The following is a 65,597-nucleotide window of genomic DNA, read 5'->3' on the forward strand; positions in this document are numbered from 1 at the left end:
TATTAAGTTTGCTTTTGAGAAATCTAATATGAATGGAAAGATTTTATGTCCATATCAAAAATGTGTAAACGGTTCTACTCTTGATCCAAAAATTGTTGAAGAATATTTGGGGTGGAATGGTTTTCTAAAGCGTTATACTAAATGGGTACTTCATGGAGAGTACATATTGCCATCTCCTTGTAGCATGATGTCAATATAAGCAATGTCCATGTCAATATCTCTGGGTTGGTTATTTTGAATGTCATGGTCCTCATGATTATGGCACCTATTGTTTCAATATATGTGCAAGAGCACCTAGGTATAAAGGTCACATATCGACAAGCTTCAGTTAGCAGGTCATCTTTGACATATATTGGCTGAAGCATTGTTTCTTTTATTCAGACTAGGAAGGTATAATCTCCACCTATTTTTTACTCATTCAAGGAACGACCCCAACCAGAATCAAACCTCCCATCTCCTTGCCCAACTAACAAGAGGTGATACCATCCAAGCTATTGCTCGCTGATAACTGTTTTGCTACTCCGAAAATGGTGTAAGAACTGATATGCCACTAGTTTTGAAAGATATGCAAGCCTCAAAATCTGTACAATATTTGATAAACTCAGGCTATGAAGTACTCTTTGGAAGTCCAGATCGTGTCGATAGATGAATTCAGGTGATGTTGCATTCATCGATCTGCATAGAGAGGACTGCTCAAGCGCAGGTGAATGGGAAGTGGAAAGGACAGGCATAGAAATATAACTGTCATTCAGTAGGTGGATGGAGTCTAGGACAAGAACCGCAGTGGCAGAAGCTAATTTCCATGAAACTTTCAAATACTTTGTCTAAATTAATGTCCAGTGACAATTATGGTTCAATTGACTGTCAATATAGGGAATGTGTAAACAATTACCACTACAGTGAATAATTGGATGGAAGCTAAGGCTAGAGGAGAGCCATTTAAATCCCTAACTGACGCTAGTTACATAATTGATAGCTTTTAAGAATGATTCCTGTGCAAGGGCATGGATATTAGCTGTTATGTGAAGAGTATGAGTTAATGACATCATTGAGCTGCACAACTAGATTTGAACAATGGAGTATCTCCTCTACTAGTGGCAGAAAAACTGCTCTCAGCAACTAGCTCCAAAGATTACATCCCAATGATCCATACTAAACCTGGTCTATTGATTGATAAATGCCATCGATATTGACAAATAAAAACTTGGCAACCTCTGTAGTATATCTAGCTTGTTGTAAAGAGAAGATATCATAAATATATATTTCCCATTTGTTCTCTGTATTCCATCTACATTGAAATGGAAGAAATAAGCAACATCTGTATTATATCTAGTTTGCCCAAAAGAAAACATTCCACTATTATTGATTCTCTATTTTTCTCTGTACTCCGATGACAAAAGACAATACAACAATGATTTCAGTATAAAAATAATCTTAATCTAAGTTTCATGAATCTTTTTGCATAGCTGATCAATTTACATACTAATTTACATAGTTGCAGGAGGCTAGGATTGAGAACAATGCAATTCTACAGCATCCAAATGTTTCAGACTGCTTAGGATGAATGATCGAATGACCTGCCACTATTACCTTGGTGATGACAACATGGAAGCCCATTATGGCATAAAGCCATAAAGAATGCAATCATCACTATAACCAATGCCGGAACAAAGGCAAGAATGGAAAAAATCTTTAGGAAAAGAAAGGAAATAATAAACATTGCAAGGGTTAGAAACACCAATGCTGCAACCTTGAGGCCTCTGAAGATTGCAATAGAGATGCAGTTGCTAAGATTGAGGTGTGCCAGAAGAAACATGCCGGCTCCACAACCGAAGGTGGCCAGCATGAAGAAGGTGCACAACTTGAGATGGATTTTATGGGCATGTCCTGTTTGATCTCCGAGGTATCCAGAGTAAATGCCTACTATTCCTGCACCAGCAATGCCAGTTGAAAAATAAGAAAATTTTAAGGCACGCTTCATCTCTTCTGCTTCTGTCTCTCTATGCCTCTCTTCGTTACTCACTCCTTGTTCATCCTAGCATTTAGATAAAGTGGCTCCAGTTTCAGATCATCACAAAAAGTAACAATGAACATTCAAGTAACAAAAGATAACAGAGAAAGCATCAAAAACAGGACACAAGCTAGCAGAAATGGTGATGTATATTGCATCCAAATGTAATTTTAAAAAAATAATGCTGGATTTGACTGCTTATAAGCCAAGATAGAACTATGACTATATCTGATTTTAGACAGAGAAATAAATCCATTTCTCTAAAAAGGAAAAACCACCACTCATGTGAATGCTAGCCATGAACAAGGCACATATTTGACTGCCAATCTTCTGTAGATACATGCACTTAAAAAAAAAAAAAAAAAAACGAAAAAAACGAGAAGATATAAAAGCCTCTGAAAATTTATGTGATCACTTTTCAGACAGATTCTCATCAGCTTGCTTTAGCATGTCAACAAAATATCGTTATTAGCAAACCTCCAAAACCAGGAGGTATCATTATTCTAATGAGATTACCATGTAAGAATGCACTGCATGCATCCAGGTGGCTTAGATTACAATTGTTAAATGCTGCAACTAAAACATCTAGAAGCTTCTTTTATCTTTTTTCTTTTGACCGGTACATTGGTTTCTCTGGCATGGTTGTAGGTCAGAAAATTTGGCTAGGTCAAAAGAGGCACAGGTGGTTTATTTATCACCAAATAGAGATGAATATTATATGGTAGCGGCGGAAAATTCTTTGTCCCTGAATCGGGGTATTCAGGAAGAAAGATAAAAAAAATAAAAAGGTACATTCAGATAATCTGATAGCCATGTACATTTGTCTATATTTAGAAGAGTGTTACACGTGAAAAAATAAAAAATAAAAAAAATGAGAGACAATAAATGACATAATCAATTATTCACATTTTAATTAAATATTTTTGAGCACATGAAAGCATGAATACTTCATGAATAGTTATGACATGCATCTGTACAATTTCTAAGTCTTTTCGCTGAGATGAGACCCTCAACAACCATATATGTGATGCGAAAAATTCTCTATAATGGAACTGAAAAAGGAAAGAGATTGTAAATTAAGGTTATATGATTTTCTCTCTTTTACAAGGAAAAAAGAAGTCTAACTTAATGTTCCCAATATATACTATTGGAGCATTGGTAGAGTACACAGCCCAATGATGATCCTTACCTACAAAGCTTCATTCATCTCAAAGTTCTCTTGAATGATGTGCCTCGAAATTAACAGAGAAGAGAGTGGAAAAAAATTATATAATTTCCAAGGGATGCATCGAAGAAGCCTTCATATGTATGTATATATGGAATAGGAAAAAAACTACCAACGAGGTATGCATCTTTAAAGGAAGTCGGAGGATCACAACAAGCCATAGGATGGATGCCTTCATACAAGCCCCCCAACAAAACCATGAGAGAGAGAGAGAGATACCTCGGAACTGGACTTGGCCTCGACTCAGTCAAGTCGGCTGAGTCAACCTGCCAAGCTCTCTAGCTGGAGCTCCACTGCCTAGCTGAGCGAGATCATCGTTCGGCCAAGCTAGGGAGGACAAAGTGGTAGAACAGTATGCTACCCAAAGTAGATCAACCGCGCTAACCTAGGATCCATAATAAACACTTAAAAAAAGGTAACAGAGAAGAGATGTTGGAATAAAAAATTTAGGAGCGAAGAGAAAAAAAAATTATTAAAAAAAATTGTAAGCCGAGATTTAAACTGAGCTCCATCAACAAACTCTCTATCCATCTCACGTGTCACAAGAGATGCCTCACGCTATCTCTCCCTTTCTTTCTCATGCCACACCCTCAAAAGAGACGCCAAAGGTCTCTTTAAAAAGAAACAACATGTGGGGAGATTCCCACCAAACTTGGAAAACCACCCGAAGACCAAAACCCACTAAAAGACAAAATTTGCATGTTGAGCCTAAGGTTCAATTTAACTTAATGTGGATTGGCATATAAAAACAAAAAAAAATATAATCATGAAAATTTGTAACGACTTGAACACTCCCTCTCATTACAAGCTCCATGCTAACAATACCGAAGTTGGTGCACAAATCTTTAAACTGCTCGACCACCAATCCTTTGGTAAAGATATCCACCAGCTGATCCTTTATAGAAGCCAGAAGTCGATTTATAGAAACCAAAGGCAAATCGACTTCTTCATTTGCTATTTTCTCTCTAATGAAGTGATGATGAACTTCGATGTGTTTTGTCCTTGCATGAAACACCAGATTTCTTGCTAATCGAATGACACTCTCATTATCACAATAAAGAGGAACAATATAGTCAATATCCTGATCTAAATCACCAAGCAACCTCGTGAGCCAAGTCGACTCCTAAACTGCCATCATGGCTGCATGATTCTTTCCTCTGTACAAGACAAGGCAACAATAGGCCATCTTTTATTGCACCAAGAAACAATACCAGATCCTAAACTGAAGGAATAACCAATAGTAAATCTACATATGTCTACATCACCAACATAATCTGCACCTATAAAGCATGCTAACTTGATAGAAAAATTATTAGTATATAAAATGCCATAATAAGCAGTCTTAGCAATATACCTCAAGATCTGTAAAACTGCATCAAGATGTGACTGCCGAGGACGCTGCATAAATTGGTAGATAATGCCAATTGTATAAGAAATATCTAGCTTCGGGATAGTCAAATAGATCAAACTGCCCACAACCTATCTATACATGGTAGGATTATCAAGAACTTTGCCTTGCTCTTTGCTCAACTTTAAATTTGATTTAATTGGTATCCGCATATGCTTGCAATTAGCCAATCTATATTTATGCAATAAATCAAGAGCATATTTTCTCTAACTAATAAAATAGCCATCTTAGTTACTTTAACGCCAAGAAAATATCTCAACTCGCCAAGTTTTTTCATTTCAAACCATATGGATAGCTATCCACGAACACAACAGACCTCATCAACATCATCACCGTAATAATCAAATTATCATTATGAAGGCAAACAAACACTATACCTTTACTAATGTGCTTCACAAATAAACTAGAATCTGCAGAAGATAGAGAATAGCCACAAAATAATAAAAGCTCTGCTATTTTCATACCATGCTCTGGGCACCTGCTTGAGACCATAGAAAGCATTCTTAAGTATGCAAAGAAGGTCAAGATGACTCCAGGAGGTTAAATATCCTTGTCAAAATCACCATATAAGAAGACATTCTTTACATCCGTCTACTATAAAGACCAACCTTTGCTAGATGATAAGGAAATAAGCACTTTGATTGTGGTTAATTTGCAACTAAGCTGTACGTCTCATCAAAATAAACTCCATAGTTTTGTGAGACCTTTCTTTCTATAAGCCTAGCTTTATAGCATTCAATAGAGCCATCACTCTTCCTTTTCATTATATAACCTACTTACAAGAAATAAGAGAAACACCACTAGGCAAAGAAACCAAATCCCATGTCTCACTCTTCTTAAGAGATGAAATGTCTTCTTTTATGGTATCCTCCCAAACACCAATGCCCTTGGTATCATCACATGAAGTAGATTCTAGCATATCAGCAACAGTAGAAGCATAACCAAGGATGGCCGAACTAGACTGACAGCCCAGTTTGGCCCGAACCAAGACGACCTAGTGAGAAACCGGTCAGTTCGGCCATTGGAGTCGGTTCCAGCCCCAAACCGGCCGGAACTATTTTCGAACCAACTAAAACTGGCCAGAAAAGGTCCGAACCAGCTAGAACCATTTAGAACCGGCCAATTCTATTCGAACGCAGTGCAAACCGTCCAGTTCGCACAGAGTTAACCTAGTTCTGAACCAGGTCTTCTCCCCTCTTCTTTGTACTGCTGATAAAATGATGTTGGGACATCATTTCTAAGCGGCAGAGAGCTTTCCGCCTTTGCCCCATCCCCTCATGGCAAAAATCACATCGATTCAGCACTTCAGAAAGAAGATCCGAGCCTAAATAAAGTGTGTTTCCTCTTCCTTATCTTATTTTCTCTTTTTTTTAGGGGGCCTTGAAAAAATAGCTCAAAATTACAAAATAAGAAGAGATTATGTCAAAATTTTCGATTTTGGCTTCACTATATATTGTAGATCTATAGATGATCTACACGACGACATAAAAATTTTTAATTTTTGGATTATATATAATTTTAAAAAATTAAAAATATATTTTTGGATTAAAAAATAAAAATAAACATTAAAAAAACTGTAAAATCAGAAGCGTACTGAGAGGCATGTAAGCTACTCTCTACCAAAATTTGGTGTTCATTTATTTTAAATTTTGATGCGATTATGCGCACAGTGACTTAGGCCTAAATTTGAAAAAAATTAAGACATTAGTAGCCATTGATGCATATTCACAGGCCTAAAAAAATATATGTACCATCCATTATTTGGTTTTACATTGATCTGAGTTAAAATTATTTTTTTAAAATATTAATATTTAAAAATTATTTTTAAAGTTGAAAAATAATAAATAATATATAAATAATATCAAAAATTAAAAAAAATCAGTAGTACGTATTTGATAATTTAGATGAAATTTTTGAAGTAGAAAATATAGTTTTCTAAATTTATGATATTTAAACATATTTTTAAATTTAAAAATTATTAAAAATAAATAAATATAAAAAACTAGTATTATGTATTAGATAAATCAGATGTATTTTTTGATGTAAAAAAATATCATCTTCATTATAACAAAATTTTGCTATTTTTAAATAATTGATAAATTAACATAGTTGATAAATCTGCAGGATTTGGGCTGGTGATGATTTGGGCTGTCTCCACTATCTGCTGTTGCATCACAAAATACATCTAATTTATTTAATATATAATCCTAATTTTTGTTATTTATTTATTTATTTATATATTTTTAATAATTTCTATTTTAAAAAATATTTATATATCATAAATTCAAAAAACATATGATTTTTACCTCAAATTACTTCCAAATTATTTAATACATACTATTAATTTTTCATAATTTTTGGTATTAATTATATATTTTAAATTATTTTTTATATTGAAAATTAATTTTTTAAATAAAAAATTAATTTTACCTCAGATCTATGTAGAATCCAATAATGGATGCTACATATATTTTTTTAGATTCTCGGACATGCATAAAAGACTACTTATTTCTATTTTTTTTAAAATTTAGGCCTAGGCTACTGTGTGCATGATCGCATTAAAACTTGAATGAATGGATACCAAATTTTTATATAGAGTAACTTGCATGCAGCTAAATGCGTTTTCTTATTTTACATTTTTTAATTTTTATTTTTAAAAAAATATCCTTTTTTAATCCAAAAATATATTTTGAATTTTTAAAAACTACATGAAATCTGAAAAATAAAACTTTTTATGTCAAGCCCAAATTTAAAAATTTGGCATGAACTCCTCTTATTTGGAAATATTTGACCTATTTTTTTAAGCTCCCCCGAAAAAAAAGGACATAGGAAAGAGGAAGCACACCTTATTTAGCCTTGGCTCTTCCTTCTGATAGCCTGAATCGGTATTGTTTGTGGATTTTTTGGACAGAAAAAGCTCTGGCACTATGGCAACTCACCGTTGGAAAGGCCTCCTTCTCGGATCTCTTCCCAACGCCACTGAAGGGGCTTTTAAAGCCCCCAACAGGCCACTATAGCATTATTACCACAGCAGCCACACTATGGCAATAATGCTATAGTGCACCTTGACTTGGGGCGTACCGACCGGTTCGCACCCAGTCGGCATCGAACCGGACGGAACCATCCAGCAAATTCCGGCTGGTTCTAGCCCAAAAAGGACTAGTTCTGGCCAGTCAAATTGAGGTTCCGGCCCATAGGGGGCCATAACCATTTTTATAGTGCAAACCCACCCGGTTTCGCACTGGGTCGGTTCGATACTGCCTGAATCGGGCAATATGGCCCGGTTTGGCAGCATTCATCCTGGACCGCCACCTCTCCCCCCTTCTTTCATTCCTTTAGATTCTTTGTACAAGTAGGGGCTAGCCAATCAAATACACTGATGTTCCAAGGGGAACCAAGCTAGATGTACCCATTGGTTCCAAAAGAAGCTGATTCAATATGCTTAATGAGATCGCATGAGTAGGTTGTGATTAGGATTCTGACTTAAGGGCTAATAAGTACCAAACTGACTGCTAACCAGATGGGCTTGACAAATCAAATATGACTCTTGCACCGAAGTTATAACTGAACCAAGAAAACAATATTACAATGATCTAACTATTCAACCCATATGCTCGCAAGGTTATCTGATAGGATAAGATTGGGACTTCACTTTAAGAGCTACGTACATGATTAACTGCTGACTAATAAAAACTTGACATATCATAGATGATCATTCCACCGAAGTTACAATTGATCCACAAAATGCTATTGTGATGAACTCAACAGAAATTAGAATATCATAAGATCAGTCCATCCATGTGATAATGCAACAATTTTCGAATTTTCAATTAGTTCCTTCAATATAACTGCAATACATACACACACACACACATACAATAATACATATCAAAAAGAAATACCAAAGTCATTTGATAAACCACTAAACCTGGATATAATTATTAGATCCATCTTATTAACCAAGCTAGATATTCTTCCTAACCAAGTAGTGGATTTTTTTGTTAAGCATCTTATACATCATCATACACCATAGAATGTTCATCTGTGAGTTGGTCTGCACAATGATCGTAAAGTTTCAGTGAATAATACTAGCGCAGATGGATCCCTCGGGTCAAAGACATTGAAAGAACATCATTCAACCAGATCATATTGTCTCTTAATAGTGCTGTATCGACAAAACATTCTTAAGGCAGCCTATGAACCTTTATAGACATTCCCAAGTGTTTGTCCAAAGTCAACCCTTCTAGCAAGTGAGAAAAGTTTCTAACTTGCTACCATCTGATCATCACTATACTCTGTAAGCAGCCATATGAATGAGTAATTCAACCTCATCTCTATTAGCAACTAGTTTAAGGAGCAATGAATTAGGCCCCCAACTCTTATTAGCTGTTGAAAGCAATAAATTGAGTTTTCTATATTTTGGTTATCTAACACCATGTTAGGCATCCTATTGCAACATAAATCACATGCAACATGCATGAAAATTTTCATCTCGCTAATGCTTAAAGTTTTGTCTTGTGCATCCAAAGTTCGTTAAAAGTTTGTTAAGGTACCTTTTTTAACAGCATGAGTGCGCCTCCAAGAACAAAAATATTTGAGCTTAAAAAGGAAGGGTTTTTTCTGAGATTAGGAGGGGCTAATCCCCACCTACGTTAGTCATCTCACCCCTCAGGGGTAGACTCCAACTGGAATCGAATGCACTCCCCCATGCGCAAGTGGTAAAGGGTGAAATCATCCAAGCAAGTGCCTGGTGGTGGCTTAAAAGAGAGAGAAAAGTGTAACATCTACACACTTTTTTAGCTATGATTTGAGAAGAAACTTGAAACTTGTTCAAAAGACAGAAATGGCTGAACATAAAATAGGTGTTTGTTGGACGCCATAAAGATTTCAAACATATTAAATGATTGGTGAAATGCACAAGAAATGACAATTATCCAAATACTTGTTCAACTATAAGCTAGTGCCACTAGAAACAGCTGCATATGATTGAATATTACCTACCCAACCCAAGAAGGCAACCACAACTGACAAATCTAGCCTATAGATAAAAGATCACCCAGGAAAAGACTTGGAAGTGATCGTATCATCCTTGGATCCATTTATTTTATATCTATCATTAATAAACTAAGAATTTAACATGCTTTAATTCATATGAAGTACAAATAGTATAAAAAATCATCAATAGAACAATTTTCAAGATAAATTCTAATTCATAAAATCAGCATCTACAAGAGAAGATAATGTAAGTACTAACATATATCACTGTTGTCTCAACTAACATTGCAAAAGATTGCAAAGTTTCCTTGGTCATACTGCTAATTAGATGATAGAACTTGCACCTAGGTTTTGAATAAAGGAGTTTTTGGCATGCTACGTATGTACTTATATACGAATGTACACATTTACAAACATATACATACACATAATGTGCATGTACGCATGTCAGTGAGCAGGTGCACAAACACACACTCTAGGTAAAAAGTGTTCCTTGGATGGTTTGAGTGGAATCCAAGTTTTTACACCAAATCCAAATAATGGATCGATAATCCATGATGAAGGGAGTTTTCCAATTTATTTATATACTTATTTTTATTTTATATTGCACAGTTATTCATATTAAGAAAATTCATTATTTTAGTTCACTGTCTTTATCATATTGGAAGGGTTATAAATTTTCAACCAGCTTAATAAAGTAGTTTATGAGCTCATAGGTGTAATTAAATGTTATTAACCAAATGTCAAACAAGAATCCTAAGAAACAATTTTCTCACATTTAACCAAGAACCTCTAATATGAGCTCATGTTTCTCATGAATCGAGTGAAGGCCACCCACAAGGGTGGATTCACCATTTATTGTGGTCCACAATATTTCACTTCATTTTCATCTTGTTACTTTTCTTTTTTCTTTTTCTTCTGGGAGGGTAGGGGGATCTCACATAGGTACTTTTTGCTAAAAATCAGAAAAAAAATAAATCATATATTACCTTTGAATAACATCAGTTCTTCTGGTAATATGGATATTGCTAGCAAAAGTGCAAGAGGACTACAAAATGGAGTGTTTTTTTTTCAGTACATATTAGCCACTAGTGGGATGAGAGGAATAACTGACTGAAAACCTCCATTTGGAGCTAGCTATCAAATAACATGACAAATTCACTAGTAAGAACAGCGGTGTGCAAAATTAGAATGTTAAAAGCTAACTTATACACCACAGGATATTAGTATAATCATGTTGCCAAGTTTATCATAAAAGAGAACATGCAGAGGTTATATATTTCAGAATTCATCATACCAACTCTGGATTCATATCAATTGCTCTACCATCTCCAGCTGGTTCAGGCACAACTCTAACAGTGGGTGCTCCAGGAAAATCTGGCTGCTGTCATTAATAACTTTGAGTCTTCATATTACTCTTCAGAACAGACTGCTTTAAACAAAAAAAAGAAGTGGGTAACATATAATTTAGCTGGAGTACTTGATCTAATGGATTGTTGACAGTGCGATTGTAATACCCATGAAAAAAAAAAAAAAGAAGAAAGAGAGACGGGCCAGCCCGAAAAGACCGGGCCCATCCCTCTTTTTACGATCGTGCCCTAGGCACGATCGTGGATGAAAGGAGGGTGCAAAGGGGGGCGGCGACGGCGCTCGGGTGATCGTCGGAGGGGACCAAACATCGGAGTCGAGACGGAGCGCCGAGATCCGGCCGGCCGTGGGGGAAAACTCTAAAGCCTTTCCTTCGGAGAAGACCTTCCATAGATCGGTGATTTGTTCACAGATTCTTCCATCCATCTCTCGCCAGAAAGCTCGCCGGAGCATCCCGCCGGACCGAGGTAAGCGTGACTCCTCTTGTGCTGCCTTTGCTAGGGTTTGGGCCGTGTTGAGTTGGTTTTGGCCGACGAGACCGTCGGAGAAGGATCCGAAATAGGGTACCCCTGTTTCGGCTTTTCTCCTTCGGATTTCGTCGCCGCCGGCCGTCGGTTGGCCGGGATTCATGGCAGATGGGGTGGATTGGGTTTGTGTGGAGATTTGTGAGGGATTTTAGAGCTCTGTTGGAGGTGGGGGATGGCGGATACGAGGCCTTCTTCCTCGTGATCCCACCCCTTCCTCCTCTTCCTCGCGTCGGTTGACCACCGCCGGCGGCGACGGTGGTCGGAGGGGGCTGCTTGGGTTGCCGTCGGGTGGGGGGGGGGGGGGGGGGGGGGGAGGCCGAGCCACCATGAGGAAGGCCTTCGGCTGACGATGGGAGAAGAAAAGGGTGGATCTTCGGTTGGAAAGAAGAAGAAGAGGGGGGCTCTTTCGGGTGTTGGGAAGGAAAAAAAAAATGAAGAAGAGGGACCTCCTCTTCTCTCTTTCTTTTGGCCGACTACCATCGCCGGCGACTGCAGCAGAGGCGGCCGGCGATGGTTCAGCCAGTGGTGGCCGAGGGTCGGGAGGGTGGTGGCCGAGGATTGGGCAGGTGGCGGCTGCTGCCCTTGGGCCAAGAAATGGGAAAGGGGAGATGTATTCCCAACCATGAAGAGAGAGGAATCATCCATTCTTTTGGTCTCCTCCACGGGACCGATCATCGTCGCGGTGTGGCTGAGGCCACGGTTGGCGACAACATAGGCTGGTGGTACGGAGTGGGAGTCGGGCCACCCCGACTGCCCTAGATCTGGAGGGATTGAGATGTTTGGAGACCTGGTGATGGACCTCATAGTAGATGTGAATTATGGTTTAGAATATTTAAATATTAAATAATTTAGTTGTGATTTATAATTGATGTTGTAGAGGAAGAGTCGGCGGTGCCAGGAGATTTTGATCAGGAGACTCAGCACCCCAGCGCGTAGGTTGTGATTCGGACCGTGTTTGAGTCAGTCTACAATTTCTGTAAGAATCCCTACATCTGAGCACTTTTATTTATGCATATATTGGATTTATCGTTGGATATATTTTATCAGTATGTTGCTATTTGTTTTTGAGCTTGTATGACACTATGAGGTGTGCATTTTGTTTATTATGAAAGTATTAAAATAATTAAATTGGGAAGGAATAACATATTTTTGAGAAATTATGAAAATATGTGACGTGATTGAAATGTGATTAAACATGTAAAACTAGACATGTAAAATGGGTTGGACTAACCTTGTCATGAGATAGCCTCTACGAGCTTATGCGTAGGATAGCTGCCACGAGCTTATGCGTGGGATAGCCTCTACGAGCTTATGCGTAGGATAGCCTCCACGGGCTTACGCGTGGGATAGCCTCTACGAGCTTATGCGTAGGATAGCCTCCACGGGCTTACGCGTGGGATAGCTGCCACGAGCTTATGCGTGGGATTTGTGCAGTCTTGGACTGGGTCATGAACTTGGTTAGTCCAAAGCCAGAAGTGAAAAGTCTGAAAACCTGAAAATCAGAGTAATACGGGAATAGATCACATAATGTGAAAAAAGATTTGTGTATATGTACTGATTATATACACTTGTTGTTTGTTGAGCTTTTGAAAAGATGAAATGGCATTTATTTGATATTTTGATTATTTTATTATTATTACTGTGTGTGGCTGTTGGGATTCTTACTGGGCTGGAAAAGCTCATACCCCTTCTTCTTTCTTTTTTTCCAGAGTTGCAGGATGCATAGACATGAATGGGATGAGCGCAGAGTGCGAGTATGAGAGTCATTAGTTGCTTAGTCTATCTTGATATCAATGAATATTGAAAGCTTTTGTAAATGAACCAATTTGATTATCTGGTCATGTTGGATTTATATATTTGATTTAAGTGATTAACTGTGGAATTATCGAATTGTTGTTTATCTTAGGCCTTGCATGATCTTTAGGGCACTGCTCTAGGGCTCATGCGGCCGTGTCGCGTGGCCGGACCCGGGTGCTGGGTTCGGGGCGTGACAAAGTGGTATCAGAGCTTAAGGTTAAGGTATCCTAGGGTTTATGTTCAGGGGAGTATCAGTGGAGAATTATGATAGAAAAACTATCAGAGATTTGGTTTATAATCACTTGAGATTGTAACAAGAATGATATTATAATCTAAGGTTTAAGACCACTAGGGACTGTGGCCTTAGTGGCATTAAAGTTTGAGGTTTAAGATTATTGGAAAATGTGACCAGTTGGAATCGAAGCATATGTTTAAGATCACTAGGGATCGTGACGAAAATATATCATAGCTTAAGGTTATGATCACTTTGGACATGACAATTAAATTCAGTGCTTAAGCTGTAAGATCACTGGGCATTGTGATAAAATGTATGCATTGGTTTGATTTTCGATGCATACGGAAGGAAAGTATAAATTGTCTTTGATCATGATAAGAGAGGTTTGACCTAAGATAAGTGTAGGTCAACAATGGCATATCGAGTATACCATGTTCAGATATTATTTAAATGATTTGAAAGTTCAAATTTGATGTGGGTTTTGATGTGATCATACTTTTGGTTTTGCTGCTAATTATTAGAGTGGGATTTGTACGTTGATTTAGTATTGGAGTAAGCTAAGGAGATTTCATAATATTGAAAAGAACGTTCTTCGAAGTTGAAAATGTATGTGGATTATATCTGGTGTTGGCATGTTGGATATTGCAAATAGGTCTATTTCCTATGGATGTATTTGATTATTTTGAGGCCATAGAGTATGCATATTGATGGGAGAATTCTAATTATTTGAATTCTCATGTTTGGATTGGGCTACTGGATTTTACTTATAATTGTAGAAGACTATTTGATGTGCTAATTTAAAACTCAAGCCTAGGTTTAAGATTTGAGCAGGGATCTTTTGTCATTGTTGATGAAGCCACTAATAAATGTCATATTGAGTAAAGACTTCGGTCATGAGATGCTTACATGAATTATCATATATAGCATTGTTGATGGATGTTAAGAATCTTGGTGAAGGAAGATCTGGAGATCGATCGAGTTAAATTCTAGTGTATTGGCTCAATGACTTCTAAATCATTGAATTTGAAGTAAATTTTTTGGAAAGAAGATCAACGTAGATTGTTTAATCGAATTGCTGAGGAAATCCAAGGTTAACTTATTTTAAATTAAACTTAGATATTTTGAATTCTAAAATGGTTGTGAAGATCATGTAGTGACCATAAACTTGATTAATGCCTTGAAGGTTAGTTATGGTTAGTATACTCTACATAAATTGAGAACAAAGAGATCTGGAGGTTCTGCTCAATCAAAGTTTTGAAATTTGAATTTTCTTACTCCTAGTGCAAAGTGATGTTTTGGTCATAAATCTTTAGAAGCTTTAGAGCATTTAATGGATTATATCAGAGTGCGCAGTGGAAGTGTAGTGGTTTGAGTTATTTTGAAACTGATTAAAAAATAATAATAATAACAATACCTTGATCTGAAAGGTATTATTATAGAACACTTGAGTTAGTTTCTTGTAGAGGGGAATGTTGTTGATTCTTTGTCTACTGGAAGTAGTTGTGGGCTCTCCTATTTTTGATAATTTTAAGAACAATTTTGGGGCATCTCAAATTTAGCGTTGATGGATTGATAGCTCTGTGATTAAACTTGGGCCTGGAATGATTTAACATAGTTCTTCGACTCCTAGCTCTGACATTGTTAATATGCCTATTTGAACAGGTTTGCGGTTTTCCTAGGATAAAGGTTGATCATTTAATCACAGGCAAAGTTAAGAAAAGAAAAATGATTGTAGAATATTAAGAGCATTTGATACTAAAAAAAAATTTCTCCTATTTCTGTCTAGCCAATTATGATCTCTGTGTAGAATCAAAAGAAATTAATTTCTTTGGGATATAATTATGACAGTTTAATCCAAGGTTGGGAATTTGGAATTCTTTTGAAGGAGATCAAAAGAACTTAATACGTGTGGCAAATAGAAAGGATCAAGTTTTGAGATGCTGTGATTTTTGTATGTCAAAATCTTGTGAGTAGTTACTCCGAGAGGGAGACTATTTAAGATCTCAGGGATGATATGATGGATGCATATTTTTAAAGTTTGAGGCTTTAAGTAAGTTAATTTCGAGGACGAAATTTTTTAAGGGGGAGAGTATGTAATACCCATTAAAAAAAAAAAAGAGAGACGGGCCAGCCCGAAAAGACCGGGCCCATCCCTCTTTTTACGATCGTGCCCTAGGCACGATCGTGGATGAAAGGAGGGTGCAAAGGGGAGCGGCGACGGCGCTAGGGTGATCGTCGGAGGGGACCAAACATCGGAGTTGAGACGAAGCGCCGAGATCTGGCCGGCCATGGGGGAAAACTCTAAAGCCTTTCCTTCGGAGAAGACCCTCCATAGATCGGTGATTTGTTCACGGATTCTTCCATCCATCTCTCGCCGGAAAGCTCGCCGGAGCATCCCGCCGGACCGAGGTAAGCGTGACTCCTCTTGTGCTGCCTTTGCTAGGGTTTGGGCCGTGTTGAGTTGGTTTTGGCCGACGAGACCGTCGGAGAAGGATCTGAAACGGGATACCCCGGTTTCGGCTTTTCTCCTTCGGATTTTGTCGCCGCTGGCCGCCGGTTGGCCGGGATTCATGGCAGATGGGGTGGATTGGGTTTGTGTGGAGATTTGTGAGGGATTTTAAAGCTCTGTTGGAGGTGGGGGATGGCGGATCCGAGGCCTTCTTCCTCGTGATCCCACCCCTTCCTCCTCTTCCCCGCGTCGGTTGACCACCGCCGGCAGCGACGGTGGTCGGAGGGGGCTGCTTGGGTTGCCGTCGGGTGGCGGGGGGGAGGCCGAGCCACCATGAGGAAGGCCTTCGGCTGATGATGGGAGAAGAAAAGAGTGGATCTTCGGTTGGAAAGAAGAAGAGGGGGGCTCTTTCGGGTGTTGGGAAGGAAAAAAAATGAAGAAGAGGGACCTCCTCTTCTCTCTTTCTTTTGGTCGACTATCATCGCCGGCGACTACAGCAGAGGCGGCCGGCGATGGTTCGGCCAGTGGTGGCTGAGGGTCGGGAAGGTGGTGGCCGAGGGTCGGGCAGGTGGCGGCTGCTGCCCTTGGGCCAAGAAGTGGGGAAGGGGAGATGTATTCTCAACCATGAAGAGAGAGGAATCATCCATTCTTTTGGTCTCTTCAACGGGACCGATCATCATCGCGGCGTGGCTGCGGCCACGGCTGGCGACGACGTAGGCTGGTGGTACGGAGTGGGAGTCGGGCCACCCCGACTGTCCTAGATCTGGAGGGATTGAGATGTTTGGGGACCTGGTGATGGAACCCATAGTAGATGTGAATTATGGTTTAGAATATCTAAATATTAAATAATTTAGTTGTGATTTATAATTGATGTTGTAGAGGAAGAGTCGGCGGTGCCAGGAGATTTTGATCAGGGGACTCAGCACCCCAGCGCGTAGGTTGTGATTCGGACCGTGTTTGAGTCAGTCTACAATTTCTGTAAGAATCCCTACATCTGAGCACTTTTATTTATGCATATATTGGATTTATCGTTGGATATATTTTATCAGTATGTTGCTATTTGTTTTTGAGTTTGTATGACACTATGAGGTGTGCATTTTGTTTATTATGAAAGTATTAAAATAATTAAATTGGGAAGGAATAACATATTTTTGAGAAGTTATGAAAATATGTGACGTGATTGAAATGTGATTAAACATGTAAAACTAGACATATAAAATGGGTTGGACTAACCTTGTCATGAGATAGCCTCTACGAGCTTATGTGTAGGATAGCTGCCAGGAGCTTATGCGTGGGATAGCCTCTACGAGCTTATGTGTAGGATAGCCTCCATGGGCTTACGCGTGGGATAGCCTCTACGAGCTTATGCGTAGGATAGCCTCCACGGGCTTACGCGTGGGATAGCTGCCACAAGCTTATGCGTGGGATTTGTACAGTCTTGGACTGGGTCATGAACTTGGTTAGTCCAAAGCCAGAAGTGAAAAGTCTGAAAACTTAGGAATTAGAGTAATACGGGAATGGATCACATAATGTGAAAAAGGATTTGTGTATATGTACTGATTATATACACTTGTTGTTTGTTGAGCTTTTGAAAAGATGAAATGGCATTTATTTGATGTTTTGATTATTTTATTATTATTACTGTGTGTGGCTGTTGGGATTCTTACTGGGCTGGAAAAGCTCATACCCCTTCTTCTTTCTTTTTTTCCAGAGTTGCAGGATGCATAGACATGGATGGGATGAGCGCAGAGTGCGAGTATGAGAGTCATTAGTTGCTTAGTCTATCTTGATACCAATGAATATTGAAAGCTTTTGTAAATGAACCAATTTGATTATCTGGTCATGTTGGATTTATATATTTGATTTAAGTGATTAACTGTGGAATTATCGAATTGTTGTTTATCTTAGGCCTTGCATGATCTTTAGGGCACTGCTCTAGGGCTCATGCGGCCGTGTCGCGTGGCCGGACCCGGGTGCTGGGTTCGGGGCATGACAAAGTGGTATCAGAGCTTAAGGTTAAGGTATCCTAGGGTTTATGTTCAGGGGAGTATTAGTAAAGAATTATGATAGAAAAACTATCAGAGATTTGGTTTATAATCACTTGAGATTGTAACAAGAATGATATTATAATCTAAGGTTTAAGACCACTAGGGACTGTGGCCTTAGTGGCATTAAAGTTTGAGGTTTAAGATTATTGGAAAATGTGACCAGTTGGAATCGAAGCATATGTTTAAGATCACTAGGGATCGTGACAAAAATATATCATAGCTTAAGGTATGATCACTTTGGACATGACAATTAAATTCAGTGCTTAAGCTGTAAGATCACTGGGCATTGTGATAAAATGTATGCATCGGTTTGATTTTCGATGCATACGGAAGGAAAGTATAAATTGTCTTTGATCATGATAAGAGAGGTTTGACCTAAGATAAGTGTAGGTCAACAATGGCATATCGAGTATACCATGTTCAGATATTATTTAAATGATTTGAAAGTTCAAATTTGATGTGGGTTTTGATGTGATCATACTTTTGGTTTTGCTGCTAATTATTAGAGTGGGATTTGTACGTTGATTTAGTATTGGAGTAAGCTAAGGAGATTTCATAATATTGAAAGGAACGTTCTTCGAAGTTGAAAATGTATGTGGATTATATCTGGTGTTGGCATGTTGGATATTGCAAATAGGTCTATTTCCTATGGATGTATTTGATTATTTTGAGGCCATATAGTATGCATATTGATGGGAGAATTCTAATTATTTGAATTCTCATGTTTGGATTGGGCTACTGGATTTTACTTATAATTGTAGAAGACTATTTGATGTGCTAATTTAAAACTCAAGCCTAGGTTTAAGATTTGAGCAGGGATCTTTTGTCATTGTTGATGAAGCCACTAATAAATGTCATATTGAGTAAAGACTTCGGTCATGAGATGCTTACATGAATTATCATATATAGCATTGTTGATGGATGTTAAGAATCTTGGTGAAGGAAGATCTGGAGATCGATCGAGTTAAATTCTAGTGTATTGGCTCAATGACTTCTAAACCATTGAATTTGAAGTAAATCTTTTGGAAAGAAGATCAACGTAGATTGTTTAATCGAATTGCTGAGGAAATCCAAGGTTAACTTATTTTAAATTAAACTTAGATATTTTGAATTCTAAAAAGGTTGTGAAGATCATGTAGTGACCATAAACTTGATTAATGCCTTGAAGGTTAGTTATGGTTAGTATACTCTACATAAATTGAGAACAAAGAGATCTGGAGGTTCTGCTCAATTAAAGTTTTGAAATTTGAATTTTCTTACTCCTAGTGCAAAGTGATGTTTTGGTCATAAATCTTTAGAGGCTTTAGAGCATTTAATGGATTATATCAGAGTGCGCAGTGGAAGTGTAGTGGTTTGAGTTATTTTGAAACTGATTAAAAAATAATAATAATAACAATACCTTGATCTGAAAGGTATTATTATGGAACACTTGAGTTAGTTTCTAGTAGAGGGGAATGTTGTTGATTCTTTGTCTACTGGAAGTAGTTGTGGGCTCTCCTATTTTTGATAATTTTAAGAACAATTTTGGGGCATCTCAAATTTAGCGTTGATGGATTGATAGCTCTGTGATTAAACTTGGCCCTGAAATGATTTAACATAGTTCTTCGACTCCTAGCTCTGACATTGTTAATATACCTATTTGAACAGGTTTGCGGTTTTCCTAGGATAAAGGTTGATCATTTAATCACAGGCAAAGTTAAGAAAAGAAAAATGATTGTAGAATATTAAGAGCATTTGATACTAAAAAAAAATTTCTCCTATTTCTGTCAAGCCAATTATGATCTCTGTGTAGAATCAAAAGAAATTAATTTCTTTGGGATATAATTATGACAGTTTAATCCAAGGTTGGGAATTTGGAATTCTTTTGAAGGAGATCAAAAGAACTTAATACGTGTGGTAAATAGAAAGGATCAAGTTTTGAGATGCTGTGATTTTTGTATGTCAAAATCTTGTGAGTAGTTACTCCGAGAGGGAGACTATTTAAGATCTCAGGGATGATATGATGGATGCATATTTTTAAAGTTTGAGGCTTCAAGTAAGTTAATTTCGAGGACGAAATTTTTTAAGGGGGAGAGTATGTAATACCCATTAAAAAAAAAAAAGAGACGGGCCAGCCCGAAAAGACCGGGCCCATCCCTCTTTTTACGATCGTGCCCTAGGCACGATCGTGGATGAAAGGAGGGTGCAAAGGGGGGCGGCGACGGCGCTAGGGTGATCGTCGGAGGGGACCAAACATCGGAGTCGAGACGAAGCGCCGAGATCCGGCCGGCCGTGGGGGAAAACTCTAAAGCCTTTCCTTCGGAGAAGACCCTCCATAGATCGGTGATTTGTTCACGGATTCTTCCATCCATCTCTCGCCGGAAAGCTCGCCGGAGCATCCCGCCGGACCGAGGTAAGCATGACTCCTCTTGTGCTGCCTTTGCTAGGGTTTGGGCCGTGTTGAGTTGGTTTTGGCCAACGAGACCGTCGGAGAAGGATCCGAAACAGGGTACCCCTGTTTCGGCTTTTCTCCTTCGGATTTCGTCGCCGCCGGCCGCCAGTTGGCCGGGATTCATGGCAGATGGGGTGGATTGGGTTTGTGTGGAGATTTGTGAGGGATTTTAGAGCTCTGTTGGAGGTGGGGGATGGTGGATCCGAGGCCTTCTTCCTCGTGATCCCACCCCTTCCTCCTCTTCCTCGCGTCGGTTGACCACCGCCGGCGGCGACGGTGGTCGGAGGGGGCTGCTTGGGTTGCCGTCGGGTGGGGGGGGGAGGCCGAGCCACCATGAGGAAGGCCTTCGGCTGATGATGGGAGAAGAAAAGGGTGGATCTTCGGTTGGAAAGAAGAAGAAGAGGGGGGCTCTTTCGGGTGTTGGGAAGGAAAAAAAAATGAAGAAGAGGGACCTCCTCTTCTCTCTTTCTTTTGGCCTACTACCATCGCCGGCGACTGCAGCAGAGGCGGCCGGCGATGGTTCGGCCAGTGGTGGCCGAGGGTCAGGCAGGTGGCAGCTGCTGCCCTTGGGCCAAGAAATGGGGAAGGGGAGATGTATTCCCAACCATGAATAGAGAGGAATCATCCATTCTTTTGGTCTCTTCAATGGGACCGATCATCATCGCTACGTGGCTGCGGCCACGGCTGGCGACGACGTAGGCTGGTGGTACGGAGTGGGAGTCAGGCCACCCCGACTGTCCTAGATCTGGAGGGATTGAGATGTTTGGAGACCTGGTGATGGACCTCATAGTAGATGTGAATTATGGTTTAGAATATCTAAATATTAAATAATTTAGTTGTGATTTATAATTGATGTTGTAGAGGAAGAGTCGGCGGTGCCAGGAGATTTTGATCAGGGGACTCAGCACCCCAGCGCGTAGGTTGTGATTCGGACCGTGTTTGAGTCAGTCTACAATTTCTGTAAGAATCCCTACATCTGAGCACTTTTATTTATGCATATATTGGATTTATCGTTGGATATATTTTATCAGTATGTTGCTATTTGTTTTTGAGCTTGTATGACACTATGAGGTGTGCATTTTGTTTATTATGAAAGTATTAAAATAATTAAATTGGGAAGGAATAACATATTTTTGAGAAATTATGAAAATATGTGACGTGATTGAAATGTGATTAAACATGTAAAACTAGACATGTAAAATGGGTTGGACTAACCTTGTCATGAGATAGCCTCTACGAGCTTATGCGTAGGATAGCTGCCACGAGCTTATGCGTGGGATAGCCTCTACGAGCTTATGCGTAGGATAGCCTCCACGGGCTTACGCGTGGGATAGCCTCTACGAGCTTATGCGTAGGATAGCCTCCACGGGCTTACGCGTGGGATAGCTGCCACAAGCTTATGCGTGGGATTTGTGCAGTCTTGGACTGGGTCATGAACTTGGTTAGTCCAAAGCCAGAAGTGAAAAGTCTGAAAACTTGGGAATCAGAGTAATACGGGAATAGATCACATAATGTGAAAAAGGATTTGTGTATATGTACTGATTATATACACTTGTTGTTTGTTGAGCTTTTGAAAAGATGAAATGACATTTATTGTTGTTTTGATTATTTTATTATTATTACTGTGTGTGGCTGTTGGGATTCTTACTGGGCTGGAAAAGCTCATACCCCTTCTTCTTTCTTTTTTTCCAGAGTTGCAGGATGCATAGACATGGATGGGATGAGCGCAGAGTGCGAGTATGAGAGTCATTAGTTGCTTAGTCTATCTTGATATCAATGAATATTGAAAGCTTTTGTAAATGAACCAATTTGATTATCTAGTCATGTTGGATTTATATATTTGATTTAAGTGATTAATTGTGGAATTATCGAATTGTTGTTTATCTTAGGCCTTGCATGATCTTTAGGGTACTGCTCTAGGGCTCATGCGGCCGTGTCGCGTGGCCGGACCCGGGTGCTGGGTTCGGGGCGTGACAGTGATCATGGAACGGAATCGCCTCTTCAGGAAGGTTCTGATGGATATGAGTTGTGGGGCGCTCATCTTCTCTGCCGCAACATGTTTCAGGTTGTGAATGATGGTGCTGCTAGAGGAAGGCAAAAAAACCCTCTTTGACTTTAAAAAATTGTAGAAATGATATATGCATATGCAAATTCAATATGCCCGTAAAGAAAAAAAAAAAAAAAACATGCCACTAAACAGACATTGGAGCTACTATCTCTGCATAAACCCTAAGAATTGGATATTGACAAATGCAATAATCTTGTATTATCCATGTATGTCCAAGAATCAGATTCTACCATCACAACTAGAGGGGTAACTGAGAAGTTTTCCTCCCTCTTCAAGCATGAAGTGCATTCTTGCCTGCACCTTCTAGTTTCTTTCACTTCTTTCTTTCCTTAATTGATCATCATCTTTGCTAGTGTTAATCAACCAAAATCTCAATGACATAACAGAGGTAGTGGGTCTTTAAGCTTGCAATGATTCTATTTGAGGCTAAGAGCTATACCAAATGATGTCCTCATTGGCATGGCCGAATAAGGCGGCAATGTGTTTTCCATCTCAAAGAAAGATGTCATTAAAGTGAAGCTAAAAGCTGTGACGCTCAAGTTATATATGGTATTTTCTGTCTCAACAATGTGTTTCATGCACCTTGTGCTTATCTTATTCAATGATTTTTATTAAAGAGATCAAAAACAAGGTATTCCAATTGCAGCCAGGGAAACAAGGACATGGATAGAGAGGGAAAAGGGAAGATTGAAGAGGAAAGAGGAAAGAGGGAAACAGCACAATCAACTTTTTAAAAAATTAACCATTTGGAAGTGACTGTGGCAACTAGATAGTCTTAGCATATATTTTTATAGAGAATCCCTCCTTCATATATTAAAAGAAAGAAAGAAAAGAAAAAAGTGAGGATTCACCTTATCTGCTTCTGAATCTTCAGGAGTCACACTCAAGAGAATTTTGTCACCAGAAGCTCTTGTCCCCAGCCGATCCTCCAAGTCCTCCATCAGTAAAGAAAAAAAAAAAAGAAAGAAAGGGAAACATGGAACCTCTTAGCATCAACAAAAAGCAAAAGGGAAACATGGATATCAACTCCTACAAGCGTCTTTTAATCAAATTCACATACCTCAGTACTGCCGAGGGAGCCCTTCCTGCTACCCCTCCGCTGCACCAGCCGCGGGCCAACCCCTGCCCGGGAAACATACACTTCCGGGCACTCGGCGCTCCCGGCCAGCACAATTTTATCAGCTGCTCCTCCTCTCCCACTCTCCTCTACAACAACACCACCCTGTAGCCACCCGAAGGTGGACCGCATCACTCTAAAGCAAGACAGAAACAGCATGGGACAAGAAGCAATCTACCTCATGGACTTCAGAGCAGCTCTGCCGGGTTCTTGGATCTATCTCGGCTTCCGCCCCTTTCGCCGGCTGGCCCTCGACTTCTTCAGCCCAGTTCACCTGGAAAGTAGAAGACTAGAAGCAAATGAGCTGCCGAAATATTGGTATATGGATATGAGAGCGAGGATCGGTTTACCTCGTCGGCAATGAGGAGGACAACTTGGGAGAACGGAGAAGAGAGCCATTTTTGCCCGGAGACGCGTTTGGAGAGCCATTTTTTCCCGGAGACGCGTTTGGAGAGAGGAAAGAGATGGAATTGTGGATGGATGGTTCCAGTTTATTTATAAAAGGGTGTCGAGCTAGATGACGTTAGCGGCAAAGAACAACGCGGGAATCGTTCAGGATGGAGAAATTACCCGCGGGTCTTGCGAGGAATCTTCCGCCCTGAAGCTGATGGTGGACTAATTGGATTGGGGTAGTTCTATATACACCCCCCCTATTGCTCCGGACACCCCCCAAAAACCAAAAAAAAAATACCCAAACTAACCTTTAGTGTAATTACCATATTGCCCTTGAAATTTTCTCATACACCCCCCTTCCTCCTCCTCCGTTTCGTTTTGAAAAGAAAAAAAAAAAACACCCCTCAAACCCCCCTTAAACCCCTCCTCCCCCGTTCCCCCTTCTCCCTCTCGTCGCCGGCATTCTCCCGATCTCCGACCACCTCGCCGGCTTCTCCCGGAACCACCTCGCCGGCTTCTCCCGAATTTTTTTTTTCACGGTTCGTGCTCCGTTCGGCACTGGATCGCCGAACAAAAGGCTTCTGTTCGGCTGAACAGTGCCGAACAGAAGCCTTCTGTTCGGCAACCCTCAACCGAACAGATCTGTTCGGCTGCACAGTGCCGAACAGAAGGCTTCTGTCCGGCACTGTTCAGCCGAACAGAAGCCTTTTGTTCGGCGATCCAGTGCCGAACGGAGCACGAACCGTGAAAAAAAAAATTTCGGGAGAAGCCGGCGAGGTGGTTCCGGGAGAAGCCGGCGAGGTGGTCGGAGATCGGGAGAATGCCGGCGACGAGAGGGAGAAGGGGGAACGGAGGGGTTTTGGGCGTTGGCGAGGTGTTTTGGAGGGGAAGAGCGGGGTGGGGGGGTTTGGGGGGTGTAGAGAGCAATTTAGGTGAGGGGGTGGGGAGGGTGGGGGGTAATTTAGGAATTTTTAATTTTTTAGGGGTGTCCTTAGCAAATGGGGGGGTGTAGAGAGTATTTAATTTTTTTTTAATTTTTGGGGGGTGTCCTGAGCAATAGGGGGGGTGTATATAGAACCACCCATTGGATTGCAGTTGACAAATTTTCAATTCCATGCATATCCATCTAGCCCAATTTTTTGCCACACCTGTCACTACCATTTGCTTAGCCTCATAAAACTAAGTTTATATTATATTAGGCTCCTTGACCTTTACCAAGTGCCATTCTTAGTGTTTGTTTGAGTAAAAACTATCACATTAAGGGCCATTGTAACTTTGTTCAAAATAGATTGACCACTATAATTTTTTCTTTCTTAGCAAAACAATAGGAAGCTACCCACAAAAACCATTTCATAAATAATACAAAAGAAGAAAATATAATAAGAAAAAAATAAAGAAATCAGACTAGAAATGGCAAATAAAGAAAAAGAAGGCATGGGAGTTGCTATTTGCCCATGTTATTCGGAATTATTAATTACTAAAATAAGGATTATTATAGCGGCTATCTGTATTATCTATTGAAAGTGATCCCGACAGTAGGCCTAAAATTGGATCGGATACGTTCAGATACCAACATATCTAGAATCATATATACCGATATATCCAGAATCCAATTTGTTTTGTTTAACGAATACAGTACAGGTATGGATATTATCGAATGCAAAAATTCATATACATATTTATTTTAAACGAATATAAATATAAATAAAATACTGAAAGTATGGACACAAACATGAATATAAGTTGAATAATTAATTGTGACCACAAAATTAAAAATTTTCTTAAATAGGTAGTAAATCAAATTAATTGCATGTTAACATGGTTATATATTTTTCTTAAAAGTTTAAGAGCGCTATATAAAATTAAATAGAGTTCCAAATGAATTGGATATTTGGGTACAAATCGAGTACTTATCTATCTATATTCATATCCATTTTTCTTTGACGAATATAGATATAGATATGTATTGTGGCTTAAATTTGGCTCGAGGGTGACCACGCCGGTGGAGTCGAGGGAGCCGCTGGTTGTTGGAAGAAGAAGACGGAAGCCACCTCCTGCGCGACGGTGGCGGACCTGCATAAAGCCTCACCGGTGTTTCCAGTGAGGGCTCTCCGACGATCAAGTTAGAGTGGGATAAATTTGGTCCAGCCAAGAGTCCCTTAGAAGTTACCTGACCGGGCTATTTACAGTTCCGGGGGAGAGGCCCAGGTGGCAGAGGCATTATCTGCCCTCATCATGAGGGGGCGTGGCTCTGAGCCGAATGGCACGCAGCTAAGGCTGGTTGGTGGCGTGTGGTGCTGTCCGTTCTTGAGAACGGTAAGGTGTTGACAGTCGCAGCAGGGTATGGCTGGAGTAGTCATGGTGTCGTCCTTTGACTGTTGAGGGCCGGCTATGGAGGCATGGCACGGTGGTGTTATAACGTACGACCACGTAGGAGGGCGTAGGCACGCACGTGGATGCAGTTGTTGGCGAGGCCGAGCCTGTTGAGAGGTTGCGTCGTGCGTCTGGAAAGGTCGGCTAGACGGGTGCTGAGGGTAGCTTAGGTTCCCGAGTTCCGAGGTGTGCTCGGTGGAGCGCCCCAAGCTCGAGGGTCGGAGGGTACTACTAAAGTAGGCACCCCGAGCTTGGTCGGGGCGGGTCGGCGAACACTGGAGACACCCCAAACTTGGTCGGAGGAGTCGGCGAATATCTGAAGTCGATGAAGCTTTTGGTGGAGTCCGAAGCCGAGCTGATTCTGGGCCGAAGTGAAGATTCAACCGGTCGGCGTTGGCATTTATTGGGCCAAAACTGGGTGGCCTTTTAGCTGTGGACGGGACGATCCATTTTGCCCTCTATCATTTGCCCCCCACTTCCGAGGTCGAGTTGCCCTTCAACTCGGACGATGAAAGTAGACAGACTCCTGATCGTTCAGTGCTTTGGTCAAGTACTCGGAAAGGGGTGCGCACCGAGCTAGATATACCTTGGCATGTGTCATAGTTGGGAGCTCGGCGTCAGACTTGGGAGGCTTGAGCCACCACATTTTTCTGAGTAGAATCCGCCGTAGGAATTTTTCGGTGTTCCACGTGGGTGTTCTTTTCTGAGGGGTTGCTGGAATAGGACGTGGAGGGTTTCGGCCATTAATACCCCATCCCCCGAAGCATCCTATCTCGCGGAATGCAAGAAGCCGACTATTAATGCTTCCTTCTCCGAAGTGTCTCGCCTGATGGAATGCAAGAGGCCAGCCATCAACGTTTCAAGCTCTGGAGCGCCCTCCATAATGATCAGCATTTAGTGCGGTGATTCGAAGAGATTTGTTAAGGCCGTCTTAAGGCCCGCCACGTGGCGAACCAAGGCTCGTTTGATCGTTTAGGCTACCTAATCGGAGCTGCTGCAGTGGGCTATATATATAAGGCCTGAAAAGGGGGGCCCCTAGGATCGTTGCTTGACCCTGCCCCCCCGCTCCTGGTCTTCTTCCTTCAGCCGCCATTACTGTGGTGTTCGAGCTTTCCTTCGGGCGCTCTAGGAGCTTTCCGTCAACCTTCACATCGGGCGTTACTTTCACCTCCCAGCGGACATTCTCTTTCTTTTCCTGATCACCCTTTTCGGCGAGCTTTCGGGTAGGCATTTTATCTCTTCTTTCGGTCGCTCGGAGAGTCTTTCATCTTTCCCCCCTCTTATAATATTAAGACCAAGGCAATGGACTCGCCGACGAGGGCATCGATGTTCGATGTAGGTTCTTTGCGAGCTCAGGCCTCTTCCGATGTGGGGGAGGTTGAGCTCGAGGTGGGCCCGAGCCCGTATGGAATTGGCTCGCTCATGAGCGACGAGGATCTGGGCTCGGTTCGAGCCTAATTTTTCATTCCTCCGGAGTTCGTCCTCGAGTTCCCAGACCTCGGGGGATGAGTTACCAACCCACCAAGTGGTTGGGTCGGAGGGTACGTAGATATGCTCTGAGTAGGGCTGAGGTTCCCTCTGCACGGATTCGTGGAGGAGCTCTTGACGGCCTATGGTCTGGTGCTTGCGTAGCTCTTCCCAAATTCGTGGAGAATAATCATCGGCTTCCTCGCCCTTTGCCTGGCACATGGTCTATCCCCCTCAGTGAATGTCTTCAAGAGTTGCTTTATATTAAAAGGCAACCCTGTGGAAAAGGGTGATGGTACTTCTCCCCTCGAGGAGGCCGCAAGCTGTTTGGGGGCATGCCCACTTCCATCTACGGATGGAAGGATAATTTTTTCTTTATTTTCTTCGAGCGGCCGTGGGGATTTAATCCGACCTGGAGCTTTCCGCTGGCTTCAGCGAACAATAGGCTCTCGTAGTTTTCGCAGTTCGAGCAGGGGACCTTAGATAGTTTGCTCGGACTGAAAGAAACTCCTCGGCTCCCTGACCTGCTCAGCAAGGAGAACTTAGTGAATCTTGGTCTGAGCCCAGCTCGTTCCGAGGGTAAAAGTAGTTTAGCTTTTTCTTCTTCCTTTTTATATCGGATTCTGATAAGACCTTTTGTCTCTAGACATTGCAGGAAAGATCTTCAATACCGAGATGCTGATGGCCGCATATAGGAAGAAGAGGGCCGCCCCCAAAGGGGTCCGGCCTGAGGGAAGGCCGAAGAAAGCAAGAGTCGCCTCTAGCCTCAAGACTGAGCGAGGAGAGCTTGAGGTCGCCACCCCTGCCCAGGTCGGACCCAGTCAGGGGATTGCGGAAGAGGCCGAGGTGCCTCGGTCGATGGCTGGAAGGGATCCTTCCGACCAAGCAGCGGTTGCACTCGCCGATCAAGTCCCGGAGGTCGGAGCAATCACCCAGCCATTCGGATCAGATCCCGAGCTAGGGTGTAGGCTCGGGACTTCAGTCCCCTCCATGGTCCCGTTGCGCACTGAGGATGCGACCTTTTCCGAGGTTCCGGCCTTGGCAAGAGTCGAGCCAATGTTTTCCGAGTCCGGCGGGGAACAATCGCGGCATCAACGTCGCACGCCTAAGAGCGATTCGGCCCTCGAATCTGAAGATGTTGCTCGCAGGCTCATGCACAACATCATGCTCCCGCGCGACCGCGCACTGATGGAGGAGAACCTTGGCGACCTCGTCCATCACGTCTACTCGGCGAGTGTACGGGTGAGTGATGCCACCCTTCTGTTCCTTATTTATTTCCTTTGTGAATGCTCGATTTTTGTTGACACTTTATCTTTTCGTGCCAGTCTCTTCACGTGGTCGACATGCTAATGTCCAGCATACTCGCCGATCGGAAGGAGCTAAGGGTGCTCAGGCCGAGGATGGAGCGTGCCGAGCTCGAAGAATAGGAGGCCAAAGCCTGGGCGGCAACTGCTGTGTGGCAACTGCTGTGCGGCGGTAGCAAGAGGCCGAAGATCGGGCGACGGTCGTTGAGCAGCAGCGGCGTGAGGCCGAAGATCGGGCGACGGTCATTGAGCAGCAGCGGCGTGAGGCCGAAGAGAAGGCTGCAGCTACCGCGCAATGGCTTCGGAAGGCCAAGAAGAAAGTGCGGACTACCAAAGTCCTGATAAAGGACAGGCTCGCCAAGATCCAAGATATGGAGGCCCAGCATTTTCGGGCTCGCTCATCTGCTGCAAGCCGCATTTTCGAGCTTGAAGCCGCCCTGATCAGCCTTCAGGGCAAAGCGGAGGAACGGGAGCTGAAAATCAGGCGGCTCGAGAGTTTAGTGGAGTCGTCCACCCGTGAGGCCGCCGAGAAGTTTTGCCGGTCGGAGGAGTACTTCGCCAAACTGGCGAAAGGGGTTGCTGCTGCCATGGTTCAAGGCTTCGATAATTGTCGCCTTGAAGTCCAGCAGTTCTTCCCTAGAGTTGATCTTAGCAGCCTTGAGCCAAACCTGGACGGGGCTGCCGAGGCGGATGGGGATGCTGCGGAGGCCAATGCCGCGGTAAGGCCAGAGATCGCCCCCCAAGCTGCCGATGGGATGGAATCAGTAGCCTTTCCTGGTGCCGACGTTGGAGCTGAGGCCGCCTCTGAGGCTAGCGGAGACGGCGCTTCTGAGGTCGCGACTAGGATGGAGGCCACAACTGACGCCAATGTAGAAGTCGTCCACGATGATTGATTTTTTTTTTGTTTTATTTTTGTGAAGTTGGTCGTTTGGGCCCTTTGTGGCTAATCCGACCTCAAGGTCGGGCACCCTTGTATTTGGCCTTTGGCCTTTATCAATGAAGTTCATATTTCTTTCAATATGTTTTGCCCTGGATCAAGTATTTGAGCTCATCCTGCTTCATACTTGGATGTCGAGATCCGAACTGCATAACTTAGGTCCAGGCCTATCTCACATAGCAAGAGCCACATTTGGCATTCGCAGAAGTCTTCTGGCTCGGCATATACCTCTGATTCAAAGATAAACCTTATATGGAGCGAGCTTGTAGCTCTTTGTTTAATAGTGCAAAATCGGAGGAGGAAGAAACTGACTAGAGATTAACTTAAGGATAGAAGCCCGCCCGAGGGCCAACGCCAACTCGGGAATACAGGTGAGCTCGGGGATAAGCATCCACCCGAGAGTAGAAATTCATCCGAGGGCTAATCCCAACTCGAGATTCCGAGTGACAACGCCTACTTAAAAATAATAATGAGCTCGGGGATAAGCATCTATCCGAGAATAAAAATCCACTCGAGGGCTAATGCCAACTCGAGATTAGACGTCTGCCCGAGGGACAACGCCAACTCGAAAATAATAATGAGCTCGGGGATAAGCATCTACCCGATAATAAAAATCTACTCGAGGGCTAATGCCAACTCGAGATTAGATGTCTGCCCGAGGGACAATGCCAACTCGAAAATAATAATGAACTCAGGGATAAGTATCTACCCGAGAATAAAAATCCACTCAAGGGATAATGCCAACTCGAGATTAGAAGTCCGCCTGAGGGACAACGCCAACTCGAAAATAATAATAAGCTTGGGGATAAGCATCTACCCGAGAAAACTCCACTCGAGGGCTAATGCCTACTCGAGATTAGAAGTACGCTCGAGGGACAACGACAACTCGGAAATAATAATGAACTCGGGGATAAGCATCTATCCGAGAATAAAAATCCACTCGAGGGCTAATGCCAACTCGAGATTAGAAGTCCGCCCGATGGACAACGCCAACTTATAAATAATAATGAGCTTGGAGATAAGCATCTACCCGAGAATAAAAATCCACTCGAGGGCTAATGCCAACTCGAGATTAGAAGTCCGCCCGACGGACAACGCCAACTTATAAATAATAATGAGCTTGGAGATAAGCATCTACCCGAGAATAAAAATCCACTCGAGGGCTAATGCCAACTCGAGATTTAAACGAACTCGGCAGTTGCCCCCTTACTCAGATCAGAGGCATACTTGTAGAATCCTGCAGACGGGGGTGCTCTTCTTTGGCTCCCCGTTGACGCCGCAGGGCATCCCGAGCTGAGCTCGAAGGATGATTTTGTAGATGCCCCCCACTCAGATCAGAGACATACTTGTAGAATTCTGCGGACAAGGGTGCTCTTCCTCGGCTCCCTGTTGATGCCGCATGGCATCCCGAGCTGAGCTCGAGGGATGACTTTGTAGATACCCCCTACTCAGATCAACACATACTTGTAGAATCCTGCAGATGGGGGTGCTCTTCCTCGGCTCCCCGTTAACGCCACAAGGCATCTCGAGCCGAGCTCGAGGGATGACTTTGTAGATAGCACCTGCAGTTGCGAAGCCCTCGGGCTCTCGCTAAGTCCTGCAGGGCACCCCGAGACGAGCTCCAGGGGCGCCTTTATAGAGCTCTTGCTAAGTCCTGTAGGGCGCCCCGAGGCGAGCTCCAAGGGTGACTTTATAGAGCTCTTGCTAAGTCCTGTAGGGCGCTCCGAGGCGAGCTCTAGGGGTGACTTTATAGATAGAACCTATGGTTGCGAGGCCCTCGAGCTCTTGCTAAGTCCTGCAGGGCGCCCCGAGGTGAGCTCCATGGGTGACTTTATAGATAGGACCTGTAGTTACGAGGCCCTCGAGCTCTCGCTAAGTCCTGCAGGGTGCCCCGAGGCGAGCTCCAGGGGCGACTTTATAGATAGAACCTGCAGTTGTGAGGCCTTCGGGCTCTCGCTAAGTCCTGTAGGGGTGACTTTATAGATTTTTCGGCATATCACTCATGCTGCTAGGGCATCTAGAGCGCGTCAAGCCCACGGGGGTTTCAAAGATGCCTTGGGAAAGTTTTGGAGGATAACTTCATTAATTTACACGGTTTGTAAAAAGAAAGCCCTAACCTGGAGAGGCTTAGGTCCTTTCCTAGAAAAGTAATTTACATCTCGAGTCGCCAGTCCCGAGCCGATGAGTGTGGCCTCTTCTTGGGCCCTTGGGGCCAAGGCGGCGTTAACGCATAAGATGCGTAGGCGGGGCGTAGATAGTACCCATGCTGGGGCGTCCGTCAGCGGGCCTGTCAGATGGTCCCGAAGTCTGTCCATCGAGCTCCGCTCTGTCGGTCGATCCACCGACGAACCGACTCAGGAGGTCTTGGCGGACGATCACTTCGATCTTATCACGGAGCTGGTAACAATCCTTTGTGTCGTGACCGTGATCCCTATGGAAGCGGCAGTATTTGCCCAAATGCTTCCGCGACTTGGATGGTCGCATCTTTGGAGGAGATTGGAGGTAGCCGCAACCCTCAATTTCCGTGAGGATCTCGGTCCAGGAAGACGTGAGAGGAGTGTACTCCTCAAAACTTCGATGGGAGACATGTCTTCCAAACCTCCAGGGGACCTAGTCCTCGATCGATAGCGCTTTTTGCGGAGTTCCGCAACCTGGTCCCAAAGCATCTGGATTTGTCGCCCCGCTTCCTCGACTTTCCTGTCGAGTTCAGCGATTGATGATGCTCCAGCCGGATGAAGGGTTTGAATAACCACAACTAGAGCTTGGACTTGCTGGGCGAGCAAATAAAACTGTTCTGGCTAGATTTGAGAAGTTTGGTCTGCCGGTACATACGGTGCAGTGGGTGGGCTTTGGAGGGAACAGTCGAGCACTGATTTTCGGCTGCTCGACGCGTTTGGGGCTCCCTGGCTCATTATCTTCGCAGTCACGGCTCAGACCCTTTCTCTAGCGCCAGAAATGTTGTGGTTCAAATTTGGCCCGAGGGTGACCATGCCGGTGGAGTTGAGGGAGCCGCTGGTTGTTGGAAGAAGAAGATGGGAGCCACCTCCTGCGCGACGGCGGCGGACCTGCACAAAGCCTCATCGGTGTTTTCAGTGAGGGCCCTCCAACGATCAAGTTAGAGTGGGGTAAATTTGGTCCAGCCAAGAGTCCCTTAGAAGTTACCTGACCGGGCTATTTACAGTCCTCGTGGAGAGGCCCAGGTGGCAGAGGCACTGTCCACCCTCATCATGAAGGGGCGTGGCTCTGAGCCGAATGGCGTGCAGCTAAGGTTGGTTGGTAGCGTGTGGTGCTGTCCGTTCTCGAGAACGGTAAAGTATTGACAGTCGCAGTAGGATATGGCTGGAGTAGTCATGGTGCCATCCTTTGACTATTGAAGGCCGGCTATGGAGGCGTGGCACGGTGGTGTTATAATGTATGGCCACGTAGGAGGGCGTAGGCACGCATGTGGGTGCGGTTGTTGGCGAGGCCGAGCCTGTTGAGAGGTTGCGTCATGCGTCTGGCGAGGTCGGTTAGACGGGTGCTGAGGGTAACTCGGCTTTTCGGATTCCGAGGTGTGCTCAGTGGAGCACCCCGAGCTCGAGGGTCGGGGCGTACCACTGAAGTAGGCGCCCCAAGCTTGGTTGGGATGGGTCGGCGAACACTGGAGACACCCTGAACTTGATCGGGGGAGTCGGCGAACATCTAAAGTCGATGAAGCTTTTGGCGGAGTCCGAAGCCGAGCTGATTCTAGGCCGAAGTGAGGATTCAACCGCTCGGCATTTGCGTTTATTGGGCCAAAACTGGGCGGCTTTTTAGCTGTAGGCTGGACGATCCATTTTGCCCCCCATCAATACGGATATTAGTCGGATGCTTAAATTTCTATCTATATTCAAATATATTCGAATATGAAAAAGAATTTGGATAGATACCATTCTGTGCACTTTTACCCCTATTCGACATGGATAACAAAGAGATATAAAGGAGTGAGGATTTATCAGCCATATATAGATGTAGCCACCTAGCATGTTATAATTTGTATTTCTTATTTTAATCCTGGCTCTACCAGGAAGAAATGAAGTAGAAATGTAATCAGTGTCAATGGAGGTGACGGTAAACACAAAGTGATATAGAACATGGAGAGCCACAAAGGATGACTCTCCCACTTGTATCCCATCACCAAACGGAGGAGTGAGTTGGTCTCTCCACCACTCTTCAGGCCTGTATAGTCTCTTTGCTGCACATCAGGCCTACACATCGTGTAAGTCAACTCATCATGCAAATCGGCCGGATGACACTGCCACATACTCCCTAAGATAAGATCCAAAAAAATATACAAGATGTATTGGATGATTTACAAAATAATTTATCTTTCCAAAAGTAGAGTAAGTAACATTAATATTATATAATTACAATATAAAACAATCCAAATACATATTATTGTGGTATATGAAAATACTATTACTTCAGTTATCGCTCACAAATGGACCAACTTCCATCAAAAGCTATGCATCATGAGGCTCTGAAAAAAAAAAATCATCAAACAACTGACATAAACTAACCAACTCAATAAGAAATCCCCAATGCAAATACATCAATATCACATAATACAATGATATACATGAAATAATTAACATAGCCATTGAAATATAGAGCATAATGTCAAGACATGTATATATCATAACATGAGCAATAATCAAATATGGATGCCATCTAATAAACCAAATATGCATCAAAATATGCTAACAATAGTAATTATCTAAACTGTATTTTCAATTATGTATCTTCTCATCGATTAATTCAAGTAAGACCCAGTGACAATCTCAGAATGTCCAATCATCTTTTCGGTATTAGACTTAGCTACGGCCGTGCTCCCGCTCGTAATTGATGAATTATACCATACTCCTGCCTGTGGCTAGCTATTTACATACCACATTCTTGCCCATGGCTGGCTATTCATACATCTACATAGTTGGATATTCATATACAACGTTCCTATCCATAGTTGGCTTATTGGCTATTCATACACCACATTTCTGCTCGTGGCTAACTATCTATAATTAACGTGGCTAGTCCAATACCCTTTTTTAATTAATTTCTATCTCATCCTAGTTTTTAATCCATTTAATCAATTATGCCATCAAAACATGACCATAAGATGATGAATGTAACTCAAAATAATTTCACTTCATAAATATGCAGTTAAACAATCGATACAAAATACATATAGTAATAACATGTGTACATGTAAGAGGTTTCCTACCAATTCCAACCACCAAGCTAATGATGCCCATCGGTGCAGATATAACCTAAAATTTCCAATAAACCCTGATGCTAATAATTATTATAATTTAGGATGTCTAGAATGAAATTGATCTTAAATTTTAAGTATCCAAACTCTTCTTAATTTAGATCAAATTATCCAAAAAAATTAATGAGGAGTATTTGAAATTTACCGAAATTAGAGATCCTAGTATGACTGCTCGCTTACAAAGTTTAATATCGCCAAAATTAGAGAGGAGCACAAAAGTGGTCAAGACTCACCAAGTAGTGGTGTCCAGCACCTCTCCAATGGTCAGATCTAAGGAGGAACAAGGCTCAATCTGTTCAGTCTAGATCAAGGTCGATTAGTAGCGATCAATATGGAAATCTAACGGTGAATTTGGAGTCTAAAGGATTCAACGGTGGAGATGCAATCTAAGGTTGAGAGAGAGAGCTCAGAGGAATGGTGATCGAGGCCCCCTCTTTGCGACCCATGGCACTCCTACAGGGTAGGCAGAGGCTTACCCCATCGGCCTTCAGCGCCTGAGAGAGGAGGAGCCGCCAGCGGTGATGGAAACTGCGGCAGACGGCCGGATCAAGCGGTCTCAAAGGACAAAATACAAAGGCAGTGTGGTCTGAGGGCATCCAACCCTAGATAGAGGTCTCGACCGTGGAACAGGGTACGAGAGAAGATGATCCCAGATCAGCCATCTGACGGACGGCGAGGCCGGAGAGGGCGCTGGCCACGCGAGCAGTGGCCGGAGAAAGGAAGACCTGAGGAAATGGTAGTTCGGTCGAGGAGAATAGGAAAACAAGACCACCGAGCCGGTGCTTGGGATCGACCACCACCCGTGTGGCGGGATGCAGTGAGCTTGCGGCGTCAACGAGCCACCCACGAGGAGAAGAATGGGAGAGCCGGGGAAGAAGAAAAGAGGGAGAAGGGTTTTCCTCAAATAGGGGAGGCAGAACGGCTCGGGTCGGATCTCGGGATCCGGCGAGGGGAAATGGATGGCGCTCGGACAGGAGATTTAGGAGGAGGGAGAGGAGGATGAGAGGGTGATCGGGGGTGGTGTCCTTCACTTCGATGGTGGAATTGAAGGGAAGAAATAGAGGAGACGGAAGAAAACGGGCAACGGAACCGGGTCCCAATTATCACAAGTGTGACCCCAAGAGATTTAAGGTCTGAGGTGCGCTGCCGATAAGATGCGATTGTTTCACGACATTTAGACTTTTAAATGAGTATATTTTTTTTACCGGGCTACACATTTCTACAAAAAGATGAACAATATTATAGGCTTATCGGACTATATATATATCTATAGAGAGATGAACAATGCTGCAAACTGGATGGCCTTTTATGTGACTCATCACTCTAAAAAGTTTATCTAAAAAAACTACATATTTGCCTCTTTTTTTTTGCACTATCTTCTTTTTTTTTTTAAATTTTTTTAAATTGTACCTATATCTATTGTGTGAGTCACCTATGTAACAAAAAAAATTTATACGCACATGAGGTGTATCCTTACTTTTTTTTTTATTATTATTTTCTTACCTTCTTTCTTCTAGCATATGAAGGGATTCTCTATGAAATATATGCTAAGACTCTCTAGTTGCCACAATGGCTTCCAAATGGTTAATTTTCTAAACAGTTGATTGTGCCGTTTCCCTCTTTCCTCTTCAATCTGCCCTTTTCCCTCTCTATCCATGTCCTTGTTTCCCTGGCTGCAATTGGAATACTTTGTTTTTGAGCTCTTCTATAAAAATCATCGAAGAAGATAGGGTTACATGCTTGTTGCTAAGAACTTCTATCCCTTAAATGTTTGTGAGAGCGTATTACTAGCAAAGATGGGGACTGGGGACCGTTAGCCTACTTGATTCAGTGAAACAGTTTCTAGTTGGTGCCGAATATTATTCAGTTTGGAATTGTTTACTGCTGGTTATGCGATTCACCGCCGAAAATGCAGCTTCTAGTCAGTGCCTAATATAATTTATAAGGGGTATTAACTTTTTGCTATTTGAGATCATGCAAGGCCTATATGATGAAAGCAATTATAATAACACCAGAAATCAAATTAAATTATAAAATTTGGTCATAATATTCTAACTAAATAATTCCACCATTATCGAAAGCAAAGTTCATTCAATTACAAAATTTTAGATATTCATCTAGTATTAGAAAATCAACTATCTAACTATGCCTAAACCCATCCGAAACTAGGCTTCTTGTAACTCTAAAAAAAATTTGCAACAAGAGATATAAGCTTCATTGCCCATTAAGAATCCTTCACGTACGCATACCGGCATGAAGATGAAAAATAATTTTTAGCAAATATATAGCTAATAGAAAAATAGTAAGATTTATACATCAACAATCTAGTAATTGAATAAATGCTTAATAGATCCAGTATATATTTACATAACACACATATAAGCAATACCAGCATGCACATCAAGTTTTAATCGTGTAATAATTCAATTTCATGTATATCATCATAGTAACAGTCTCGAGATGCACATCATATATCATCATAGTTTTGTTATACACATCGTACATCGGACACCTTCTTGCACCTTTTGCCGCCCGCCGCCTTCTCCTTCACCATCTCCTTCCGACTCTTGGTCTCACATGCCCTCCCTCTGTTCTCCTTTTCTTCCTCTCCTTCTTCCCTTCTTCTTCTTCTTCTGCTCTTCCTCACTCCGACCCGAAACCCTCTCTCTCCTATGTTCTCTCTCTCTCTTTCCAATGCGCTCTCTCTCTCTCTCTCTCCCACTCTCTCTCTCTCTCTCTCTCTCTCTCTCTCTCTCTCTCTCTCTCTCTCTATATATATATATATATATATATATTCCCACCTGTGCATGTGTTGGAGGGCAAGGGGATTTTTTTCTACCACTCTCTTTTGCCCTCTCTCTGTCTTAGCTAGGCCTAAAAAGATCTATACAGGGCCAACTCTCATGTGAGTCATGTCCCACCCTATAAGTGCCAACTCTCACATCCCGCCCTATAATCGAATACAAAAAAGGGTTAGTGGCTCAAATTCCCTGTTATATGATAATTAGGGTAGAAACTGACATTTTAAAATTTTTAAAAATTCTAGAAAAGATTTAGAATTTTGGGGGATTTTTAGAAATTAATTCTAGAACATTATCGTGATACTAAATTGATACGTGCATATGATTTTGGAATATTTAGGTTTCGAGGAATAGTGAGGTGCTTAAATTGTTGGATGGTAGACATCTCTTCAAGGTAAGCAACATTTCCACTTTAAATTAATTAATCAAAAATAATTGGTAATTATCTTGTAATTAAATGGTATAAGTTATTATGGTAAATTCAAATTTAATTATGTATGAAGTCTCAATAAATATGGTTAATTAATCAGTGATGGCGACTATGTTATTAAATTGTATGATGATACCCATTATGATTGGATCAGACATACAAAATCATGAGCATTGTATATTTGATGGTACACTTTAAGCTAGATTCACAAAAAGAAAGAAATGTTTCAATTATATATGTATGCATATATGTGTTACTTGGCTCTGAACATGACTACGTATAGAACCAGATCTGATTACGTGCCCCACCACTGGGGTAAGCGTGGCGACCTCATTATGGGGTTAAATATGGCGTGACCCTGCCACACAGGAGATATATGTGGCCGCGTGACCTTGTCATAGGGATGAGCATGGCGTGATCTAAGCCATAAGGCCTAAATGCGGTCGCGTGATCACTATTTTGATTGAAAACCCAAACCATAGGAGTTAAATATAGTGACCCTGCCATGGGGGTAAACATGGCATGACCTATGCTATAGAGGCTAAATGCAGCCGTAGCCATTGACTGTATAACATAAATTATAAATCAGATACCTAAGTATAAGAATGTGTATAACTGATGTATCAATATATGAAAATGTACATAGTATAATCTTGAGACTTAAATAATTTTACTCTAGTTTCAGTGATCCATTCATTCCATGTATAGTATTGAAAAGATAAAATGTCATATATTAGTATATAAAAATTTGTCATGAATTGATTGTTATAAAATTACTTGTACCAATGTATCTTGTTTATATGATTTGATTAAGCCACATTCTATAATTAATTTGATTTAATTCTATAAAGTGATTTGATTAAGCTCATAATCTTTATATATATTTTTTAGATCCAAGAATCTAATTTTGGGTGGCGAGTATTGGCCTTTTAGTGCATGTACATGGAGGCAAGGCCGGCTTGTAGTTGGTAGATATAGTCCTTGGATCAGTTGATATAATAATGTGATATACGTTAATTATGTATGCATGGTTTAAATATTGTAAGCTTTGGGATGTAAGTATAATAGTTATTTCTAGTAAACTCGACCGTATGTGTTTGGAATATAGTATTTTCCAAAATTATATGGTATTGATTGACAGGTAGAATGCCTTGCATGCTTATAAGGGTCATTCTTTGTAAGTATGCAGTGGCTGTTCATGCCCTCGAATAGTAATTTTGAGGTGGGAGATGTGACATATCGATGCTGTTATTTTTCATGAACAATCTTAATCTAATTTTCATGAATCTTTTCGTGTAACAGATCAATTTACATACTAATTTACGGTAGGCAAGGATTGAGAACAATGCAATTCTACATCATCCAAATGTTTCAGACAGCTTAGGATAAATGATCGAAATATTACCTTGGTAACAACTCCATGGAGACCCATTACTTCCTAAAGCCATAAGGAATGCGATCATCACAACAAACAATGCCGGAACAAATGCAAGAATGGCAAAAGTCTTTAGGAAAAGAAAGGAAACATCAAACATTGTAAGTGTTAGAAACCCCAATGTTGTGTACTTGAGGCTTCTGAAGGTTTTAATAGAGACACGGTGGCTACGACAGAGGCACGTCGGAAGCAGCATGCTGGCTCCACATAGGAAGGTGACCAGCATGAAGAAGGTGCAGACCTTGAGATGGATTGTATGACCATGTCCCATTTGACCTCCGAGATATCCAGAGAAAAAGCCTAGGATTCCAGCACCAGCAATGCCAGTTGAAAAATAAGAAAATTTTAAGTTGCGCTTCCTCTCTTCTTCTTCTTCTTCTGTCTCTCTATGCCTCTCCTCTCTTCTCAGTGCTCGTCCATCCTAGCATTTGGATAAAGTGGCTCCAGTTTCAGATTCATCACAAGAAGTACTAATGAACATTCAAGTAACAAAAGATAAAAGAGAAAGCATCAACAACAGGACACAAGCTAGCATAAATGGTGATGTATATTAAATCCAAATGTAATTTGAAAAAATAATGATTGATTTGACTGCTTATAAGCCAAGATAGAACTATGACTACATCTGATTTTAGACACAGAAATAAATCATTTTCTCTGAAAAGGAACAACCAATCTTCTGTAGATACATGCACTCAAATAAGCCCTTAATTTCTTTAGGTGATAAGAAAGCAGAAATTTTTGGGAAATAAAAAATAAAAAGGTGACTTCAGAAAGTATGATATACACCTACATTTGTCTACATTTAGAAGATTGTTACGTGTGAAAAAATTATAAAAGCATGAGAGACAACAAATGAAATAATTAATTATTCAAGTATTTAATTAAATAGTTGTGAGAACATGAAAGCATGAATACTTCATGAATAGTTATGGCATGCAATTGTACAATTTCTAAGTCCTTTCACTGAGATCAGTCGCATGATCTTAAGACTTAGTGAATGGTGTGACTAGATCTTGTTTCACACCGCTGTCATAAATATACTATTAATTCACTTTTATGTGCTCAATACTCTAATGAAAGATTGAATAAAAAGCAATGTTATATGCTTCCCGATTGCCTTAGCATCTTTCAACAGAAACAGTGTCTCTAGTAAGAGCAACTTAAGCCAAAAAATCAGAGAATAATAAAAAGAATCATTCTTCTACATAAATGTGCTCAACCCCTAGAGGGATGCTTTCATAGATCTGTGGCCATCTTTTAATAGAAACCTAGTTTTCAATCTCTCCAAAGCAATGTTAGCTGAACCAGTACTGAGACTCATACTGGTTGGCCACCAATATCGGTTCAGTACATGTCTTGACATACCGGTCGGCTGACCGGTATGCCATTTTCTTTTTTTATTATTTTTTTTCTTTTCTCAATTTTTTTTATTTGTGGTTAAAAAATGTAATATAATTCTTTGCTAATTTCTAATCTAATCCTGTTTTGACACATATTTGATGCTTTTTTGATGTTTTTGTTATCATAAAATGGAATAATAGAAGACCAAATGACTAATCAATATATTTATAAGTAAAAATACAAAGTACAACATATTTAAGTATTGAATGAATTTTAATGTATTCAAAGTACAAAATGCATATCGATATCTAAAATCTGGTGGAGCGTTGATGTGATTCGGAGACGTTAGGATCATAATAGTACTCTAGAGGAGAGTCACACCAACTCTCCATGTGGTCCTTATCACAATAGACCTCCAAGATTTTTCTAGGGTCCACTGGATAACTACTCTGGGCGGAGTAATCCGTCCAACTTTAAGCATCCAAAAATGCCCATAGCCAAATTCGACCAGGAAGATGGTTGGAGAGGAATCCAAGTTTTTACATATAATCCAAATAATGGAGAAGACAATCCTAGATGAAAAGAGTATTTCAATATATTTGTTTATTAGTTTATTTATTTATAGATTTTATTTATTCATGAAATAATGTTTTATCAAATGTTGCACTATTGTTAATATTCATATTAACACAGTTCATTATTTTAGTTCATTGTCTTTATCATATTGGAGGGGTTATAAATTTTCAACCAGCTGAACTAGAGGTAGTTTATGAGTTCATAGGTGTAATTACTAGATATAGTTAACTAGATTTCAAACAACAATCCTAAGAAACAATTTTCTCAGATTTAGTCGAGAACCATAAATATGAACTCTTGTTTCCCATGACTCAGGTGAAGGTCACCCACAAGATTAGATTCGTCATTTATTGTGGTCCACAATATTTCACTTTATTTTCATCTTGTTACTTTTCTTTCTTTCTTTTCTTCTAGGTGGGGTTTGGAAGATCTTACATAGGTAATTTTCACGAAAAGTCAGAAAAAATAAATCATCATCAGTTTTCTGGTAATATGAATATTGCTAGCAAAAGTGTAAAAGGACTACAGTATGGAGTTTTTTTTTTGTTTTAGTACATATTATCCAGTAGTGGGGTGAGAGGAATAACTAACCAAAAACCTCTATATAGAGCTATTTAACATGACAAATTCAGTAGTAAGAATAACATTGTACAAAAATTATGAGGACCCATACAAACGTGTGCATAGTCCTACATTGGTTATTTGCCGAAGAAATCTTGGATACTTATACAGGATTAAGGAATCCAAAAGTACATTCCGACTAGTCTTTTTGGGTGAGGTCTTGGGTTGTACAAATGATATCAGAGAAGACTCCACCTATAGCCTATATAGAGTAGAGGGCACTGCAGCATAGATTCATGAGGGCTGATCACAGACCGATCGGTGGTGCTTGTGATTAGATTTGAATGATTTTGGATGTAAGCATACGTCTCCATGTAGGAGGCTTAACGTGGCCCACATGCCACATCTAGTTTTTAAATTATTATAATTATGTAATAGTATTATTTTATTCAAAAATCATATCTGGGAGTTGAGATTTTAACATAACTGCTTGTAACCACTCAATTAGATCATGTTAACGTTGAGGGCTAGTTAACGTTGAGTAGGTATCTCCACTTCCTTGATGGAAGGAAAGTGGGTGAGATATTCAGGTGGATATGGGTCTTGGCCTGTCTATAAAATTGCCTGTGATTATCCATCAGGTCACATACTTATGGAAAATAGACTAGACTGAAAACTCTATCCTTTACTCTCCATATAGACAGTGAGGGTTGTGAGGTTTGCTGGGATTTTATCCAACTAATCTCTTGGTTCTCTAATCGGCTTAAACAACTATGGCTGGAGGTCAGTCCGTATTATATATGATTGTCTTTTCTTCCGCTTATAGTGTTATTATTTCTCCCAAGTTTCTTTCATTATTGGTATCAGAGCCTGCTTCCGTGCTATGTTGTTTAGTCAAAGGGTGGATTACATCTAAAAGTACCTGCAAGCATTTATCAATTGTTGGATAGGGTGATAGAATCAAACAAATTTTTTCTTTTTTACTTCTTGCACTCTATTAAACAAAGGCATCTGTGATTTCTATTATGGCCCAGCATGTTTATCCTTCTAATAGAAATTTGTGGTCTTGTTATCTGAGAGCTAGCTTATAAAAATTATCACTGATTTGCCTCTGTTTACTGTGTTTCATTTGATATGACTTGCTAGTTTATTGACCACCTATATTCTTTTACACGTAATGATAGAGTTGTAGTACTTTAAATTTATCAACTCTATCTTTAAATTGAGATAAACTTATGATATTAGCAAGTGTCATGATTTATTGGACAAATACCGTGAATTTTGAGTTTGATTGCACTTTATCGTGATTATCTATTCATGTATTAGGGAGGTGTATTTCAGCTTGCATCAAATACACATATTCATGATTATCTATTCTTCTATTTATGATTATCTGTTCAATTAGAATTTTGCTGTGTTAAAGAAATCTGGTTTTAGGCGAAATCCTTGAGGGCTAACGTTCTGGTGATATCAAAACTTTAGAGAAGCAAAGTTCAAATACAACATTGACTTGAGAAATATTAGTTGAATGCATGTTGCAATACTGAGACATTTATCAATTTCCATATGCCTATAAGCTTGTCAATGTGTTTGATAAATTAAAGGCTTCGAATTTCAAATTGACTATGCTGGAATCATATATGAAGATTATATGTGACAGTCATTATCACATATCAACACAGTCTATTGGCACTTGAATTTTAAGAAGCTAAATATGATGTGGACTCCAATACATAACGAATTTCACGGCAACTATTATTGCCTATATGTGTTGATAGTAGCATTAAGTTCATTTTGAAGTCTGCATATAAATATTTGTACACACCGATTACTTATCTGCTTGCTTGGTGTGCTGGTGCCATGCGTAATTCAAAATGCCGAATTCATTGCATTCTGTTTAAGAGAAATAAATGTAGATGAGATTGACATTTGCTCTTATTTTGCGAACGTGTGCATTTTATATCTCCATGCTTATGTGGCTTCACTTTGCTAGATTTTTAGTGTGCCTTTGGTACTGTGTGCAAAGGGGTTATACAAATATCCTATAGGACTATTGTCACAGTCTTGCTCATGTTCTGTTGTACACGCCATGATAAACTATGCACTTCGGATTATTTGAGATGTATGGTTTTATTGTGCATCAACATATTTTAAATGACTGCATAAGCATAAAAGATTTTTGAAATATTGGATAAGGCCATATTAAGGACATGAACATCATTGTGTATTAAGACTAGCCACAGCATCTTATGACACCTAGATGTTGCATGATATTTACACTAATGGCAATCCATATTGCAATTAAGTCATTGTAAGTGGTTACTTGGCCCTACAGGGAGGTGATCATTTGGGTGATTTAATTGGAATAAGATAGTGGTTTAAATATTAAAAAAGGAAATACTAAATACCCACAGGTGTAGCGTTCCTTTTTCAAAAGTACTTAAAAAAAAAAAACCATTAGTCTTATCATAAAAGCTATAAGCAAATCTAATGCATTTTGCAGCCTCTACCCACAGGAAGGTTTAGATTTTGCTATTGAATTTGACATTGGTTGATTCAAATTACAGTTATTGTTTCAAAGCATTAATTTTATTCTTGGTTATTGCAGTTGCTGCTAATTCCTTTTTGAACAATGATTCTCATATTCCAACCTTGAATGGTGAAAATTTTTCGGACTGGAAAGACAAAATCCTTTTGACATTAGGGTGTATGGACCTTGATTTAGCACTCTGTGTGGATGAGCCACCTCTGCCCACGGAATCAAGTCCCGCTGTGGAAAGGATGGGCTATGAGCGATGGGAGCGATCCAATCGTTTAAGCCTAATGCTCATCAAGGCACATGTTAGCAAGAGCATTAGAGGTTCTATTCCACAGTGTGATAAGGTAAAGGACTACGTAAAGGCCATTGAAGAGCAATTTGTTAGTTCTGACAAGGCATTGGCTAGCACCCTGATGAACAAGTTGTCAATGATGAAACATCACAAATCTAGGAGTGTGCGTGAGCACATAATGGAGATGAGGGACATTGCAGCCCAACTCAAGTCCTTAGAGATTGAGATTTCAGAGTCTTTTCTTGTTCATTTCATACTCAACTCTCTCCCTGCAGAATATGGACCATTTAAAATATCATACAACACACATAAGGAAAAATGGTCCGTTAATGAACTTCTGACTATGTGTGTGCAAGAAGAGGAGAGGTTGAAGCATGAAAATCTAGAGAGTGCTAATTTTGTCACTCATCAAAGGGGACAAGGAAAGAAAGGCAAAGGTGCTGATACTAAGCAATGGAGGAAGAATGGGAAAGCGTCATTCAAGCGACGTGGCCATAAGGATGCATGCTTCTTCTGCAAGAAAAAGGGGCACCAAAAGAAAGATTGTCTGAAATACAAGCAATGGCTTGAAAAAAAAGTAGTCTCAATGCTCTTTTGTGTTATGAATCTAATTTCATTAGTGCTCATCATAATACATGGTGGATTGATTCGGGAACCACAATTCATGTTGTTAATATCATGCAGGGCTTTCTCAGCCTAAGGAAGCCGATGGGAAGTGAACAAGGCATCTATTCAGGAAATGGGATGCGTTCGCATGTCGAGGCTGTGGGGACTTTTAGACTTATTTTAGAAAATGGCTATGTTTTGGACCTTGTAAATACTTTTTATGTTCCTTCATTTTCTAGAAATTTGGTTTCTGTATCTAGGTTGGCACTATTTGGTTATGAATTTAATTTTATTGGCTCAAACCTCTTTTTATCTAAAAATTCTTTTGCCATAGGCTCTGGGACTTTACTTAATGGTTTGTATAAATTGAACTTAGATCCTGCCTATGAGCAAAGTCTCCTAACCATGCATGATGTTGGTACTAAACGTACCATTGTTGATGAGTCATCCTCTACATTGTGGCATCAGAGATTAGGTCATATCTCCATAGAGAGAATGAAAAGGTTGGTTAATGATGGAGTACTCAAGGCTCTAGACTTTTCTGACTTTGGTACTTGTATGGATTGCATAAAGGGAAAGCAAACCAACAAGACCAGTAAAGGTGCCAAGAGGAATAATGAAATACTTGGGATTATACACACTGACATTTGTGGTCCATTCAGTACCCCTTGTCTAAATGGTCAGAGATATTTTATCTCATTCATTGATGACCATACACGCTATATGTATCTCTACCTTCTGTTTGATAAAGCTGAAGTACTAGATGCTTTTAAAACATATAAGAAGGAAGTAGAGAAACAGTTAGAAAAGAAAATTAAGATTATCAGATCAGATAGGGGTGGTGAATATTATGGATGATACACAGAGTCAGGGCAAAGACCGGGTCCATTTGCAGACTTTCTTAGAGAAGAGGGTATCATTGCCCAATATACTATGCCGGGATCACCTCACCAAAATGGTGTTGTTGAAAGGCGAAACCGTACCCTCATGGATATGGTAAGAAGTATGTTGAGAAACAATGATCTTCCTTTATTTTTGTGGAGTGAGGCCTTAAAAACCGTAGTGTATGTCTTAAACAGAGTTTCATCTAAGGCGGTTCCCAAAACGCCGTTTGAGCTATGGAAAGGGTGGAAACCAAGTTTGAGACGTTTGCACATATGGGGCTGTCCAGTTGAGGTCAAGATATATAACCCACATTTAAAGAAATTGGACCCCAGAACAGTCAGTGGATATTTCATTGGCTATGCAGAAAAATCTAAGGGCTATAAATTTTATTGTCCCTCACACACTCCTAGAATTGTTGAAGCCAGAAATGCAAAGTTCATTGAAAATGTTGACACTAGTGGGAGTACCATTCCTCGAAAGATGGAGTGGGAGGAAGCACGGAATCAAGATACTGTATTCGTGGACAAAAGTAAGTTGGTTATCTTCCAAGAAAATCAACTTGATTTCTTGGAGGAACAACCACCACCACCACCTCCACCTCAAGAGGAACAAGTCAACATAGAGCCTGAAGTTCAACACCCACTTGGTATGGGTGAGACTGAAGGTCTAAGGAGATCTTCAAGGGTAAGAAGATCTGCCATTTTTGGTGACTACCTTGTGTACCTAATGGAGTCTAACTTTGATGTTGGACCCAAGGATGATCCCATCTCATTTTCACAAGCCATGAGTGGGGAAGATTCAAAGGTTTGGTATGATGCCATGAAGGCAGAAATGGACTCTATGGCTAAAAACCAAGTCTGGGATATTGTTGAGTTACCTAAGGGAAATAAAGCTGTAGGCTGCAAATGGGTCTACAAAACCAAGAAAGACTCAAATGGTAACACTGAAAGATATAAAGCCAGACTGGTAGCCAAGGATTTTACACAGAAAGAAGGCATTGATTACCATAACACTTTCTCCCCAGTTTCTAAGAAAGACTCATTCAGAATAATCATGGCATTAGTAGCTCATTTTGATTTAGAGCTACATCAGATGGACGTGAAAACAGCTTTTCTAAATGGGGATCTTGAAGAAGAGGTATACATGAAACAACCAGAAGGATTTTGTTCTGATCAAGGTGATCATTTGGTTTGCAAGTTAAAAAAGTCTATATATGGACTAAAGCAAGCATCCCGACAGTGGTATTTAAAATTTCACGATGTTATCACTTCATATGGGTACGGAAAACATCGTGGATAATTGCATATACCTCAAGATTAGTGGGAGCAAGTTTATTTTCTTAGTCCCGTATGTTGACAATATCCTGCTTGCAACCAATGATTGGGCATTGTTGCATGATACTAAAGAGTTTCTTTTGAAGAACTTTGAAATGAAGGACTTGGGTGAAGCTTCTTATGTCATAGGCATAGAGATTCACAGAGACAGATCTCAAAAGACATTAGGATTGTCTCATAAATCCTACATTGAAAGAGTTCTGAAGAAATTCAAGATGAATGAATGCAAACCGAATGCAGCGCCCATACTGAGAGGTGATAAATTCAGTGTAAGTCAATGTCCGAAAAATGCCTTGGAAAAGAAAGAAATGGAAAACATTCCTTATGCATCAGCAGTTGGCAGTTTGATGCATGCACAAGTCTGTACAAGACCTGACATAGCATTTGCCGTGGGAATGCTAGGCAGATATCAAAGTAATCCAGGAATGGATCATTGGAAGGCTGCCAAAAAGGTTATGAGATATCTACAAGGAACCAAGAATCACATGCTCACTTACAAGCATGTAGACAATCTAGAAGTGGTTGGATATTCAGATTCAGATTTTGCTGGATGTCAAAATTCTAGAAAATCCACTTCAGGATATGTCTTTATGCTAGCTGGAGGTGCTATATCGTGGAAGAGCGCCAAACAGACGATAGTTGCATCGTCTACCATGGAGGCAGAGTTTATAGCGTGCTTTGAAACGACTTCACAGGCGAAATGGTTACGGAATTTTATCACAAGGCTTCAAGTTATGGATTCAATATCCAAGCCATTGAGGATTTACTGTGACAACTCGGCAGCGGTTTTCTTCTCAAAGAATAACAAAAGTGGGAGCCGAAGCAAACATATTGACATAAAGTATCTAGCTGTCAGAGAAAGAGTAAAGAAACAAGAAGTGGCCGTTGAGCATATAAGTACAGACTTAATGATTGCAGATCCTATGACAAAAGGGCTCTCAATAAATGTGTATACACAACATGTAGAGAGCATGGGATTACTTGGATCATTTGATGCTTAATTTCTTAATTTCTGTCTTACTTGCTTATTGTCAATAAAAGTAGTTTTATTTGTGCACATATAGTTTTGCTCCTAATATTGTCCATTGGGACATTTAGACCCCGAGTGACTTATTGGAAGTCATTCATAAAGAATTACCACATTAAGATCTTATTTAGAGTGAATAAAACATTATAATACATGGAAGGAAATGTTTACTAAGTGAAGACATAACCGCCATGATTCATGTGTTTTATCTTTCTAATTAAGAATAAATTTTGAGCAGTTTGTAATTGGTGGCCATATATATTCGGTTTTTGAATTTCTCAACCCATACAGTCTTTTAGATGTGCCATGTGAGCCAAGTGGGAGAATATAAGCATACGTCTCCATGTAGGAGGCTTAACGTGGCCCACATGCCACATCTAGTTTTTAAATTATTATAATTATGTAATAGTATTATTTTATTCAAAAATCATATCTGGGAGTTGAGATTTTAACGTAACTGCTTGTAACCACTCAATTAGATCATGTTAACGTTGAGGGCTAGTTAACGTTGAGTGGGTATCTCCACTTCCTTGATGGAAGGAAAGTGGGTGAGATATTCAGGTGGATATGGGTCTTGGCCTGTCTATAAAATTGCCTGTGATTATCCACTAGGTCACATACTTATGGGAAATAGACTAGGCTGAAAACTCTATCCTTTACTCTCCATACAGACAGTGAGGGTTGTGAGGTTTGCTGGGATTTTATCCAACTAATCTCTTGGTTCTCTAATCAGCTTAAACAACTATGGCTGGAGGTCAGTCCGTATTATATATGATTGTCTTTTCTTCCGCTTATAGTGTTATTATTTCTCCCAAGTTTCTTTCATTGGATCCTTAGCCTGATGAGGACGCTGGAGCTTAAATGAAGAAAGTATGTGAGAATCCTTGCGGGTGTGTGTTTAATTCTACATCGATTATTCGTCGGAGATATTTTGGATATTTATATAGAACTAAAGAACCCAAAAGTATTTTCTGGTTAGTCTTTTTGGGTGAAGTCCTGAGTTGTTACAAAAATTGGAATGTCAAAAGCTAAATTATACACCACCAGATATGAGAACTATCATATTGCTGAATGCTGATAAAGAGAACTTGCAAAAAAAACTAGGTTGCTTATATATTTCAAAGTTCACCATACCGCCTCTGAATTTATATTGATTGCTGTATGAACTTCGGCTGTTTCGGGCGCACCTCTACCAGTGGTTGCTGCAGGAAAATCTCGCTGCTGTCAAAGATAACTTCAAGTCATTATATGTCTCTTCAGAACATACTGCTTTAAACAAGAAAAGAAGTGGATAACATAAAATTTATCCGGAGTACTTGATCTAATGGATTGTTGCCGGTGTGATTATGGTACTGACTCGCCTCTTCAAGAACGGTCTGAAGCATAAGAGCCATGGGGCGCTCAGCTCCTCCGCCACAAGATGTTTCAGCTTGTGAATGATCGTGCTGCCAGAGGAAGCCAACAAAGCCCTCTTTGACTTAAAAAAATTGTAAAAAATGATATATTCATATGCAAATTATGCCAAATCAGCATTTATGTATGCATTTTTGTACTATGGAAATTCCAATAGCAACAAATAGCATGGGTGCATATATGAACAAAAAAAAATATGTTCACTTAGCTAGCCTTGCATATCAGTTTTATGATACTTAATTGTCATCCATTCTTACTATCAACAACTAGAGGGGAAAGGAAGGCAACAAAGCCCTCTTTGACTTCAAAAAAATGTAGAAAATGATATATACATATGCAAATTATGCCAAATCAGCATTTATGTATGCATTTTTGTATTATGGAAATTCCAATAGCAACAAATAGCATGGGTGCATATATGAACAAAAAAAAAATGTTCACTTAGCCTTGCATATCACTTTTACGATACTTAATTGTCAACCATTCTTACCATCAACAGCTAGAGGGGAAAGTGGATCGGATCACTCTAAAGCAAGACATAAACGACACGGGACAAGAAGCAATCTACCTCATGGACTTCAGTGCAGCTCTGCCGGGTTCTGGGATCCATCTCGGCTTCCGCCGCTTTCGCCGGCTGGCCCTCGATGTCTTCGGCGCAGTCCACCTGAAAAGTAGAAGATTAGAAACAAATGAGCTGCCGAAATATTGGGATATGGATTTGAGAGCGAGGATTGGTTTACCTCGCCGCTTCCGGGGCCACTTGCGTTCTTGAAGGAGGGGACGGCGAGAACGGAGAACAGGGTCATTTTTGCTCGGAGATGTGTTTGGGGAGAGGAAAGAGATGGAATAATAGAGGCAGAGTGAAGAGCTCATTATTTATAGGAGAATTTGGTTGGTCGGAGGGACGAGGATTGGGGTAAGTCGTACTTTCTCTTCTAGAATTTTCCGGTGAGCTGGGGAGCACAGAGGGGAGTGGCCCCAAAACTTCAGGTTCGGACAGCATCTTTCGCGCGAAAGGATGGGACAGGGGTTGTATCTTTCGCGCGAAAGAATGATGCACTTTCTTTGGGGCGAATCGACCGTTGGATTGAAAAATACGCACTTCGTGATCCGTGCAACCGGATGATTTAAGAGTTTGAATTGCTTTGAGAGCCGTGTAGACGCCATCCAACGCAAAGAACTCCGAATTGCTTGCGTCACCCGAACTTCTTGCGTCACCCAACAGCACAGTTCTCGAAGTAAGCGTGGCGCAATGCAACCGTGGATCATTCTTTGTATCTGATACTTTCCTTCCATTAGAGTGGGATTTTTTAAATATTTTACCGCATGAATTTGCTCCACTGAGTTTGCTCCTTTTGCATGCGGGCCAGAACAAAAGTAAAAAGCCAGGACCTTCGCATTCGCATTGCGCTTGACATCTGAAAAAGTATAAAATTCAGCACCGCTTGATGGAAGAAATATTACGCACTTAAATTTTGGACTGGACCTACCATATACCTCGGCGAAGAACTGAGAAGAACAATCTTCTTACGAATCGAGCATCTAACCAACCAAGATGAGCGATTTGGTTCCGACCGAAAAGGAGCCATCAGCCGAGGAAAGCAATCAACACGTGTCGACAAAGACTGATTGTCCTAACAATTGACAGCTCTAGCAGCCTGCAGTCATAGCAATCCACATCCTTTGCCCCACCAGCATTGCCCGATGCCCATGCGGACTGGCTTCCACATCGAGGTTGTACTATCTGTCGTTACATAGCCATCATTGCACGCCACGTCAGATCAGGTAATGACAAAATGGGCTCTTCTATATAAAGCGGCGGCCCGGGAGACCTCAGGTATGACATTCATTCCTCATTCCTCGCCGTGAACTGCTACCTGCGGAAATCTCTCCCTTCCATATTATTGCTTCTTTATTCTCACTTAAGCATCGAAGGATCCCCGCCGGAAACTCTCCAACAAGCGAACTTTTTTATAGGCCATATCCGAAGGAGCCCAGCACCCAATACCCCAACCAGCTTGCCAAGCTCATATCAAGCCGACCTCAGGGTCGATCGAGCTGTGCTCTGACCTCAGATTGGATCAGCAGCAACAGATTGGCCCTAAAGGAAGGGCTACCCCCAGCTACATCAACATCAATCGAAGGAAGAGACGATCAACATGAGGTCGCGAGGAGCCCACGGTACATCGTGTGCTTAGCAACACCGCACTCTGACCTCTCAAGGGTCATTGTACAGCTTGAAACCTACTCCACCGGAATAACTTGCCGCGTCTATGGACAATAAGCAGTTCAACCTGCTCGCTCAACAGGTGCAGGCGTTGACCGCGGCGATCCAAGGCTTGTAGCAAATAGTGGCCTGATTGGAGCTGGTCCCATAGGAATTCGGCCAGCCCAGCCACCATTCTCAATCGCCGGCACATCGCATGCGCCTGGTCAGCCACCGATCTCAAGGCCAAGATGCTGAGCGGTCGCATTAGAGTCGACACACCCAGAGGAGTAGCCTCGGACGGGATGGGAAGCAGCATGGTCCAAGCCCCCACTTTATTGAAAAACTCCACTTCAAAACTCTTGCCTTCCCATCAGGTGGAGCCCCCACCCTAGCGGGACGCCGACGTTAATAGAAGAATCGAGCAGATGGTCCAACAGATTCAAGCATTCAAAGGACAGACTCCGAGGGCGAACAATGACCTCAACTTCTTCTTTGAGCCTCCCTTCATTAGGTAGATAATGAAGGAACCGATCCCACTTCAGTTCAAGATGCTTCAAATAGAGCCATACGATGGCACCTCAAATCCTCTGAATCACCTGAGAGCTTCAAGGCGCCCATGATACTGCACGAAGCCACCGACGCCATGCTTTGCAAGACGTTCCCTACAACCCTTCGTAAGGCAGCACAATTCTGGTTCTTCGAGCTTCGGCTTAAGTCCATCCACTCCTTTGAACAACTTGCTAGCCTCTTCGCGACACACTTTGTCTCCGGCTGAAGATGATGAAAGAGTAGATGCCCTACAAGCCAATCGCAATATGTATTGCGAAGGATTTTTCTTTTGATTTGTCCAAATCATGTACATGACATTTAAATATGAATAAAGGCATTATGTTTTATCATATGCTGTTGATTATATTTATGATAAACTCCTTAGATTAGGGCAATGGTTTTAAGACTATGATGAGATCATACTAGTGAGACTTAAAATTCTAAAATCCTAATCTTAAATATTTCCAGTCATTGGTACATTGAGTCGGGGATCAATGATTACCGGAAAGACTGGCATGTCTTATGTATGCTCGATGCAGAGGATGATTGATCTCACAATCATTTGTGTGGAGACACTAATACAAAGATATGGGTGCTCATTAGAAGAATGAGTTCACTGAATTGACCTACAAAGAGAAATCTTATGAAGTCTTACTTACATGTCAAAAGATGATTCTCTTAGTGGGAGTTGTGCAACTGATCCTTTGACCTGAGATCACCATGGTATCTTGTGCACATGAACCTATGTTTTGGTTTACATTCATTCATGACAATAAGTTATGTACGAGGTCTTCTGGATATGGTGGATTGTGTACGAAGATTATGAGTAGGTCAACAAGGAATTAATCACTTCTAGTAAGAGAAGATAGCATCCTATTTATTCTAATCATATGATAATTCAGAAAGCCTTTGATCAAAGTAGAATGAAAATTAGAAAGAGTTTCTAATGTTTCATTATTTGAATTATCATTAAAAGATTGAGAAAAATATGAATATGAAATTGAGTTTGACATATATTCATACTCATATACATATTTGGGATGCAGTTTGATTAAAGGATTGAATTGCATGGTAACTTGCCACTGAAGGGTATTTTTGGTATTTCCACCAAATTTCATATTTTTCGGGTAGACATGACACGTTGCTAGACGTCAATCTTGTCTTATAGGTTTGATCGAATTAAAGAGTTTAATTCGGTCACCAATTAGAAAGGATTCTAATTGTTAAGTTCGGATTCGCGCAGTTTGGACTTAAATCGATTAGAAGAGTTCTAATCAAGTTGGGTCAACTCGCACTCACACCTATTGCTGGCTAAGTATGGAACCCAATGGGTCACACACAAGAAAACTTATCAAGAGTCTAATTGGATTAGATCATGTTTGCAAGATAAACATCCTAGCAGGTGTTGCAAACCTTAGCTCCTGATTCGAACTGGATTCGAATCTGATTCGAATTGGATTCGAATCTGATTCTTAATTGATCTAATTTGATTAGATCATATTCTAATATGGGTTAGCCAAGAGTTGTGATGACCCAAAGATTGATTTAATGATTGATTTTGATGATCACAAAACCTTGAAGTATAAATACTAATGTTTGTGTTGCAAGGAGAAAGATACTTATTTTGCAAGGAACATAGCAAGTTGGAAGAACACAAGAAGGTCTCCAAAGCTCTCAAGAAAAGTTGGAAGAAAGTTACACTTCATTGGCCCAAGGTTCAAGTTCAAAGGACTCAAGTTGGAAGAGCAAATTCAAAGGAAAATCCAAAAGAATAGTCCTCGAGTCGACTCCTGGATAGTACGAGTCGACTCCAGGGAGTAACAAGGCAGAAACACAGAGAAGCTATTTTGGACCCTGAGAGCCGAGTCGACTCCTGAGGAACTCGAGTCGACTCCGATGGTTGGCAGGTCGACTCCAAAGGAAGCTAGAGTCGACTCCCAGAGGAAAACAAGCAAAAAGTCAGAAGGCCAATTTCAGACACTGAGAGCCGAGTCGACTCCCGCAAAATCCGAGTCGACTCCGAGGCAGCGCAACCCCAAAGACAGAAGACGGCATTTTCGTCTCTGAGAGGCGAGTCGACTCCAAGACAGTTCGAGTCGACTCCAAGGCAGCGCGACCCCAAAAGACAGAAGACTGTTTTTTGGATACTGAGGGCCGAGTCGACTCCGAGACAGTTCGAGTCGACTCCGAGACAGCACGAGCCAAAAGACAGAAGCTCGGGAGTTCAGACTCTGAGCACCGAGTCGACTCCCAGAATTTCCGAGTCGACTCGAATAAGCAAAGTTGAAAAATGCATCCATGGATTCCTTGGGATGAGCCGACTCCAAAAGTGCAAGGTCAGCTCTAGATTTTGGCGAGTCGACTCCCAGTCGAGAAGACCACTTTAATTCAAATCTGGAACAGTTGCCGAGCCGACTCTAGAAAAGCATGAGTCGACTCCTGCTACAGTCGAGTCGACTCCAGATCGCGCGAGTCGACTCCGATCCCAACGGGAACTTTGTCAGGAGTTGCAGACTGTGGACAACGGTTCTATTTTTGTCTCTAACGGCTAGATTTCTGGTTCCACGACATGTAAAGCTATAAAATCAAGAGGAGAGCTAGGGGAGAAGGAATGGAAGTGAGAGAGAACATTTAGGGAAGAGATTTCAAAGAGATTACAAGGAAAATCTCCCATAAGCACAAAAGGGCCATCCAAAGCGAAACAGAGAGAAGAAGAGCATCCAAGTGAATCCCAAAGCTTCCTCTCCATCCGTGTGCTGCCTCGGTGATCCTCTACTTCGTGCCAAATCAGAAGAGGGTCAAGTAAAGAAGAAGCCGAGCTCCTTCATCTTCAAAACTCGTTTAAGGGCTTCTCTTTACTCTATTTGTTTATATTGTTATATTTGCTTGTTTAAGAAGCTTTGATTTGTTTTAAACCTTTGTTTTAATATCTTGTAACTTGATTCAATCAAGGGATTGAATCAAGGGGTTAAGGTTTGTTGGTGAGCCAAAGGAGAAAACCAACGGTGTTAGGTTGTGGTTGGTGAGCCTTTAGGAAAACCAACTGGGTTGATTGTGAACCCGAAAAATAATCGTTGTAAGGTTGTGGTTGGTGAGCCTGTGGGAAAACCAACTGGGTTTGATTGTGAACCCGAGAAAACAATCGGGTGGTTCTAGTCGGTGAGCCTGTGAAAACCGACCGAGTTCGTTGTTATCTCGCAAAACAACAAGTTGGGTTGTGAGCTTGTAAAACAACCGGCTGTAATCTGTAGGATTATAGTGAAATTTCCAAGAGGTCTTGGGGAGTGGATGTAGGTGCTGGGGTGCACCGAACCACTATATGTTTGTTGTGTTTGTGATGCTTTTTGTCATTGTCTATCTTGCTCACTTACTTACCTAGATAAATTGCCTGCTTAACTCTTATCCGCGCATCCTTTAGTTGCAAGCATATTCAATTTACTTAATCAAGTCTCATTCGATAAATCAACCTATTGCTAAGTTTAAATTCCACTGTGCAACTATACAACTTAGCATAATTAATTGAAAAGTGTTAGAAGTAGCTTAAAAGTTTTAAAAGACCCAATTCACCCCCCTCTTGGGTTGTATCTACTGGGCAACAAGTTGGCACCTAATTGGCTTGATTTGAGTCTAATTGGATTAGATTTGACAAAACATTTAATTTTGACCGTTGGATCAATATTTGGATGAAGAGAAGGATCAAATGGATGGCGCCATGGATTAGAGCCATTGGATCTTCATCATGGGATGATGGGAGATCATGATCTCGTGATGGACTTGTGATATTGACTTAGTCAACATCAGATGGCGTGAGAAAGAAGGGAATACGGTGAATGTAGAATGGCGCCTCATGAAGAAGCGCCACTTGGATTGGATAAAGATGACACGTCTCTTATCCTAACTACTTTCCCTTCAACCGCATCATTCTCTCTCTCCTTCTTTCTTATGGCGCCACCAATAAGGGCCTTTGGATCATCATCTAGCCTTGATCAATGGTTGAGAATGCTCCCTATTTTTCATGCGTGAGAAGAAATGAAGAGAGGCATGAGTACGGTGAATTTCATGAAGAGATGCTTAGGGAATGGATAAGGATGAAGCGCCATATCATAAGCACTTCATCTTATCCTAACTACTTCTGATATGCCCTCTCATCAAATGACGCACCCCTTGATCTCACGCCCCTCTTCATGCATGAATGGATGGCTACAATGCATCCGTACGTCATCTATAAATAGGGAATGCTCCCGGTGTTTTTTCGATCATCGGAAATCAATCCAACTCTCTCTCTCTCATATCCCTTCTTTCTTACATTAGTTTCTTTCTTTCTAACATTGCTTCTAGTGTGTCCTAAGCCAAGACAAGGTGGTCTTCCTTAGGACAAAAGGATTAGAAGTGATTTTAGAAGGCTAAAGAAAAATAGAAAGGAAGAAAAGCAAGCCATTAGAGTTCTTTAGAAGAATTCTGCATTAAGGATCAAAAGTCTTTGGAGCTAAAGTCTTGATCAAGTTTTCGTGTGGATCACCATTGGAGGGCGGACACTTGGACGCCTCGTGGAGATTGTACACTTTGGATTAGCGTTTGAGGTATTCTACTAATTCTGCATTTATTTTATATTATTTGATTGTAATCATTAAGGTGATCTAGGCTTAAAAGGGTTTCATGCATAGAGACTTTATTAAGAAAATTTTTAAAATTTCTAGCTTCCGCTGCCCATTATGACATGCTAGAACCCTACAGATGACGCCATGGTTCAGACGTGTTGCTCGATATCAAGCAGAGAGAGAGAGAGAGAGAGAGAGTCTCTTAGAGAATACATCAACTGATTTAATATGGCGACACCGGAGGTCCACGACCTGGACTAGTTGGTCACGATGTTGGCGATGAAAAGCGGTTTGCGGCCATCGAGCTTCCTCTTCTTTCTAGAAAAGTGCTTCCTTATCGACTTTGCCAAAATGTTGGCGTGGGCCGATGAGTATACCAAAGCGGAGGAAGCGATGGCCTCCCATTGCGAGTCTGCTAGCGGGAGACCTCCCTGAGAAAGTAAGAGGGAATGCGAGGAGTGAAGAGAGTCGAGGAGTGTCTCGCTTCAATGCGAGAGGGGCTCACGATGGCCCAAGAGCCCTCCTCGAAAGTTTGAAAGGTACACCTCTCTTACCGCCCCAAGGACCTAGATCCTTATGGAGAAAGATGGCCGAGGCTGCCTACACCCTCCGCATCCAATGAAGGACCCGATGACCAAGAGATGCTAGAAGAAGTACTATCACTTCCACCAGAACCACGGCCACGACATCAAAGAGCGCGTCAACCCAAGGACGAAATCAAAACACTCATTCGGCGTGGGAGGCTAGACTGGTACATACGGAATAGGGAATGCTCCCGGTGTTTTTTCGATCATCGGAAATCAATCCAACTCTCTCTCTCTCATATCCCTTCTTTCTTACATTAGTTTCTTTCTTTCTAACATTGCTTCTAGTGTGTCCTAAGCCAAGACAAGGTGGTCTTCCTTAGGACAAAAGGATTAGAAGTGATTTTAGAAGGCTAAAGAAAAATAGAAAGGAAGGAAAGCAAGCCATTAGAGTTCTTTAGAAGAATTCTGCATTAAGGATCAAAAGTCTTTGGAGCTAAAGTCTTGATCAAGTTTTCGTGTGGATCACCATTGGAGGGCGGACACTTGGACGCCTCATGGAGATTGTACACTTTGGATTAGCGTTTGAGGTATTCTACTAATTCTGCATTTATTTTATATTATTTGATTGTAATCATTAAGGTGATCTAGGCTTAAAAGGGTTTCATGCATAGGGACTTTATTAAGAAAATTTTTAAAATTTCTAGCTTCCGCTGCCCATTATGACATGCTAGAACCCTACAGATGACGCCATAGTTCAGACGTGTTGCTCGATATCAAGCAGAGAGAGAGAGAGAGAGTCTCTTAGAGAATACATCAACTGATTTAATATGGCGACACCGGAGGTCCACGACCTGGACTAGTTGGTCACGATGTTGGCGATGAAAAGCGGCTTGCGGCCATCGAGCTTCCTCTTCTTTCTAGAAAAGTGCTTCCTTATCGACTTTGCCAAAATGTTGGCGTGGGCCGATGAGTATACCAAAGCGGAGGAAGCCATGGCCTCCCATTGCGAGTCTGCTAGCGGGAGACCTCCCTGAGAAAGTAAGAGGGAATGCGAGGAGTGAAGAGAGTCGAGGAGTGTCTCGCTTCAATGCGAGAGGGGCTCACGATGGCCCAAGAGCCCTCCTCGAAAGTTTGAAAGGTACACCTCTCTTACCGCCCCAAGGACCTAGATCCTTATGGAGAAAGATGGCCGAGGCTGCCTACACCCTCCGCATCCAATGAAGGACCCGATGACCAAGAGATGCTAGAAGAAGTACTATCACTTCCACCAGAACCACGGCCACGACATCAAAGAGCGCGTCAACCCAAGGACGAAATCAAAACACTCATTCGGCGTGGGAGGCTAGACTGGTACATACGTGCTCGGTAGGGTTGAGGAGCGCCCACCCCAGCCTTTAATTCACCTCCTCCGAACAAATCAACAATCACCCGACAGCAGGCATCATCAACACCATCGCTGGCAGATCTGTCGAGGCCCCAAGTGCCTCGGATAGCCGAGGTCCTCAAAAATAGACCACAAAGCGGCTATAAATTCAGCACGTGGATGGGTCATCGAGCCTGCGTGCAGTGGGGCTAGTCCTATACTCACCAGCCCTAATGGAGTAGTCATAGAGTACACTTTCTGGATCTAGTTCTCCACCTCAAATAACAAAACTAGGTACAAGACACTCATCATCGGACTCAAGCCTTCAAAGGAGCTCAAAATTGACAGCTGAAGGTCTTCAACATACAGGTTGGGGCACCTCAACGGCGCTCCGATCCCATTAGCTTGGAACTCTGACAACCCTCGTGTCTGTTATCAGTAAGGCTCATTGTAGTCCTAACTTATCTCCAATCAAAATTTTCTCCTTGTGTTTGTCTTTCAAATTGAAAGACTATGGCAATTGTGTTCGACTTGGGACACCTCGAGGACGCCCGAACCCCAACAAAAGAGACACCTCAAGGATACCTAGGGCCTCCTGAAAATCGAGCCCACTTGGATTTTCTCTAGGAGCCAACTCCAGAGATGCCTCTGGGAGCATACTCCAAAGAGTCGAAGATTGGCCCCTGAGTCGAAGGCTTGGTGTGCCAACCAACTTCGTCAAAAATGGCCCAAGCAGGAAACCGGTTGTCACGCCGAAGGCTTGGCGTCCCAACTGATCTCTTCAGGTCGAGAACGGCCTAAGCAGGAGACCGGCCACCAAGCCAAAGGCTTGGCATCCAACTGAACCTATTCAGGTCGATAATGGCCCAAGTAGGAGACAGGCTGCTGCATCAAAGATTTGGCATACCAACTGATCTCTTCAAGTCAAAAACTGCCCAAGCAGGAGACCGGCTGCATCACCGAAGGCTTGGTATGCCAATCGACCTTTTCGGGTCGAAAACGGCCCGAGCAAAAAATCAAGCTCATTCGAAATTCTTCTAGGAGCGAGACTCCCGAGATGACCAACAAAGGAGACCCCGACCTCTTCAAGATTGAGCTCACTCAAATTTTTTCTAAAACCATAGTCCAAAGATGCCTTTAAAGCAAGACTCCAGAGATGACTAACAAAGAAGGCACCAACTACCCTCCACCGAGGTCACTCAGATTTTCTCGAAAGCCAAACTTCGGGAAGATCGACCAAGGAGCCCAAGACAAGCGAAAGCTCTATAAGGTAAGGGTTCGGTGAGACGACCTAAACTCAAATAAAAAAATAAACGAGAATAAGTAAAAACTGAAGTCAGGTACATTGAAAATTTTCTTTACTTTCATTTTTTTTAGTACATACATTGATCTTGATAGAAGTCGAGCCAGAAAGAACTACAATGGAAGGTCAAAGTATGGTGCGATAACTCAAACTCAGATGAAGAGCAAACAACAAAACAATAGGGACAAAACCCTAACACATGTACATGGAAAATTCCTCCACTTTTATTACTTTTGAACCTTTTACACCGACTTCAGTAGAGGCCAAATAAAAAAAATGTACATCAAGCTCGGCTAGTCCGAGCAAAAAAGCAAAAATTTGATGCAAAATATTTCATCATTCACCCTCACCAACGTCACCACCTTCGCCGTGGCCGACGTCACCACCTTCATTGTCAATGGGCCGCCGCCTCCGCCGCCTGCACCTTCATCGATGTCATCGTCATCATTGTCATTGAGGTTGGCAAAGTCCATTCCTGTGAAAAGACGTTGAGCTTGAGCTCAGCATACCTCAAAGCCTTTCTTAAAGGTGTCGCTACGTGTTAGATGTATGCCCTAGAAGCCAATCTGGCAGACACATTATTTATTCTGGGACATAAATTTGTACTTGACTTTATTATTATTGAATAATAAATGGGCATCTTTTCATTCATATTATTTATGTGTCTATGAATCGTCCAAGAAATTAATAAGATGATGATACATATTCTCAAGAGTTGAGAATTTGAGCCATGTATCATTGGTGATTAATTTTTAAATGCTCCTGATCAATGGATCATCACGAGGATGGTGATCGATCCGATCAGGGCACAGATCGCTTTCCTTATGGATGGACGAGACTCGAGTCCACAGTGTGGGGACACTAAAGTGATAGTGCAGGTGCTTGTTAGAGAACAAGGGTACTGAGCGTGACCAAGACAAGAAGTCACTTGGATGTCTATCTACTCGTCAGTGACTTTCTTGATATTGCAGTAGTATGACTGGTCCTTTGACCTGCGGTGCTTCGGCTGCTCACAGTGAGGTTATTGTAGTTTGACTGCACATACACATGGTCTCTAGTCATATGGGTCCTTGTAGTGTAGATTGGCTGCAGTAAGTTTACTGTAGGAGTAGGGTACGCACCTACATGGAATCTATCGACCTTGATAGATGAGGAGTGATCCTATGTGATTTATTAGACTGAGTTCTAAGATCTTGCCCGTGGCAGTAATATACAGTGGAGAAAGAGTTTTCTACTATCGAACTCAAGTCAAATAAATCTAGACATATGACAGACGACGGGGTTTGACGAGTTATCCATGACCTCCGGTCTGTAGGGATCCACGATAGAAGGACTGTATCATACGATAACTGCACCTAGAGGTTCATTATTCTATTCTGCTGGGTGGTCACTACATACTGTTAGGTGTCACTGGTGGATGGTGAGACTCACAGGGATCATCTTGATGGTCGATAAACCCTGATGAGTTGAGTTGAAATTGTTTCAACCCATTGAAAGGAGTTTTCAATGATATTGTGATAGATATCACAATATATCTCACTACCAGTCAGAATGGAACCTATGGGGTCACACACATTAGAGGTAATGACCGATTCGATGGTTGAATGTGATTAGGAAGCACAAATAATCAATTAGATTGATAAATGAAAACCCGCTAAGAGTTAGTGGTTAGAAGAAAGAATAATTGCAATCGGATTGCAATTTAATTTAATTAATTGGATTTAATTAATTGGACTTGATCATGAGTCCTACTTGGAGTAGGATCTTTGGAGTCCTAATTGGATTAGGATTTCAAATTAAATTAGAATCCTATTTGGAATAGGATTTCTAAAGTCCTAATTGTCCTAGGACTGAAAATTGAACAAGTCTTGATTAGATTATGATTTTCTTAAGTCCTAATTAATTTTAAATTTAATCTAATTAATATCATGACTCCTAATTGGATTAGGATTGAAGAGTTCAATAGGGTCATGGCTCAATTAAATTCTAATTGGATTAGGAATTGGAGGAAATTGAAATGGGTTCATAAAAATCCTATTTTGACTAGGATTGGACTCATGCAATGGACCCTAATTAAAACCCCCTTTAATTTATTTAAATAGCAGATTTAAATGAACTTGAGGGAGGGGCCCACGCCCCTCCCCTTGGGGTGTGCGTGGGAGAAAGAGGAGGGGCGCACGCCCCTCCTTGTTGGCCAAAACAAAAGATAAAGATGAGTTCTTAAAAAATAGGAACTCATCCTTATCACTTTAGGGATTAAAAGAGGAGGCATGTGACCCCTCTTCTTCATCCTTTTCTGATGCATTTCGACAGCAACCTTTCTCCTCCATCTTCCTCCTTTGAGCCGCCATCAAGAGAAGAAAAAGAAGAGCCTTGATCGCCCTCTTCCTTCTTCATTTCGGTTTTAAAAGGAAAGAAAAAGAAAAAGGCTGTAGGGCTTTGTTCTTGTTCCTTTTGATCCATCCTTCTTCCTCCTCCTCCCTAAGCATTTAAGAGTTGATTGAAAGGGAGGACTTCAGCCATCAAAAGCCATCTCTGCAAGGGAGCTAGCACCCCGGGGAGATACGTAGGCTTCGATCGAATCATTACCTCGTGTGGATACCCGTAGAGGCTGGACGCGTGTGCGGCTTCCATCGAACCTTCTACAAATCCACGTGAATCAGATTTGCGGAGACCATCTACCCGCACAAGGTGAAGATCTGATCTTCTTAATGATTTTAAAATGGTTTAAAATAATTTAATTCTAATCTATCTACAAACGAAAGGTTTTAAAATACGTTCATGCGATGAACGGATCCCGCATAGCTTTTTCCGCTGCAATTTGAAAATTATTTCGAATTTTCATGGCATATGTGGGATCCTAACAGTGGTATCAGAGCCAGGTATGTAGATTAAGATTAGAATTAAATTTTTTAAGGTATTTTAGAACTGAAATTTAAGGGATTATGCTTGCTAAAATTTATGTATGCAGAATTTTCAGCTTGCTGAGTTTTCTGCATACTAATATTTAGATGCTTAGATTAATGATTCTAATGCTTTGATAATGTGATTACAAATGTTTAGAGTCAAATCTAGCATGATCAGCAAGTCATGAGATGAAATAATCAGTTAAATATCAGATCTGAAAATAATTTTTATGCATGTGATGCGTATGGTGATGAACATGGATGAACCCTTTTGAATGTGCTGAATGTTCTGCGATGTTCTGTGATGCATGTAATTTTAATTTTCAGATGCCTGCGTGCATCTTAAATTCATGTATTAGAGACGTGCGTGTCTCATGAAAAAGGGTTATAATTTATTCTTTTATTTTATTTTAATTTTTAAAGCAATCTGGGATGTAATCTGTGATGTGTGTTGCACGTCGATGGTTGATCGATATGTACATCAACAAGCTCAACATGCGCGGATCGAGATCAAGGGTTGATTAAAGATGGATCAAGGAGTTGATCACAATTGGATCTAGAGGATCAAGATCGAGTCAAGAGTTGAAGACGATCAAACCAATTGACGTGCATGTGCTTGTAAAATGACCCCATCCTAGATCCATGATCATCACCATTTAATTTTATTTTTGATAAATGCCTGGATGTTTAATGCTTATGTTTATGCGGGTAGATTTATATTTGCATGAGATGTGAATACGCGATCGAGTGAGACCTAAAATCGAAATCTCTCTAATCAGTCGAGGGTGAACCAACATGAGTTAGTCATATTTGATTAATTGATCTAAATTGGTGTCTAGGCAAGCCTATAAGGTGGTTACTTAATTAGGACCTTACTCTCTGAGTAAAGGGAGCCCCCACCTGCTTACCTGGCCAATTGTTCGATTAACCTCTTATGAAGAACTCAAGTTGCAAACACTAAGACTTGATTATGCAATATTAAGTCCATAGGTCTTCCACCGTAGTGAGCTGCTAAGGTCTTTTCGGTGTTGATTTTGTCTCGGCTGGACCACAGTGGGCAAGTTGCATCAGGGGACTGGACCTCTCTATTAGACATGAGATGTTGCGGGGGTAAAGGTGGGGTTGGGCACCAATAACTGTTAGGTGAGGAACCCAATGACGACTTTATTTTCTGCGGTTATACGGTGGGTCTGACTTAACTAAAGTAATGAGACCAATAACTGTTAGGTGAGGTCTTCATCACTTAGAGACCAAATACCACTGCAATTTGCTTGAGAAGCATTGTACAAGAGTTTTACACTCATCCATTTATATGTCACCAATAACTGTTAGGTGAGGTGGCATGTAAATCGGTGAGACCGTAGTACCCACTAGAAATTCTAGTCGCGTAGGATTTTTGTTTCTCCATCAGGGGAGTATGAGGGATTCGAGAAAATAGTGAAGTATTTATATTTAAAGT

At 41.3% G+C, this 65,597-nt stretch overlaps 1 protein-coding gene and 3 long non-coding RNA genes across 4 annotated transcripts; 2 read left to right on the forward strand and 2 right to left on the reverse strand.

Moving 5' to 3' along the window:
* Window positions 1–1,333: 1,333 nt before the first annotated feature.
* Window positions 1,334–12,229, reverse strand: LOC120108893. Its single transcript, XR_005510030.1, has 2 exons — window positions 10,937–12,229; window positions 1,334–2,035 (listed from the first exon to the last, which is right to left on the reverse strand). It is a non-coding gene; the product is annotated as an uncharacterized LOC120108893 (long non-coding RNA).
* Window positions 11,166–13,416, forward strand: LOC120108895. Its single transcript, XR_005510032.1, has 3 exons — window positions 11,166–11,474; window positions 12,412–12,510; window positions 13,244–13,416. It is a non-coding gene; the product is annotated as an uncharacterized LOC120108895 (long non-coding RNA).
* A 3,476-nt stretch (window positions 13,417–16,892) lies between these two features.
* Window positions 16,893–17,907, forward strand: LOC120108894. Its single transcript, XR_005510031.1, has 2 exons — window positions 16,893–16,993; window positions 17,727–17,907. It is a non-coding gene; the product is annotated as an uncharacterized LOC120108894 (long non-coding RNA).
* Window positions 17,908–49,697: 31,790 nt separating this feature from the next.
* On the reverse strand, window positions 49,698–51,512 carry LOC120108892. The gene is made up of 4 exons (XM_039122614.1): window positions 51,424–51,512; window positions 51,252–51,347; window positions 50,587–50,715; window positions 49,698–50,491 (listed from the first exon to the last, which is right to left on the reverse strand). Exons 1-4 carry the CDS (start codon window positions 51,487–51,489, stop codon window positions 50,396–50,398), a joined length of 387 nt encoding a protein of 128 aa, XP_038978542.1. The 5' UTR covers window positions 51,490–51,512; the 3' UTR covers window positions 49,698–50,395.
* Window positions 51,513–65,597: the final 14,085 nt, after the last annotated feature.

This window comes from Phoenix dactylifera, unplaced genomic scaffold (assembly GCF_009389715.1).
Source record: "Phoenix dactylifera cultivar Barhee BC4 unplaced genomic scaffold, palm_55x_up_171113_PBpolish2nd_filt_p 001621F, whole genome shotgun sequence".
NCBI classification, from domain to species: domain Eukaryota; kingdom Viridiplantae; phylum Streptophyta; class Magnoliopsida; order Arecales; family Arecaceae; genus Phoenix; species Phoenix dactylifera.

Bases quoted from the DNA above. Each gene is read 5' to 3' on its own strand.
- LOC120108892 (XM_039122614.1), bottom strand. From the start codon at position 51,489: ATGACCCTGTTCTCCGTTCTCGCCGTCCCCTCCTTCAAGAACGCAAGT. The intron at 50,716-51,251 runs GTAGATTGCTTC...TTCCTCTGGCAG, and splicing joins GCTGCACTGAAGTCCATGAG to CACGATCATTCACAAGCTGA. The intron at 50,492-50,586 runs GTACTCCGGATA...TATCTTTGACAG, and splicing joins GCAACAATCCATTAGATCAA to CAGCGAGATTTTCCTGCAGC.